General features: G+C 37.3%; 4 protein-coding genes and 1 non-coding gene across 7 annotated transcripts; 1 reads left to right on the top strand and 4 right to left on the bottom strand.

Annotated features, from left to right (window-relative positions):
- Nucleotides 1–525: 525 nt before the first annotated feature.
- LOC134797729 (uncharacterized) lies at nucleotides 526–5,647 on the bottom strand. Its single transcript, XM_063770080.1, has 5 exons — nucleotides 5,565–5,647; nucleotides 3,138–3,884; nucleotides 2,606–2,810; nucleotides 2,064–2,217; nucleotides 526–723 (listed from the first exon to the last, which is right to left on the bottom strand). The coding sequence occupies exons 2-5, from the start codon at nucleotides 3,505–3,507 to the stop codon at nucleotides 550–552; spliced, it is 903 nt and encodes a 300-aa protein (XP_063626150.1). The 5' UTR covers nucleotides 3,508–3,884; nucleotides 5,565–5,647; the 3' UTR covers nucleotides 526–549.
- A 12,839-nt stretch (nucleotides 5,648–18,486) lies between these two features.
- Nucleotides 18,487–18,570, bottom strand: Trnal-uaa (transfer RNA leucine (anticodon UAA)). The gene has a single exon. It is a non-coding gene; the product is annotated as a tRNA-Leu (tRNA).
- Nucleotides 18,571–25,912: 7,342 nt separating this feature from the next.
- On the bottom strand, nucleotides 25,913–39,750 carry LOC134797730 (uncharacterized). Of its 3 annotated transcripts, none has more exons than XM_063770082.1 (3): nucleotides 39,490–39,750; nucleotides 26,882–27,046; nucleotides 25,913–26,135 (listed from the first exon to the last, which is right to left on the bottom strand). In XM_063770082.1, exons 1-3 carry the CDS (start codon nucleotides 39,539–39,541, stop codon nucleotides 25,918–25,920), a joined length of 435 nt encoding a protein of 144 aa, XP_063626152.1. In that variant the 5' UTR covers nucleotides 39,542–39,750; the 3' UTR covers nucleotides 25,913–25,917. The 3 variants fall into 3 exon arrangements, with proteins under 3 accessions (XP_063626152.1, XP_063626151.1, XP_063626153.1); XM_063770081.1 differs by lacking the exon at nucleotides 39,490–39,750 and adding an exon at nucleotides 28,758–28,947; XM_063770083.1 differs by lacking the exons at nucleotides 25,913–26,135; nucleotides 26,882–27,046 and adding exons at nucleotides 36,451–36,668; nucleotides 37,374–37,532 and having other exon boundaries at nucleotides 39,490–39,692.
- LOC134797306 (E3 SUMO-protein ligase KIAA1586-like) lies at nucleotides 33,150–35,621 on the top strand. The gene is made up of 2 exons (XM_063769532.1): nucleotides 33,150–35,499; nucleotides 35,602–35,621. The coding sequence occupies exon 1, from the start codon at nucleotides 33,582–33,584 to the stop codon at nucleotides 35,100–35,102; it is 1,521 nt and encodes a 506-aa protein (XP_063625602.1). The 5' UTR covers nucleotides 33,150–33,581; the 3' UTR covers nucleotides 35,103–35,499; nucleotides 35,602–35,621.
- Nucleotides 39,751–40,568: 818 nt separating the features above from the next.
- On the bottom strand, nucleotides 40,569–43,899 carry LOC134797305 (uncharacterized). Its single transcript, XM_063769531.1, has 2 exons — nucleotides 43,722–43,899; nucleotides 40,569–40,849 (listed from the first exon to the last, which is right to left on the bottom strand). Exons 1-2 carry the CDS (start codon nucleotides 43,819–43,821, stop codon nucleotides 40,626–40,628), a joined length of 324 nt encoding a protein of 107 aa, XP_063625601.1. The 5' UTR covers nucleotides 43,822–43,899; the 3' UTR covers nucleotides 40,569–40,625.
- Nucleotides 43,900–56,708: the final 12,809 nt, after the last annotated feature.

Raw genomic sequence — 56,708 nt, 5'->3', positions numbered from 1 at the left:
ATTTTTTTGACCCAAATTTGCCGCCCCCTAAAATCTGCCGCCATAGGCTTCAGCCTACTCAGCCTAGTGGTAAATCCGGCACTGCGCCGTACTAATACTTCTTGAACGAAAATGTTGCTTAATTTAGGTACTTGTTGGTAGATATTTTTAGCAATTGGTGGGGTTTGAAGCGTTCGTTTGTTTATTAATTTAAATGTCAATTAAAATATAATAAAAAATATAGCTAAGTTTGATTATAAAAGGCGCTCAGAAAAAGCCGCAAGGGGGCGGCTTCGCCGCCCCCCTGCGGCCTGCCGCCCCGGGCCATGGCCCCCTTGGCCCTATGGTAAATACGCCCCTGAACGGTTCAAGAAAAAACAAAACGCAGCCTTACGAAGTCATTTATACTGCGCGTTCTTAACTTCCGATCTGTAATTTTTTTTCTAAATGGCCAGTACGTCTTGTTTACTGTTCAGATCTTTTCCTACTTGTAGTCGGTTGTTTTTTTTTCTTGACGGCCAGCGTGTTGAGACTTGTGACCAGATGTTTTTTTCTAAACGGCCAGTGTGTTTACTGTCCCGCAGACAGCTGCACGACCTTGTTGTTAACAGCCAGGACTTCAGCCATGTACTCCTCGTCGGTGACGACGGTGGCAAGTCGTTTGAGGATGGAGAGGAGCTCGCCGTCCTTGAGACGGAGCTGCTCGTTGCACTGGTCTACTTCTTCTACCACTTCGTCAGGGATCTGGGGAGGAATAGAAACGTTAGTGGTATGTTTACTAAGGGGCTTGAGCTGGGTTCAAATGTTACAAATGTAAACCATTAGGACCGGTTATATCTTGTCGCAACGGATTGTATCAAATAAGTATTAAATTATATTGAAATAAACATTTTTTTTATTAAATCTTGAGTTTACTTGCTTAGTTCATTTGCTTGTATTTTTGGGTAAATATTTATAATATATGATTGGGCAATGGAATAATATCGAAAGCTTTGCCCTGAATAAATACTGTGCTGAGTTTGATAAACGTATCCGGCGGGTACTTTAGACTCTAAATAAATAAAGCACGAGTATTGTGTTCATAAGACCAAAACGTGACTTTTGACCCTATCGTCTGTGCGATAATTGATAATACTATAAACATGTTTGTCATGTCATGTCATGTAGATAAATATGTATACCCGAAAAAAGCTTTGTGGGATTTCGATCCGATTGTGATACCGGTATCGTGCAAGGGATTCGGTCAGAGCATTGTGTTTTTTGAGGCCTTTTGGATGACTGTTCTTTTTTTATTTAAATACGAAGTGCAGGTAAGCAAAAGGTGTTGACTCATAAATAAAAGTAACCCAAGGTACCTACTTAGTATTAAATTTCCAAATTTTGATAGATATAGTTGTATGGTCCTTTTTATAATAAGCTCGTAACTTGATATTATTTTTGGGAGACCGGGTACCAAACCGATTAATACCAGATTATACAAAGATAGTCCAGACAGTATTGACGTCATACCACCCGAATTGGGATTCCATCCGTTTTGGATGTGCGCCAAAGATTTATCGTAATTTATAATAATCCCATTCCAGATGTTGATGTTTTTCATGATTTACAGTTCTAATCCTGTTGCTATCCGTACGTAAAATTTTCAACGCACTACTCTTATTGTATCTCCAACCTTACGCCTTGCAAAGCTGGCTATTGGAGTAAGGCTGTCAAACACTAGAACCTTTACCTTAAAAATTGTGACTTTTTATCTACTTAAATTATTTTTTTATCTCATACTTATAGCTTGTCTTCAATACGCGTATTTTTGGTTATGTGTCTATGATAAAGTAAATTGCAAAGATCACATGACTTAACATTGGCAAGGCGTATCGAAAATTTAGAAATAGACATTTGATACATACTTTAGAGCGTGTCAGATACCTAATATATTTTTACCCAGATGACTAGTAAAATGATGAATTTCTCGATGTTTAAATTTAAGTAAATATAAGTTATTGGCGAAAATTTCAAACTTGCAAGACTTGATTACAGACAACGGGACAGGTGAAACTAAATATAAGCTTGTAATTAATGATGGTTACCTTCTGTAGCTCCAAGAATGTTTGGAACTTGAGCTTCTTCCTCTGCTTGCCGTTGTTGCTGTCGAAGAACATGGTGAATTCCTGGGTCTTGGCCTTCAGAGGGAAGTAGATACCGGCGGTCAGGCGGCCCTTGGGGTCCCTGGCTAGAAGACTCCTGAAATGTAAAGATTAAGGTTTTATAAGCAGGAAAAATACATCGTATTTACGGTCATTTGATAGGAGACTATTAAGATATAAATTAATTTAAATTAAATTAAAATTTCTTTATTAAATACAACACACGAGTATGGTCCATTGCATTCGTTAGTTAATGCTAATATAGCGTGTAGCTTGGAATAATTTTAAAAACGTCGAGGCTCTTGGGAAATTCTAGCGTTTTCGTGTAGGTAAGTTTCATTCAATTTGATTCAGAAACGTAGTGAATAAATTTTGAGTCTATTAAAATTGTTGATCCCTTTGGGCGATTGGCCCAAAGGGATCAAGAAGTAGATAGGGTCTCATATGTCTTAAATCAAATGATGAGCTTGATCACTTCCTCTTACCTAAGATCCCACACCAAGTTCCTCTTCTCGGTGACCTCAACAGCGGTCAGATACGGCTTGGCGACGTACATTAGGGACACCTGGGCCTTGGTCTTGTCACCCCTGGTCTCCCGCTCGTGCCACTCCACGTAGTTGGGGTTCTGCAGGTTGAACTGGTAGTTGTAGTCCTTGCGGCAGTGAGGCTCGTCCGACTGCGTGAACCAGCCTGGAAAGAAGAACAGAATGATTGTAGAAAGAACCTTTTCCAGTCCTGAAAACATGAAATACTTAATGATACACTGCAAGAGTGAGAAAGACATTTAGGTAGGTATTACCTACTTTTAGCAGCCGTTGTCTCATACCTCATATAGGACATCGAGCAATGCCGTAGTTTAGGTACTTAGCATTAGCAGCTTGAAGATACAGAAGAGAGTTTACGTAACATTTATGACGACGTTTTTAAAGGAGTTGTGGTCTCAGTATAGACTTTATTACGAGCTTGTAGAAACTTTAACAAGACGGAAGTTGAAGAAAACAGTAATTATACACTTACCAGTATGTGGATAGCAACGATCAGCCATAGCAGTGACGACACGGGAGATGTGGTATCCCAGATCGGACAGGAATATGCCCGGTCTGCCGTCGATCTTCACGTGGATAGCGGCCATCACGTGGTCCTTCTCCGTCTCGATCAGGAACCCTTGAGGTCCAGGGAACGAGGTGGTATAGTCTACCAAGTCCTGGATATTCTCATCGCAAGATACCAGCATCATAGACTTGCTGATACCGGGGAAGTCCTTCTCTAAAACTTTCAAGCGCTTGATGACTTCCATTCCGAGACCGACACAAGTATGCTTATGCGCTCTGATAGGAGGATTGTACTTCGGGAAGAACTCTTCAAGATACTGATCCGGAGCGGCCATATAGGCGTCGTAAAGAGACAGGAAATTATTAACGGAGTCATAGTTTTCTGAGACGACGATTCGGCTTATCAGCGCCTCGGCCTTCGCCACCAGGTCCTCGTACTGATGGAGGGTGAGGTGGAGCGCCGGGCGCGCGGCCCCCCAGCGCGGTGGCGGCAGGGGGTGGTCGGCCGGCCAGTGCAGGCCGGCGTGCTTGGGCCCTGTGCCGAGTCAGCTCAACCACTCGGCGCCCCAGCGGCCCACGACGCGGCGCAGGAGGCGCTCCTCGGACGAGGTGGACGCGACGAGGCCCGCCTCGCGGACCTCGGTGGTCTCCGCTCCCTGCGCATCCGGAGACCACTCTTGACACTTACTTAACGGTTTTAAATTTAACGTTTCTGGAAAGAAAAACGATTTCTTAGTACGGAAGAAAATTAGGGCTAAATGTAGGCTATCAATTAACTTGTGACGAAACTTTAATAGTGTATGGGAATTATCAGTTATCACGTGACTTCTCGATTTAAATATATCTCTCGGTCAATAAGTGACAACAGTTTATTATGAGGACACATCACTTTTCGTTAAATCTGACATCCCGATACATTATATTTTTCGACTGCTATTTGTCTGATAACGTCACATGTAGTCAACTGGTCACATTAGTCAACACGTGAGGCATGGCGGTTAGTGACAAGTTATCAATTTATGCACACACGTGTTTGCCCGTCGCCAGACATGTTAGGCACGCGTGACGCACGAGGATAAACCGTTTGCTTTATTTCGGAAATCGCGTACGTCATTCAGAATTTGGTTGGGAGTAGAGCCCGATTTAGATTTTTACGTAGGTATTTTAACGAGACTAACTACTTTTATAAATTAGTTTTTTTTTTGTTTACAATACTTAACAAAATGGGATATAAAGAAAGGAAGTCCACGATCTTAAGACCTTACCTACCTTATGGGTTCAATTTCAGTAGCTTGATGGAAAAGCTCCACAATATTTGATAATTTATTTGAAAACTTTCGAGATTCTATACTTGTTCTATACCGAATAATATATTGTAATAAATTGTACCTCGATCTAATTCGCATTCTTTACCTACATATTTTAATTGTAATTTATTCTACAAATTAACGATCATACAATATATATACAGTGGTACTACTAAACGAAATTAATAACTAGCTTAAATCTAAAATAGGCCCTTAACGATCATTAAGTAAGTATATGAATAGTAATGTAAGCCGAAATGTATATTTTAACTATGTGAAAGTAAATGAGACGAATAAAACTAAACTAATAATATAATGAACGATTTCCAGTATATGTATATTTCCCTACTAACATGTTCGTGTCACGCATACCCTCGACCCCGAGTAACCACTTAGCAAATTATCTTAAGTGACTTAGGTCACCGCGGTCGTCAGGGAACCTATCCACTTAGTTTCTAGAAACACCTTGTTACTATGGCTCATGTTACTCTATAAAATTACAAGAAATCAGTGCAAATTGGATCTGAACTGCGCAGTAATCGAGTTAACTGGAGGCGAAAGAACGTGACGCAATGACGTGACGCTACCGGTCAACTAATCACTCAAATGGACGGCAAGGTCACAAACGTTATAGGGGGAGTTTATTAATATGACGCATCTGAAAATTTCTGTCGGGTAAGATCAACCGTCAAGGGTTTAAAAGTAGAAAGAGTTTCACTGAAAATTAACCTTATTATAAAGACAGAAAGTGCAGAAATGGTCAGTCAAAAGTGTTAGTACTAAATAAAGTTCGATACAAAAATAATAGTTATAACTGCGTCATACCTATGTCGCGAAAGATACACATCCTAACGTTGTTAAAATCATTTTTAGCAATCGTGGTTTTACGAGGTAGATGGGGTATAATTTAAATATTATTAAAAATATGTATAAAAAATTACTGAACTGAAATTTCATGAAAAAAATCCTGAAAATTACCAAATAAGTAAATAAAATACTCTATCTAAAGTAAATTAAAGATTATCAGCTACGTAAACAGGTCAAGGGTAAAATCCTTGTTTACAAACACAGCTGGTGCAACGTACCCATGGCGTCAGCCGACGATGATCCTTGCTTGTACTCTAAGAGATTGTATTCGCGTTCCGCACTTGTGTGAAACTGGCGGCGGAGGGCGCGCGCGGGGTATTTAAACATGGCGGGCTGGTGCGTCATCGCACACAAGCTTGCTGAATGTGTGCACGCACACATGGGTGATGTTTTTGTTTATGTACAGTTGAATAGAGTTTGGTATTGTTTATTTCCGATGTTCATTCAGGAGTTATAACGGGACTGTGTGTGGAAATTTCCATTTCATGCAAAGTAGCCCGAATAATCAGATCTTGGCTGACATTTTCTTTGAATATCCTGTGGAATATTCATTCGTTTCCTTCAGATCCTGGCTGTCATTTTCTTTGAATATCCTGTGGAATTTCCATTCGTTTCCTAAATTTTCAAATGTCTTAGCTTTTTTTCCAAACTACCACAAGTTTTTTAATTAGCATTGTTTAAAAAATTCTAAATCTGACCTTTTCATTTTTACATGAAATAAAAATATAAGCATTATCACTATAAAAAAATTGAAGAGTTAACGATTTTAGACAAAAATCTTCAACATAATTTGCGATTTTTTTTGTAAACTATACTTTGAAGCAATTTGGTTGAAAAGCGTGACTACCAAATGACGTCATAGCTAAAATTAACGCCTGAAAAGAACCTAATAATCATAAGACGAGGTGATTGAACTCTATTATGAATTCGTAGAACCTTCTGTGTATTTCAGCTATACGTATTTCAGGTATAGAAACATTATTGAACACTTAAAAAGACTATAATGAATATAATGATAGTCGTTTTGAAGCATTTTGACATGATTGTTCCTCATTGAAGTGAACGAAGGAGTCAAATGTATTTTAGTGTATCATGAATAAAAAAAATAATCATAATGTTCCTTTTTACCTTTACTCATACCCTAGTAACGTAAAGTAGTTCGATTTCAGTTTGGTTTCTGTTATTTTACTTTAAAATAGCTGGATATTTAGTTACCTATTGAATAAGATTTATTAACATTTTTATAACTTATAAATAAAAAAATTGACCTAAGTCGTAGTCGTGAGTCGTAGGGTGCCCAGAAGGCTGGTCGCATTGCCCCGCTGGATGGCAATGCTGATCCGTTGGGCAAAATATTGGCCAGCCCTCTTGAGTCTGGTCACCGGAAGCCTCTATGAGGCGCTATTTAAACCTCTCCAGTGTCACTACTCACAAGTTAAGACACAATAAGACATGCAGAACTGCTGGAAAGACCATAGGTAACTGCAATCATATAGGATACTGATTTATGTAATTGTTTTTTTTTTTGTTTAATGTTTTTCACTATTCGATCTCCCTAATTCTCTTTGTGTTATTAGATATGGCCTACGTGGAGATTAGCTATTGACAATAGGCTTCAGCTCGTGTCTGTACCAGATAACACACATCCGTGCACAACACGTGCGTCGACAACACGTTGTCTTATCATATCAGTTTCAGGGGCCTTACCATGATGAGGGACGAGTTATGCGACTTAACCCTTAAATGCATGATTTTTTCTTTTTGCCCGAAATTTATATATGTACATATCACATAATTGTTTGCCGATTCTAGGAAAAATAGTACCAAAAAATTACACTTCGATTTTCACTACGAAATCAGTGTTAGAAGTAGAATTGGCTAAATCATATTTACATATGTAAATATATGATTTTTTTTACCACCATTAGAAAGGTACACTATTTGTGATATTGATATACCTATGGTAAAGTTTTTAAATACATATAAAATAATTACAAACCCCGAAAACGCTGTTCAAAATCACATACTAAAATTATCAACTTCTGGATTTTTCCAAGCTTTCCGACTTTTCATCTTAAAACGAATGTGATTTTTATAAATTAAAAATATTGCGCAAATTTAACCCTTAGATCATCACCCTACTACTTGACGTTTGATATAAAGGTGCATTCAAGAACGTAAGCCTTTTTTTTTATCTGTGAGCTGTCTAATGTTTTGTAGATATTTGGCAACACTATGCATTTAAGGGTTAATGGGTCAATTTTTGAAGAGGGTGTTTTTTCGACATTTGTATGGCAATTTTTTATTTTTGGATAATCTGATTTATAATCATAGTTTCAGGAAGGGTTCTTAACAACAAAAAATATACTGTACGAGGCACCACTCTACTTTTTATAGTTAGTTAGATATGGACGTTTAAAGATTGACATTTGTATGGCACTATTTAGCCATTTGTAAGGCGCTTTTGACATGTATATGGCATTTTTTCGACATGATATGGCAGTATCTATTTTTTTATGGCACTATATATTATTTTTGTGGCATTCATAAGACCCTAGCGACATTTGTATGGCACCTTTTCGACATTTGTATGACACTGTCAACATTTGTATGCCACAATCGACATTTGTGCGGTCAAAATAGCCGTATAAATGTCGCCATACAAATGTCACCAAAAATATTTTTTTGCGAAATTTCCTACATAATACAACCGATTCGCTTATATATTTTACTATTTATTTTAACACTATATTTGCAACTATTATTATAAAATACACATTTTTATTTCGACTGTGTACCAGCATATTAAGCGTCCATACAAATGTCATTGTAGTCGTACCAAAATATATCGAAAGAGATTCTTACCAGTTTTTATATAAATTAAACTGTTTCCGCGTCCACGCTCGATGTCAATCGACGCCCAACTAATCGTACTATTGCGTCATAAATTGAATTTAACCGTTATTCAATAGACAAAGAAGATTTTGGGGGGTATCTTTAAGTCATAACAAAACAAGTGCCGCGCGGGACAACTATAAAAAGGCTTCCCTTGTTTTATTAAATAATGCATTAATTTATCGAAAGGATTAAATCAATTCTCTAGAAAATGCTCTTTATAAAAATACAAACTTATTTATAATACGTTGCGTACATCCAAAGTTATGATATTTTTTAATGGGGTATGCCGCCAGTGGGACACGCGAAAAACGGCAAATTTCGCCGTTTTTGGAACTTCAAATGCGATTTTGTCAGAAAAAAATAATATTTAAGGTACAGTTTTATATTTTCTATAAAACTTATAATACATTGACTGAAAATTTATACATACCCAGTCTTTTAGTCTTATGGACTTCGAGTTTTAGCCGTGGGACAGCAAAAAATGCCTATTTGAAAATTGACCCTAATATAGCTCCGTCCTTTAGCAATTCAGTTTAGGGAGAATCGCAATAAGGACATCATGATAAGGCCCCTGGATGTTATTCATGTTGCATGCGCGAGCGCGAGTTTTAAAGCGAGCCTTTGATACTACAAACCATAGTTTAATTAAGCTACAAACAGCATTTCCCAAATTATGGGCGAGACCCATTGGTGGGTCGCGAGCGATTTGAGTGGGCCCAAAACAATTTACTAGGCACTCATTTCTGCCGAGCTTGTTTGAAATGAAATGAAATGATGCCTTTCACCCGAGTTAAACACTTTACTCTTCATTACAAATACGATGAAAGTACAGGTTTACTCGGGTAATTCCGAATGTCGAAAACTGTCGGATAATTCCGAAAGAGACTTTTATTATGATGGAATTAAGGGTGATTTTCATCTGAATTTCGGGATTATCCGACATTCGGTAATACCCGAATACACCTTATAATTATTTTTTTGAGCATGACTACCTAAGTATAGTATTTATAGCGTTTTTCGAGGGTACTTTCAATTTTAACCATTTAGGTAAAAGTATCGTTAGAATGGAAATTGTATAACAAATCCATTTAAAACCAAATTTTAATTGCTTGTCTTAAAAAAATTAAAAAGTCGTATTTGGGAAGTACAATAATGTATAATGCTCTAGGGCAGAAATGTATCAATTTCTGCACACTTTTTAGAACAACAATGACTCTCTTTCAGAGCATGAGAAATGAAAAATCCTTTAATTTTCTGGTACCTACTTACAGAAATAATATTTTTGAAATGGCCTTTTATACTGGTTCGACTGGGCCCTGAATACGGATCAGGTAAATAATAGAGGTATTTTCAAGCTATTTTTATGTTAAGCGATAGAAATACATATATAAGCGAAATTAATGGTTTCGCATAAAAAAATATCAGACGGAGCTTCACACCGACAATAACCTTCTACTTCTATTCATTAATTCTCCAATATAGGTATAGAAAGACAGGCTAGGGATCACTTAAGGTCAGGGCTTGTGCACAAATCACGCGAGGTTCGATAGGGGGAGGGGGGGTCACGTAAAAATCACGATATATCACGTTGGGGAAGGGGGGTATAAGGAGACCTCACGTATATTTTTCTACAGCGAACGAAACTAAGAAAAAATACCTACCACATGAGTAGATACTTTTTGTCGGTTTCGTTAAACATAAATCTTCACTCCGCACTTCAAAATAGCATGTCTATTTTACGAAATTTTGGAGCGCGTGGCCTTGACCGGTCGGATGGAAAAATTTCAAAAAAATACACGTGAGGTTATGAGGGGGAGGGGGTCAAAAAATAGACGAAAACACATCGCGTGATTTATGCACAAGTTGCACAACCCCCTAGGGATCACTTAAGGTCATACCCAGAACCAATTGACGTCACGAGGGTGGGGCCCGTCGCACCCAGAGCAAATGAACCCCAGGCACACGGCCTTGGTGGCACCATTATCTTTTGTCTAAGACACCTATAGGTCTCTATAGTCCTATAGGTAGAGTCGCTAAAATGTTGAGTACTTTAGTTTTTCGATAGATACATAACGCAATTTGATAAAAATAGTACATTTTTAGGGTTCCGTACTTCAAAAGGACAGTAACGGACCCCATATAGGATCAATTTGTTGTCCGTCAGGCCGTCTCAATATAAAGGGTCTTGACATGACAGAGGGCGGCAAAATCGACATATAATACTTGTTATTAAAATATTACAGAAGCTCCCATTTTGATTTTAGCATGTAGTCCGATTGTCTTTGGGTCAAAATTCTTTTCGTTGGATTGTTTTTGTCCCCAAAAAATGTGACGGAGTGGAGCTTTTTGTATGAGTGAAATTTAGTTTTAAAATGTTCTCAAGAGAATTAAATATGTACCTAATCTAGGTACAGCTAATAGAAAGACTTGCAATAGCACTCAACATTTTTTAATTTTTTTCGTTAAAAGACAAAACGCGTCCTGAGAGTGACTGAGAGAGAAAGATAGAGAGAGATGTAGAAGGTACCAGTCAGTACCCGTAGGTGTATGTCGGTCATATAGCTCTATGGAGTATGCATGTATACGAATGATATGTTTCGCGAACACCATATTCGGAGAATTAGTGAGTCATGTCGGTATACAATTAGCAAGTAGCTATATATACTTAGGTAGCAAGCTCATGTAGAAAAGAAATTAGCAAGTTATTATCACATAGTTACGTAACGCCATGCTATAATGTGGTGCAATTCATTTAGAACTACATGTCTTCATATGTACATATATGGGGCGCCATAAGCCTTTAGTAAGAAGTGTATGTAATATACTTATACTTGGATAAATTCGACCTATGCCGCTGTGGCCCGGTGGCCGAATGGCACAGGCACCTGCCGCGATAGCAGAGGACGCTGGTTCGATTCCAGCCTGGGGCACTGGAGGCCTTGGCCACTTTTTCTTAGTATATGACATTTATTTCAGTTTACATATGTCTTCTTAGAATTGTGTTGTTTGAAGATGATACTCGTACTTAGGGTGGTATTCTATCTGTCCAATGTCATTGCGTTTCACTCTCTCATTAAGCAAAATGTGAGACAAAATACACATTGGACAAAGAAATTGGATAGGTGGAATATAAATCTATAATTTTTATCGATTTGTCAAGACTTTGTGGGATGATTAGATTGCATTGTGTTGATTTATGTAAAGGGGCCCACTGATTAACAGTCCGCCGGACGGTATCGGCCTGTCAGTTGTTCGGAACTGTCAAAATTTTGTTCTAACTGACAGGCCGATACCGTCCGGCGGACTGTTAATCAGTGGGCCCCTTAATAGTTCGTACAGTCAAGTGTAAAAATATGGATGCACTCATATACTCAAAAATATGTCCCATAGCTAGCTAGCATAGCTTATGTCAAAGACCTATGGGACATATTTTTGAGTAACAGCCGTATTCGAACAATGAGATACGTCAAATACTAGATATTGAAACGATATGGATTAGATATGTGAGATATGTCAGTGTTAAAAGTTCAAACAAGTGTTAAAAGTGACGTTTTTGTTTGAAGAAACGTCAATTTTGACACTTGTTTGACACTGACATATCCAATCCATATCGTTTCAATATCTAGTATTTGACGTATCTCATTGTTCGAATACGGCTGAAAGTTGTATGCACCTGCACCTGCACCCATGGTCTAATAAAACATGGTCTTCCATTCCCAGAGTGACACGGGCCTACGTCACAACAACATGGCCGCTATATATAGCGCTATCGCATATTATCATATAGCGCTGTCGCATGATGACGTAGGCCCGTGTCAGTTAGGTGACCTAGAAAAGACGGGAATGGAGTACCAGGCGGAGTATATTATTATACCATGCCTGCACCCATATTTTTACACTTGACTGACATTGACAGGCTCTGTTCCTACCAAAACTAAGTAGTCTACGTCCTACGTACATCCTTAGGGCTTGCTTTCTAGAATTCTAGAGCGTCTAGAATGCCAAAATCAATAAACTTCTGGTCGGCAGTTTAGTCGTATGTACCTATAAAGGGAGTGAGAGTGAACACTATGTATATTCGCATTTTGCATAATTAAGATCCTTAACTCGTACTTGAAAAGTTTTTGACGCTTAAATATTAATAAATAAGTAGGTACTTAACTTATCTATTTATCTTTATACTTCTACCTACATACTACTAGGGGGCTGTCCATAAATTACGTCATCGATTTTTGACGATTTTTGACCCCCCCCCCCCCTATAATCATCCAAAAATCATGCTTCAAATGACCCCATTTCCTCCTACTTCATGCTACCGTCATCCGATGTCCAGACCCCCCCCCCCCTAATTTGAAATGACGTAATTTATGAATAGCCCCTAGGTAGGTATTATACCTATACTTATTTCTAGATACAGTACCTATCTACGAGCCCTTATTGCTGAATCTTCAATTTAATTTCAGTCAACCTGAAAAATTCTCGTAACCGAAAATTCCAGACCTGAAAAGAATACTGCGTCATAACAAACATGTTTGTGTGCTGATTTATCGTTCTAAATTCTAAACATTATGAATAGGGTATTATACTGTATTTAAAATAAATTATTTAACACCATGCATGAAATAAAGCACCAGATAATTATTAGAAAAACACAGATAGGAGTTATTTTTAAACACAAGTTCTATTTAATAAATCGGATAGAAATATAAAAAGTAGGTGAGTTGACCATGACGTCACGATGTAATGTTTCATATAAATTTCATATTAGCAAATCGTTTTGACAGTTCTAAAAAAGTAATTGATTTGACTAGTAGGAAAATACCCTATTAAACGCATTCTATATTTGAAAGTGCGCGTGTGTGCGTAACGTATGCGTAGTACGCACTTCATTCAACATTTACTTTACATGTGTGCGTGTACGACTGATACCGTTATTATTACGATTTAGCTAATGTACACGGTGATTTGGACTTTATGATTTAGGATATAGGGTTGTTTTGATACTACATAAAATTTGGTCGAGTCGGGGAGATAACTAGGGACGCGATCTGGTACTTTTCCAATATTATTTATGTTTGTATACAGAAATTGCGCAGTTGATTCTGATGAAGTGATTCCTCGATTATGTTGGCGATTTGATTGACTTTTTTCTGATCGATTATGATAATTTCGACATTGGTTTGGTGACAAAGTTATCTGATACTCGCAAAAATAGACTTTTCTATCTATTTATTCGTAGGTGTATCTTATTTCTGTTTTAGATACCTTAAGTACCTTAAGTACCTATTATTTATTACAAATTTTATTTAAATGTGTATAATGCATTTTAGTTATCTATTTTAGGCTTTATTAACATTGATCATTTTCACGTAATCGAATTAATTAGGTACGTGTCACCTGCAATAATATGTGACGTCCCATGGTCAAAGGTACCTTATGGCGGGTATGGAGTTATGCATGCCCCAGTAATCTACAATAAATAAGCTATCGATAACACAAAAGATCAACCTCCTAAGTTGTGTAGTTACAGAGATATTATTTTTTGAAAATAATGTTGTAAAATTAGCAACTTTACGATAGAGAAGTTTTAAGTTTAGCCACCTAAAAAACTATGTTCCTGAAGTAAGTTACATAGTTGACTACAAATAACAATACCTTAGACTCCTGTGTGTCCTGAGTGCCTGAGATTAAAAAAATGTTGCGACTTGTTCTGTAATATAAATAAAAACATTTGATATCGACTGATTTATGTGTATACCAAAAGTGTATACTAACCAAGCTCTTGAAAATAAAGTTTTGTTTCATTTTCACGATTGATTGCAATGAGCTCTCAAGATTTAAATTTATCTATTAGAAAATGACTCTGAGAGACAGTTTAAGGAAAAAGAAATATCCATTTAGACGTGAAAATGTAATTTCTGACTTTTTCATGTAAAATCCAAAAATTGAATATTTTTTTATTTTTAATGTGACCCACAATCAATTTTTCTGAGCACATATGAAAGAAATTCGTTCATTCAAATGAAATAAGTCCTAAAACCGCAACTAAATACTATATTTAACCTCTTATGCCACTTTAAACTTACATAACAATAACGGTCTTTGCTCCATACATTTAAGAAAAGGTACCTTATGGTTATAAATTTAATAATACATCACTACAAAACATCAATTACATTGAAGTTTATCTTTTATGAATTGAAAATATTCATTTACATTAAACTGCCACAAATTTAATTAGTTCCTCGTCATAATAAACGTCATAATGACACCGGTGCATAAGAGTGGAGAGAGAGATGACGTAAGCAATTATAGACCGATCTCAGTGTTGACTGCAATCTCTAAAGTTATTGAAAAATTAATTAATAGTCGTCTTGTATCATACCTTAACAAATTTAACATACTCTCCGAAAACCAATTTGGTTTTCGGCAGTCCAGATCCACTGAAGATGCAATACTATCTCTAACATCTTTAATTACCGATAAAATTGATAAAGGTAAGAAATGCCTCGCTATATTTTTAGACCTAAAAAAGGCATTCGATACGGTCTCTCTCTCCACTCTTACACAAAAAATGGAACGAATAGGAATAAGAGGTTTGCCTCTCAAATTGCTGAGTGACTACTTACAAGGGCGTACACAAAGAGTGAAAATAGGAGACTTCATAAGTAACGAAATGGATATAACTTACGGTGTCCCCCAGGGAAGCGTTCTGGGGCCCACGTTGTTTCTTATTTATATCAACGATTTGACGAATCTCAAACTACAACGTGGGCACATCGGCTCTTATGCTGATGACACAGCTATAGTGTTTGATGGAGAATCCTGGGAGTCAGTGTTTAGTAGTGCAGAATCTGGCCTCTGCAGAGTGGCTGTTTGGCTTAGAAATAACCTCCTTACGCTTAATGCCAGCAAAACTAATTATATATGTTTCAGTAAATATGACAGTTCGCAACCTAATGTTAACTTAAAACTAAAAATACACCTGTGTAACCAAGATGATCCTTCCCCCTGTGAATGCATCGAACTGGAAAAAGTTAAATTTACAAAATATCTAGGTGTACTACTTGACCAACGCCTCTCATGGCACATGCAACTGGAAAATGTAAACAATAGAATAAGAAAACTTAATTGGATTTTCAAGATTTTTAGATATATTACTAGTAAGGAACTACTGAATCAACTGTATATTACATTGGCACAACCTGTCATGAGCTACTGTATAACTGTCTGGGGTGGCGCTGCCAAAACAAAATTCTTAGAGGTGGAGAGAGGGCAACGCTGCCTGCTCAAGGTGATGTACTCAAAACCATACAGGTTTCCTACAAAAAAACTATATGAAATCAGTGACCAATTAACTATCAGGAAGCTGTATGTTTTGAGTACAACACTCAGGCTACACAAAACCCTAGAGTTTAACCCTACAAATGAAACCCGACGACGCAAAAACAATGTTGCCCCCCTATCTAGCTATAAATCTATGTTTGCCAAAAGGCAATATAAAGCGCAATCGGTATACATCTATAACAATGTAAACAAGCTAATCGATATCCATCCACTACTGTTGTACAAGTGTAAGATAGAACTCACTAAATGGCTGAAACAACTAAGTTATGATGATACAGAGTCATTACTGTACCGCGTTAATTATTAAAAAATTACATATTGGCAGAACTCATACGCTAATCCACACACGCACGCACATGCATACACACACACACACACACACGCAGACACACACACACACACACACATTCATTCATTCATTCATATATCCTCATCATAAACATAGTATTTAATTAGGTTAGAATACTAAATAATAGCATAAATACCTAAAACATTCTTTAAAATAAAAATAGAAAATATTAGTTATAAGTAGTTTATAAATAAAATAAGTTACTTGCTTATGTATAAGATTTCCTATAATTAACAACAAGACTGTTTAGTTATGGAGGAGCGGGGCATCCTGATACAGGTTCACTCACCTAAAAGGAAGTCCCAACCACTGATGGCAATTTGTATAAGTTTAATAAGGAAATAAATAATTTTTCATTTTCATTTTTCATTTTCATTTTCATTTTCAATAAACTTTAAAAATACCTATAATTTGTATGTAAAGAAAAGGTACCTTGTGGTTAAGTTACATGATGAGGCATGATGATGATGGAACAGTTAGGATAAACTAACAATATTGTGGGACTAAGATGGTATACATCGTCTATTTCTTATCAATAATATATTTTGGTTGCCATTGAAGACAAGCGGCTTTGAGGTTCGATGACCTCAGATGTCCCCTATGGCAATGCGTCGGGTATTGGCATTTTTCAGCAAACCAATGGCAGATTTATTGCATGCGACCAAACCAAATGAAGATTACTCTAGTTAAGAAAGACTTGATGAGAGTAACCTTGATATAATAGCAGGCTACTTCCATTTGTGATGTCGGTCGATGTACGGTTATAATATTTGCTAGGCCCTTCGACCAGAACTGAAATTATCAAATTAGTTTTTCAGAATGCTAATACAGTTCTCTACCAAACTTCTTTTCCCGTATTGACTCGTTATTTTTGGGAATTTTCAATGACTTTTCCATAAGGTACCTTTTCTACTAAACTCTGAGACGACATTACTAGGCTTATAACTAACATATTACAAAAATAAAAACAGGTAAACAAACGTTAAGCATTATATAAGGTTTCAGATCACCCAATAAAAAAAAAATGAGCATTTTTTCACCTTTTTACAAAACATTTAATATCTCCGAAACTAGAAACCCTCATAAGGTACCTTTTCCCATGGACGGTCACATATGTTCCTCTTCGAAGGCTGCAAAAATATGTGACACGCTCTTATATCTGTAGAAATAATATCGTGTCAGATATATTTGCGGCCTTCGTTGTGTAACATATTATTGCAGGTGACACGAAACTTAAAGATAGGTCGTACCTTCCAGTTCCATTATTTTTAGCCCAATTCGAACAATGCTTATAAGATGTCACAGCGATACGATGATCAAAATTGGTCATCTAGCACTAGCCTATTGGTGCAGAAAGAGAAGTAAGTACCTACCTACATACCTATAAATTATTTGATTAACAGTTTCGCTATAAAATTCTAAAAATGTCGTAACATAATACTTTAGGTCGGGACGATATTGACTATGCCTTAGATTCATTGCAAACAAACCGTACTCCAAATCCAAATCCCAAGAAGTCTATGAGTCATTTCATTGAAACATGTTATGCCCCACCAGCCCTCCGCCTAAATGTCGTAACAGGCATTAGAAATCCCATTCAATTACGTATCGTATTTACTTGTAATAAGTTCCAAATTCGAACTGGTTTGTCTGTGCATGCGTGTTGATGCAGATTGCGTAAGATGATGTTGATGACGTCACATTAACCGTTACACAATTTGCACATTACTCAAAGTCCTTGGGGAAATACGTCATCCACGCGTCAGGGTAATACCAATTATAATCCTACTATTTAATATATTACCTATGCCTATAATATTCAACTATGTACACTTGTACAGTCACCCCACGGGATTGTTATGCCATTTAGGGTTCTTGCTAAATTGGAAATTCTATAGCGTGAGTATTTAAGAACCAATTTAGCTAGGACCCTATTAATATGTGGAGCGTGATGGTACTATTATAAATGCGAAAATTCTGCGAGTAAATTAAATCAGTATTTTAAGTTTCTGTTAGGTACATACAAACTACTAAATTGATTGAATCGCTTGGATGTCTATGCCTGTAAGGTACTTAGAATACTTACCAATACCTATTACTAGCGACCCGCCCCCGCATCGCACGGTAGTAAAGGGGCCCACAGACAGATTACCAGTTCGCCGGACGATATCAGCCGTTCGTCAGCTGATATCGTCCGTTGTTCGGAGCTGTCAAATTTTGCGTTTAACTGACAGGTCGATATCGTCCGGCGGACTGGTAATCAGTGGGCCCCTTTAGTTTTTCAGTTTATCGCGAACATACAGACATAGATATAGAGAGCCTACCGCGAACCACGTTCGACGTGTTGCCTCTCTGTCACACTTGCGTACGAATTTACAAGTACGACAGAGAGGCAACACGTCATCTGAAGGTTTATCTTTCTAAATAAGAAATATAATTTTCTAAATATAAATACATAGATCCAAAAGGAATTTAGTTCTAACCAAATAAATTAAAATATACAATCAATAAAAAAATTAAAAAACCAATAAGTGGCAATAAAGATTTGTCAGGTGTGGGGTTCGAACCCACGCTCCCTCTCGGGAACCAGAGCTTAAATCTGGCGCCTTAGACCACTCGGCCAACCTGACTTATTGGGAGCGGCCAAAAATAGCAACGCCTTTGGCAAGTTCACACGATAACTAACTTTTTAACTTTATTGCTAGTACTGTATCGAATTTAGATTTATTTTTTAGACTTTACGCCTCTTAGCTCATGATTAGAGGTAAACTATTAATACAACATGATTATTTAACGTTGTTCATAGTTTTTAAATCTTCATATGACTTTTTATAATTAAAATACGACTGATTCTATTGGTTTATTCAAATAAAAACTAATAATTAATAGAAAAATTTTTGTTAAGTTGACGATTATGACGCCATCTATGATCTTTGTGTACAAGCAGATGATTTGTTCCTCGGCGTATGGTAGTTTAGTAGCGCTCGGGTAGATGGCGTCAAAATCAAAACATGTATTTGTGATGGAAATTACTATTTTCTTATTCGCTCTTGGTGCTCATTATTAATTTTGTATTTATTCAATAGTAATTTTAATGTGAATGTAGTATCAAAACACCAATTAACGTGTGAAATTATGTAGGTATTTACACTTTTATAGTATCACGATAGGAGCTGTAATTGTCAGACAAATTCAGTTTAACTATGTTTTATCAATCACATAAATGAATATCAAAAATAGAAATAGAAATAGAAAAAGAATATATTTTTCTTGTAAAATGTAACAGGTAGTAACAATAACAACCAAAGTAACTATAATCAAAGTTACATATGTCTTTGCTAATAGCAACTAATAGCAACTAATAGTATACCTACCTTTTATACTAATAGATTAACAATCTTTAATAATTATTTACTTGTTTTATCCTGGCACAGACACATTAGTATAGGGTTGCCTTACGTCCCGGTACGCCGGGACATGTCCCGGTTTGAAGCACGGTGTCCCGGCGTCCCGGCCGATAAGAAAATTGTCCCGGTTTAAAAATCATAGTTATTTAGTAGGGGGCTGGACTTGGTAAATAATAATATACCTACATTTCTACGTTTCATATGGCCAAAATAAAAAAAATGGTTTATGGTACCTACTTTTACCTAATGTCCAATATCAGTTTCTCAGACACACAATAATTAGATGATTATGTAAATTATGTTATTTTATAGCTTTTAAAGTATGTAATGTAGAGCTCGAATTTCAGGCTCCCGAGGGCCTAAAACCTCATCAATGGAACTTCGGCCCTCCAAGTAACTCTTGTACATATGACACATATTATTGTTGAGTACCCATATAACCATTCCAGTCGCAGAATCACAAAGTGGTAACTAAATGTCAGATGTGTCGTAACAGAGTCCACACAATGTGTCTAGAATTGTTTCGAAACAAAGTGTCGTCGCCGTGTCTACACTTTTCCGTAACAAGGTGTCGACACATTTGTGTGCACTTTGCGTGCGGTTTGCGACTAAATCTGACAGCAAATTTGTGACAGCAAATGTCAATATAAAATACCTCTTGAAAACCAAGGTTTGTCAAACTACTATTAGTGTCTCGTGTGCTCGTAATTCTAGTAAGTCATCATGGGCAATGCAAATGATAATAATCGACCGAAACCATATAAACACCCAACACCCGTCAACCTTTTACAGAAAAGTTTTTAAAGAAATTCAATAAGCTACTTAGGTCAGGCAACGAATGCTCCAAAAGTTGTAGAGGGAAATGCTCGGAACACAATTTTTGACTCCGTAACTCGGTTTGACAAGTTAGGAGGTGAACATATCAAAAGTCCCCGGCCGTAGCCCTTGAGCGGGGGTGAGAGGGGGCTTTGAAGGTCCCATTTTCCCGTTTTTCGATTATATCTCGGAAACTATGCATCTTAGCGACATGGCCACTTATACAAAATGAAAGTTAATTTAATTTGTTACAAGTTTATTCAGTCAATTTTTTCGATATGTTGAATAGATTTTGAGATATCCGCTCTTGAAAGTTTATTTAGGGCTCTCAATTTTATCTTGATATATCTATATCAGTGAAGGTGCTAGGCCGTGTTTGGTATCGTTTTCGTATAAATCTGGGGTGCTGAATCCATTTAAGATATCACATTGACACCATTCCACAAAATAAAAATAAATCTTTTTAGGGTTCCGTACCTCAAAAGGAAAAAACGGAACCCTTATAGGATCACTCGTGTGTCTGTATGTATGTCCGTCTGAATACACAAAATAGTTCTTTACCTATAGATGACAGGAAAACCTATTAGAAATGTGCAGTCAAGCGCGAGTCGGACTTAATGTACGGAACCCTTAATACGCGAGTCCGACTCGCACTTGGCCGGTTTTTTTGAAACTCTTCTTGACGCTTAACCGCTGAACCGATTTCGTTGAAATTTGGTATAGAAATAGTTTGCGTCCCGGAACAGGACATAGGATAGATCTTATAACCAAAATCATCTTTTGAAGGTGTGAAAAGTGGCGTGGAAATTTGTACGGGAAATCAATAACCGCTGAACCGATTTATATGAAATTTGGGATGGTCTACATCTTTGATTTAGTTAAAAATGATGAAAAAACATGACTTCAAACCTAAACTTAAACAGTATTAACTTCAAGAAGTCAATTCTGAATTCCCCCCTACACCTCATTTCACACCTTTAAAGGATGATTTTTGAGATAACTTATTATATCCTGTCTCGGGACTCAAAATATATGTGTACCAAATTTAAATTAAAACTGTTCAGCAGTTTAAGCGTGAAGAGGAGTTTAAAAGAAAGTATTTTAATAAGTTTATATGTTTTTACTTCGGAATGGTGTCAATGTGATACCTTAACTAAATTTGGTACTGCGAATTTATACGAAAACGATACCAAACATGGCCTCGTAGCTTTACTGTTGTAGAAGTCAAAATAAAATTGAGAGCCCTAAATTCTTATTACTTGGCCAAACTTGTGTAGAAGGAAAGGGTAAAATAAAAGTCTTCGGCAGGAATATAAGACACAAATTTTTTTTTTTTTTTTTCGTTACTATTTCATTCATCAAATATAAACATACCTTGATTATACTATTCTAGTGAGATCCTCATAGATAAACAAAAACATTTACTTAAAAAATTACAAGGTCGAAATGTCACGGAACTTGTGAGAGTAATATGTGAAAAATATAAACTTTTATGACAAAAAAAATCTGGACACAATGTAAGAATCAACTGCGTCGAGGAATCATCTGTATTTTTGCTTGTTTCATTACCTCCTCGCTTCTTTTTTGTCCTTTGTATTCTGTAGCAATTTGTTAGATCTGAAAATAAAGATAACTTGCGTCGTCACGGATGTCGATTTATAGGTTTTAGGGAGTGCAGAATTCGAAAACGATGATCATTTTATAATCCAAGATGGCGGCTACGTATTTTGTCATAAAAGTGGAATCCAAAATAGTCATCATTTTCGAAATCTGCGCCCCCTAAAACCTATAAAACGACATCCATGACGACTTTTATGACATAGTGCATGGCCGCCATCTTGGAATCCAAAATAGTCATCATTTTCGAAATCTGCGCCCCCTAAAACCTATAAAACGATATCCATGACGACTTTTATGACATAGTGCATTGCCGCCATTTTTAAATTGAAAATGTTATCATTTTCGAAATCTGCGCCCCCCAAAACCTATAAAACGACACCCATGACGACTTTTATGACATAGTGCATGGCCGCCATTTTGGATTCCAAAATGGTCATCATTTTCGAAAGCGGGGCCCCCTAAAACCTATAAAACGACATACATGACGACTTTTATGACATTGTGCATGGCCGCCATTTTGGAATCCAAAATGGTTATCATTTTCTAAATATGCGCCCCCCAAAACCTATAAAACGACACCCATGACGACTTTTATGACATAGTGCATGGCCGCCATTTTGGATTTCAAAATGGTCATCAGTTTCTAAGTCAGGGCCCCCTAAAACCTATAAAACGACATCCATGACGACTTTTATGACATAGTGCATGGCCGCCATCTTGGAATCCAAAATGGTTATCATTTTCGAAATCTGCGCCCCCTAAAACCTATAAAACGACACCCATGACGACTTTTATGCCATAGTGCATGGCCGCCATTTTGGATTCCAAAATGGTCATCATTTTCAAAATTGGGGCCCCCTAAAACGTATAAAACGACATCCATGACGACTTTTATGACACAGTGCATGGCCGCCATTTCGGATTCCAAAATGGTCATTATTTTCGAAATCGGCACTCCCTAAAACCTATATATCGACACCCATCTCGACTTTTATGACAAAGTGTTTTGCTACCATCTGCATGCAAGACATTTCTATTATTTTTACGTACAAAAATGGCCCCCTGTCAACTTTCAATCGAGATTTAATCGATAATTTATTCGATTAATATTCAGATTAATTCAATTTCAATCTATGTTAGGTCGACTACGACTAAACTAATCGCGATTAAAATTTGAGAATTAACTTTTTTTATTCCATTAATTAGTCGAATAAACAGTTAATCGATTAATGCCCATCTCTGACCACGGTATTTTTACACTTTGAGAATATCTGAAAACAAATCAACACAAGGAGCCATTTTGCAAATCCAGTAACATACCAGTAACTTTGTTATTACTTTTGACAGCGCGTGTCATGTGTCAACACAGAGTCGACACAAAGTCGAAACATTGCAACTACTTTGTGACTGCAATATTTCTCAGCCTTAAACCATATTTATACATCATAATTAACAAGTTTCGTAGTATGTAAAGCGTTATTTCTGTTATTTAAGTATAGTATACGCATCGAAGTACTAAAAATGCTTCAAATAATATAGTTATGAACACAGGCACTGAGAAGTAAACAATTTCATTTCCGGCTAAACTAAAACAATGTGGTGGCGCGTTGATTATATTACACTTAGTTTATCAAATCACTCGAGCAGTTTAATTCCCCATAATAATTTAAGTCATATTGTAATATAAATGCAAACAATATATAATTACGTCTTGTAATCCGTTTTAGAGATGGCGTATTAATGTCACTTATTTTTATTTAAGTATTTTTCCATCTGACAGTTTCCATTTGACAGGAACAAAATGAACGAATGAACGAATGACTTTGGCATAAAGTAGTCGCAAACCCGAAACAATGTGTGCACACGGCGACCACACTTTATGTCACTTTGTGTCATGTGTCGACCCTTCCCCATTTCTGGTAACTGTGTCGACACGGCGACGACTCTGCGACTGGAATTGTGACCGAAACAGACGGTGTCGACACAAGATGTGTCAACACCGCGTCGTAACGGCGACTGGAAATGGTTGTATGGGTAACACTAGCGCTGCTTTCTTACAGCTCGACTTTCGGCGTCGCTTAATTTTTAACAAATATAAAAATTTGTTTCAGAAGCTTGGCCTTTTGCCTCGCATGAAAGCTCACCGCGCTGGTTATAAGTACCCTTCGGGCTTTTTAAGTAATGTGGAGATTTCTGACCTTCAGCCTCACTTTTTACCAAAATTTTTGGTTTGGCTTCCAAATCTCCTCTTCTTCAGCTTAGCCTTTGACCTCGCTGCGCCTAGCTCGGCCTGCGGTTTCGCTTTTTAATACAATGGACATTGGTTGGCGTCTATGCTCTAGCTGAGCTTATCCTGAAGCACGGCTTCGACCTCGGATGAAAGCTCGCCTCACTGGAGAACTTCGGATTTTTAGGGCCCGGCCTTTTTAACACGCTTTCACAATTTTGTCACAAAAAATTTCGCGCTCGCTGCGCTTGCGTTTTTTGCTGGTTGACCCTGAATCCCCTGAATCTACATGGTAGCGTGACTGGTCAATGAATAATCATTTAAACACATGGAAAATTTATCTCCGAATCTACTGTGCTAAAATTTTGAAAAAAAAAAACAAAATAGTTCTTTACCTATCTATGACAGGAAAACCTATTAGAAATGTGCAGTCAAGCGTGAGTCGGACTTAATTATAGACATTTCACTCACGTTTCACATGAAAAAATACATTGTTACAAATTGTGTAATGTACGGAACCCTTGAAACGCGACGCGAGTCCGACTCGCACTTGGCCGGTTTTCTTTAAATGTCCCGGTCTGAGTCCCCACACTTATGGCGACCCTACATTAGTACCAACTTCGTCCATGGCACAGATTCGCAAAATTCACACCCAAGTCACCCAACACACCCACTCACATTCACTTCGCAACATCCTTAATCTCAATGACTTAAGACTAATTTTCCAACGAGCGGGTGACTGCATAACATTGTGCGGGGTACATTGCCCTATGCACACAATTTATAATGGCGGCCGCGTTTCCGTCTTTTTGTGTCGAATGGACACAACATGTCGCATTGTCGAATGATTGTAATGATTTAGGAGATGTGTATTGGCTGCAATTCGTGGCTCAATAGTAAATGTGTGGTATTCCCTATAGTTCCAAAGTCATGTGCGGTATAACTTTTGTGAATTGCCAATACCAGGCGTGGCTCACTTAGGGTTGCCAGATGGTCGGGATTTGGCGGGATTCTCCCGATTTTTAGCATGTGTTCCCGATTCCCGACAAAGTAAAAATTGTCCCGAAAAACAGCTTTACGTTATAAAACAATAATTTCAAGTTCCGATCTATCGTCAAGCGAGCGAGCGACCCGCGTCGACTTTTTTGTTTGTTCAAGATCTCAAAGAATTTATACTATTTTTATATAAAAACGTCTATGGGTAGAGCCGCTGACGTAGTGCCAATAATGGAAAATATCGTTGTTTTTAATAGAATTACTTTAATTTTAATGTTTTTTATTCCGTTTAAGTCCCAAAATCCCGAAAAATTTATATTTTTTCCCGATAATAGCGCCTTTCGATCTGGCAACCCTAGGCTCACTCCGCGATATCGTCGCTTTGCTACAGGCTGCAGGTAGCTGAAAGTACATCCATTCCGCCCCAATTTTAGGGAAAGCCATAAGCCGCGCGTGGCCTATCTGTGCTGATCGTAACAGACGCGTTTTGTTAGAGAGCGAGTCTTCTATACCTACTAGTACTATTATTTATTCTGTGCCAATACTACCTACATCCAAATATTTATGTGTGTGTGTGTGTGTGTGTGTGTGTGTGTGTGTGTGTGTGTGTGTGTGTGTGTGTGTGTGTGTACTTCAGTGGAGCATATAATAAATAATATCGCTGATAAAAGTGATAATATTAGTTAATTTTATATTTAGCATGATAACGACGCTAGAAACATTAGGCAACCACAAGCGTCCACCTGGACACAATAGAGGTTGCCCCAATTACATCCATCTGGCAAACCGTTGGCACGGCTGCAAAAGTATGCACTTTTGCAGCCGTGTACTTACTGTGCTCTTTTGGCATTATGCTGTACATTTTACGTCAAAACATACACCGAATAACAAAAAGAAAACACAAGATAAATTTAACACAATTTATTTAACATGATAACAACGCTAGCAACGAACATTGTCCACCCTGGCACCATAGACGTTGCCTCATTGCACCCATCTTCAAAGCACTGACACACCGTCTCCAGATGATCGTGGTTGTCGGCCTTGTAGCAGTCGAGGTTTTGTGGAGCGCGCACCCAGCCGCAGCCGCGCGTTATGCGGAACTCGGACTCGCGGTTTGTGTGGTAGACTGAAAACATATAAACAAATATGTTGTTGAGGTTAAACGCGCAAAACGTAAAGCAGATGACCCTGCAATTGTTTCATAAAACATGTCTTTAGATAATTATGCACAACCCAAAGAAACATAACCTAAATACCGAATTTAGTTTGGTTCCAAGAGCCATTTACCTACCTTCAGATAATTAAACTCATTTTGACATAGGTAAAGTTGGGTAAAGTACTCCAGGTTACGTAGGTACATTAAAAAGATAATTTGAATAATGATGATCTTATCTAGATCTAGGCCATCGCCTAACTGTTATAGCAAAATGGTTTTAGAGTCTGGCTGACAAACCTGTCAATGTATGGTAAGTAAACCATACATTGACAGGGATATAAATAAATAATGTATGGTGGAGGATACGCATAGCTATACGTGTCTGCGGACAAATCTCCGGCAGACACATATAGGTCATACACGTTTTATTGAATGCTTAACTTAACTCGTTTGCGTTTTTCCTGTTAGACAACAGGAAAAGGTTAGCTGGAAGAGATCCCTTACAGGGATAACTTCGCCTTTGTACCTTTATTTCTGTAAATAATTGTAAACCTGTGTTGTGTACAATAAAATGATTACTACTACTACTACTACTACATCACAAAGTGAAGAGAAAGGCTACTGACGAAACGTTTTTTGTTCGTAGGTGCTGACCGTAAATGTTGTTGTTAATACTAATCATATTGAGATTAAGACTGCTATCAGTTGTCACTTACTAGTCTGTACAATCTTCCTGCAAAAGTAGTTCTGCGGCACTATGACGCCCTGCCCACACTCAGCGAAGACCAGGAACCGGCGAAGAGTCTCCTGGTCGTAGCTGCTCGGGTCCAGACACATGGTGTTGTTCACGCTGGTGCAGTCGTAGCAGCGGATTGCCGTGGCTAAGACAGACATAAACAGCAATTATGCTGATTTACCAGTCGTAGCAGCGGATTGCCGTGGCTAAGACAGACATAAACAGCAATTATGCTGATGTACCAGTCGTAGCAGCGGATTGCCGTGGCTAAGACAGACATAAACAGACATTATGCTGATGTACCAGTCGTAGCAGCGGATTGCCGTGGCTAAGACAGACATAAACAGACATTATGCTGATGTACCAGTCGTAGCAGCGGATTGCCGTGGCTAAGACAGACATAAACAGCAATTATGCTGATGTACCAGTCGTAGCAGCGGATTGCCGTGGCTAAGACAGACATAAACAGCAATTATGCTGATGTACCAGTCGTAGCAGCGGATTGCCGTGGCTAAGACAGACATAAACAGCAATTATGCTGATGTACCAGTCGTAGCAGCGGATTGCCGTGGCTAAGACAGACATAAACAGACATTATGCTGATGTACCAGTCGTAGCAGCGGATTGCCGTGGCTAAGACAGACATAAACAGACATTATGCTGATGTACCAGTCGTAGCAGCGGATTGCCGTGGCTAAGACAGACATAAACAGACATTATGCTGATGTACCAGCCCACACTGTTAACTGATATTTCGTAAACTTTGTAACAAAGGCATAAGGTCCACCGATGGACAGTTAAGAGTGATGCTGTTTGTATATTTACCCAATGTTAAAGGCTATAGCCTATAGCTATACCTAGTCTAACTTAAGATTAAACCCTTGTCCTCATTAAACCTGTGATTAAATTTAGCACAGTACCTACTGTCAACTTTTATTTTAAAATCTATGCGCCTATGACATTTCGTCAGGTGAGAATACGTTTGTGCCATACGCCACTTACATTGGTTTGTATACATATAGGAGAGCGAAAAGAAGCAAAAAAATTTTTTTTTCAGATAAGTCTTTCATTTAGGAAACATTGAACTTATGTATCATTTAGGCACATATGTTTATTATTTATAGTACCATACAAATATTGTAAATATAGTGGTCATCATAAAATAAAAGCATTTTTAATATTGCCATATCCGTTTTCGATGAGTAAATGTTAACCGTACAATGTATGATATGACACAAAAGTGTTGGATATGTCACACTTTTGTGATAATTTTCTGTTAAAGAGTGTAATTATCCTATAGCAAACTGCGGATTTGGCACAACATTTTTCAAAAATAGTTTTTTTTCAAGAACCGATTACTGTAAATTATAGCATATTTTTTGTTATTTTAGGAAATATCAAAAAACGATTTTGCCAAAAATGGATATGGCACAAACGTATTCTCAACCGGCGATTTATACAGGGGTTTTGTTATGTCTGACCGTACCGTACACCAGGACGGGTCATATTGAACAACTCTGACTATATGGCCAACCCCGAAATCGTGAAAACAGTAAACTACTCATGCCTTTGAAAACGACTGTATTAATTATATCAGGGTTAACGAAGGTCGGGTCAGATTTATCAGACAAACACTGACAACACGTTTCAAAACACGAATAGAGATAACACGCTCTACATCCTATCAATATTTACATTGGTTTTTAAGACAGAGGTTTAAAACTCTTATCTGGGCTCAAGTTAGGTACGACGTTTAAGCTTGGTTTTGTAATTGCTTGGTTCATTAATTATCTCATTTATAGTATCAAATAGACTGTTGTAAAACTTAAAAGATTTGATATATATATTAAACTTACCAAACTGAACGCCAGCTAACACCATCACCAGTGCCACTTGAATAAAAAACTTCATAATTTTCTATAAACAGAATTGTCTTTATTATGCAACGGTTTATTATTAATTTATGTTATACGTGGTGATAAACTCGAGATAGACTTTCAAATAAGCCAATACTCAGTCTAGTCATCTTTTAAGTTGTAATAAGTTATCAAATGTTGTGGACGCACTTACCTATTCGCAGAAATATGATCAAACTGTAAATAGTAGGTTAATATGGATATTTTTACCTACAAGGATGTATATGTGACTTACCCATTAGTACAGTACTGTACTGTACGAGTAGTAGACCAGAGATATTAATAGAGCTAGACCAAGAAAAGTCTGCAGCGATTTTGATAGCCCACGTAGTGCAAGTGTTATTCATATGTCATAATTGCATAGCTTTTTGACGTAGAAAATAACACTTGCACTGCGTGGGCTATCAAAATCGCTGCAGACTTTTCTTGGTCTAACTCTATAGGTACGTATCAATTACTTATAAATAAGTAGGAGAAGGCAACATAAAAAGGAGACGAAGATATATTTTTTAAATTTAATAGTGGCAGAGACGCACTGGTAATTAAGGGGCCGGTATATGACGTTTTCGATTTAGACCTCACTTTGTAGCCATAATTTGTTCAATAAATGTTTAATACTTGCATTAAATTATACGTACATTTGTTCACGAAGAAACCGTGTACCGACTCTTCATGCCATTATATTTTTAATTTGCTGTTATTCTCTACAAATCGACACTAAAAGTATCAAAAAATCAAAATATGGAGTTCCGTTTGAGACAGAAGCAAAACAATTTTATCTTTGACAGTAATTGAATTATTGTGTGATTTTGAAAGCTAGATAACTCAGCTACCAATTTATTATCGATTTATATTTTTACTCACAAAGACAACACAGAAATTCAATCTCAAATGTAAACTTTCGAACAATTTCCATACATTGACCATAGTCTAATAAAACATGGTCTTCCATTCCCAGAGTGACACGGGGCTACGTCACAACAACATGGCCGCTATATATAGCGCTATCGCATATTATCATCTAGCGCTGTCGCAGGATGACGTAAGCCCGTGTCAGTTAGGTGACCTAGAAAAGACGGGAATGGAGTACCAGGCGGAGTATATTATTATACCATGACATTGACGACATCACTCAAAATTCTTCTTCAAGTCAGATGCCCGCTGGGGCTACACCGGAGCACACGTGTACTTCTTCAAATGAAAATGACAGCTTGCCTTGCTTGCTTTTGACAATTATATTGACATTAAATCATATACGCACACGAGAAAGCATACCAGTAGATAAATTGTATTTCAAAAAATAGGGTACATAAATATCAGCTCGTGTCTCATTTAAATTAGATTTGCTTTTATTTACGGGTCATTATGGTTGAAAACCGCAGTAAACTATCTTAAAACAATACGATTACAGTCGAATTTAAGTATTATGTTCCTTCAAAACTCGCTTAAAATGAAAAAAGTTTAAAGACTCATCTTTACTGATTGGGATCAATTTTCATTATGCTGGTATTCATTTTGCGTCATTTTAAAAACGTATTTGACTTCTGTATGTCAATGAATTGTGATGACAATTGTAATCTTGTATTATAAGAACTTTTATCTTAAAATATTGCCTATTAACAGGAAGAGTTATGTAATTCGTATAAGTAATATCTGAAAGTCTTGTACCTAGATCTGTAATACCATGGATTGCGACGAATAAATGATTATGACTATGCCGTACGTGCTGTTCTCTGAAAATCTTCAAGAAAAAATAACGGCTAGACCAGCACTAAGTACTAGCGAGTTTTTGCGGCTTTGGAGACCGAGATGAAGCTTACAGGCCAATAGCTCTGTGGCCTGATTATTGTTATGTATACCTATGTATCGAATGATTTAAAAATTTACTATAAAAAGCAATGTTTTATTTCGATTAGGTCTACATTTTGTGCATATTGCATATCTGAAGTATTTTCGTACTAAACTTGAAACTTTCATTGAAACTATTAAAATAATTATTCCAAATGTACAGTCACCTGCAATTTATGTTACACAACGAAGGTCTCAAAAATATCTGACACGATCTTATTTGTAGAACCATAAGAGCATGTCACATATTTTTGCGGCCTTCGAAGAGTAGGTACCGTCATTATCACCAACTTTGCCCGCTTTTTTTTAATAAACACGAATTTCTCAAAAAAAAATCACATCATATGACTTTTTTTCTCAGCACGTCCATTGTGATCAAACGCATCAATTTATTTGAAGAAAAAATTTTTTTATCGTGTTTTTACCCATTTTTTTGCGTTTTAGAGGGCGGGCAAAGATATCCGGGGTTTTCGCCAACATTGCCCACGTCAATTTGGTATTCAAATACAGCTCGTATGATGATGATGTCTAAGAAGGACCACTTAAAGGTTTTGGGCAATCCTACCATTCCCTGTTAATAACTTAGCGATAAGTGTAAAAACTTTTAAATAAATTTGCTGGGCAATGTTGCCTACCCGTTTTTGCCCATTTCCAAATAAGGCTCGCCTAAGACTTTTACAAAGGCTAGGGTTGTCACTTTTGAGAAAATCTGTTACAATAGTTTAATGGCCAAAAATATGATTTTTGCTGTGTTTTTCATTCGTTAACGGGATAAAACATCTAAATAAAGGATAATAAGACAAATTAAATACAGTATATATTTATAAACTTATTTTAGTGTACAAACATAACCTTCTTTTACTTGCAAAGTTGGGTAAATTAGATGAAAGTGACAACCCTAATCCGTTTTTCGTGGTGGGCAATGTTGGTATGGATGCCAAATTACCGGATTACTTTGCCCACCGCTAAAACTTTTGTGTATTTAGGCCTTTTTAGTTTAAATCTCAATAGACATAATCTATGCTTCATGTGTTATAACTCAAACCCGGTAATATTTGTCAAAGGGTTCTCAATTTTTTCTACTTGCATTCATTATTTATCAATTTTTTGCCCGCCGAAATATACCCTATATTAGACAACTCGCTCAAAATTCCCAAGTCAAGTTATGCACAAGTTTGGTATATAGTTTTGTCAGAAATATAATCTATTTTCTACTAAAAATAGCAGGGTGGCCATAACTATTATAAATTTTTCTACATTAACGAATTTGTATAAAATTGTCGTTTTGGGCAAAGTTTCCCTGGAGGCAAAGTTGGCGCTAATGACGTAACATACTATTGCAGGTGACTGTACATAAATGTTTCGGGATTTTGAAATTATTTTCCAGGTTAGTTTAGTAACAATCAAGTTATGCAGATACCGATTTCGTGAACGTATAAGTAGTAAGATACCGCTATTGTTTAGCGATACCGATTATTTTTAAAGGTAAAACTATACCGGTTGAAATATAAAGATATTAAAATTACAGCAGGGACAACCATTTTTTATAGGTGTACCTAAACCATCATTGGCGGAGCGTTAGCAAAGGTCTCCGTTTCTGCTTGGGCAAAATGCTTTTGTATGTTCTCCTTTGCAGATCACATTTCTCAACTGATTCTCGTGAAAATTTGTATGCAGGTTCGATAGAATTATTCTGTTTCGCTTTATCCGCCAATATGGAATTGCCACCCTGCCGAAACTTTATTTATTTAAATTCCCATTGAATGGATTTTGCACCTTATGAAAAACCGTATAGAGTAGTAAATAACATTTTACATCTGACTTAATGACACCTTGTTTTATTCGCTGTAATTGTCAGTGCTGCAAACTCTCCTGATTTATCAGGAGATTACCTGATTTTTAGCATTGTCTCCTGATCTACTGCTTTGTTTGGAGAATGGTGTAAAATCTCCTGATTTTTAGGGATTCTTACCGAACTTGGTAAACAAAAATATTTTTTACTTATTTATTATTACTTTTGTTAGGTTGGTGAAGATGGATTTATTAGACATTTCATTTTTGTTTGACAGTTTGTTATCTGTCCACTGTATTTTCGCTCGCTTTTTAAGCTGTCACTGTCACTATAGTAGTCAAGTCAACTGTCACTGTCACTTCACTTTTCCGTTTCAAGTTTTTCTTGTCTATTTTATCGCTTTGCCGCGCTCTCTTACGTTACGAATCCGTGAGTCTTTCGAGTTTCGGTAAGAACTGTAAAAAGTTAAAAAGTCTTCTTGCAGTAAAAGATATATTTTTTGAATTCAAAGTTTAGCAGAAAAGGGGTAAGTCAATTCGTTTGTTTTGCGGACCAATTCGTTTTTGTGTGTTGAGTGTGTTTGGGTCGAACTAATACATAAGTAATAATCGGCATGAATTGGTTTTTACTTTAAAAGGTGGAGGTTCATCACGATGGCTAGATCAACAAAAAAAAAGAAGTATTCACAAAAGTTCAAGGATGAGTGGTTACATCTCGAGTCATACAAAGGTTGGCTTTCTGCGAGTGAAAGTTGTAACACGAATGCACATTGCAAATGGTGTAGGTGCGATTTTTCTGTCGCTTCGGGGGGGAAATCTGACGTTGAAAAACACAAATCAACAAAAAAACATACAGACAATGCAATTAGTTTTATCAACCAGAGAACATTGACAGATGTTTTTGCATCAACTTCAGGGTCAACATTAAAAACAAAAGTTAAAGAAGCAGAAATACATTTAGTTTCTTATATAATTGAACACAATTTGCCATTTACAGCTGTAGAACATTTGCCAAAACTTTTGTCAGTTATATGTCCTGATTCTGATGTTGTTAAAAATATTTCCCTGAGCCGAACCAAGGCAACATATATTGCGAAAAATGTTCTGGGCAAATACAGTAAGGAGATGCTAATCGCTAATATGAAAGAAGATAAGTTTTCAATCATCATAGATGAGTCAACAGACAGAGGTGTTGTCAAACACTTGTGCTTAGTGGTTAGGTTGACTATTGATAATGAAGTTTGCGACTACTTTTATGACCTCATACCCATTGAAGGGGCATCTGCTATAGATCTTTATAATCATGTGGTAAACTCTTTTGATAAGGACTCTATACCTTGGAGAACCAACTTGATTGGTTTTGCGTCAGATGGTGCCAATAATTTAATGGGAAATAACCACTCTGTTAGCACCCTGCTCAAAGATGAAGTTCCAAATATATTCATTTTAAAGTGTATATGCCACTCTTTTGCACTTTGTGCTTCATATGCGTGTGCGAAGTTGCCACAAATGGCTGAAGATTTGGTCAAAGATTTGTATAACTATATACAAAGTAGTCCCAAAAGGATTGGTGACTTAAAAATGTTTCAAACGTTTTTACAAATCAAGCCTCACAAGCTTCTGCACCCAAGCCAGACAAGATGGCTATCGCTACATGCTGCTGTTGCTAGGGTTCTCGAACAATATAATGCCCTCAAGCTGTTTTTCATAGACGCAGTATCTCAAGCAGGCTCCTCAGCAAGTGCCCGTCATATCCTAGACAATATGAATAACCCATATATAAAACTTTACTTGCTTTTTCTAGACTTCATTTTGCCTCACTTTAACAATTTAAACAAGTTGATGCAGTCTGAGACTGTACAAATACACAATCTGAGAAAAAACATAATTTCAGTCTTGAAAACCATATTGGAATTTTATATAAAGCCTAGTTACTTAGAATCTACAGATATTGAATCGGTCAACTACCGTAACCCATCAAATTTTCTAGAGCTAAAGGATATATATATGGGAGCTAAAGTAGAGGCAGTATTAAATACAAACAATTATCCGGACAATGATATACAAGCATTGAAATTAAAAATTATGAATTTTTATATAGAAGGGGTAACCCAAATTTACAAAAGATTTCCGTTTACCAGCCCTGTGCTGAAGCTAATAGAAGTACTGGACCCGAAAATTGTAAAAGAAAAAAAATATAATTCTTTGGCACCATTAGCCATGCAATTCCCTAACATTGTTGAAGCATCAAAATGGCAGGAGTTAGATGATCAATGGCGATTGTTAAGAAATACCACGAGTATTAACTTTGATGAAACTGACATTCCTAAATTTTGGCATAATGTTGGAAAGGAAAAGATAGGAGATGAGGAGGCATTTCCCACTCTGTCCAAGTTCATGAACTGCTTGATGGTTTTGCCACACTCCAGTGCAGCAGTAGAACGCGTTTTTTCGGCCATAAACTTGAATAAAACTAAACAAAGAAACTGTCTGAACACAAAAACATTATGTGGCATCATGCACAGTAAGAGGTTATATAACAAAAGTAGCTGCTTTGCCCATAATATAAATAATAAAATGCTCTCACTATTCAATAAAAATATGTATGAAGATGGAGATGGTCAGCACGAGGAAGACATAAATTAATTTTTAATAACTCTACTAACTACCAACTGATTTCATTTAAAACACAACTAACAATCTTAAGATGGTGACAGTGACAGACTTAGATTTACATTACAACACAAGGCATGTCTTAATGCGTTTTAATGTTCCGCTTTACTAATATACTAAACCTACATTTAAAAAAACAAAATAAGGTACCCAATTTTTTCTTATGATTATTTTGGTGGGTCTATTTTTATATTTTATTTTTTCTATATTATTCCTTTTCTTTTCAGAAGTTTACCAACCATTATAACAAATTTATGATGTCATGCGTCATTCAGTTCAGTAATACCCTGTCAAATTTGAAATGCTAAAGAAATAAGTGTTGTTAGCAAGAAAAAACGCAACAAAACCATTATTTACTAATCAATTGCACGTAAGTTTAACTTTTAATGCCTAAAAAGGTATATTTTTTAATCTACTGATTTTTTTTGTAGTCTCCTGATTTTTTTCACTATGGTCTCCTGTTTTCTTGCAGGTTGTAGTTTGCAGCACTGGTAATTGTACAAAACGCGTATCTCGACAAAGCAATATTAGGTAGTAAAACAGTCAACAATCAAATGAATTAAATAGGTATGTCACGTGTGACATGAACAGACAAGGAAAGCAAGATTAAATGCATTGTTTCTCTTTCATCTTTCAATGGAACGCTTTTACCTTCAAAGGAGGCTAGTGGTCAATACTAAACTAAAAGTCCAATCTTAAAAAAACATGATGGGTCACTGACCTGTCCCAGTAAAGTGAGGTAGTGTGCGTGAAGTGCGCTCGTGTGTGAAATGGGGTAAATTGACAGAATCTGAAATTTTACCCACCGCTACCGTCACCTTAAGATTGTCTACGTCGTCGCTTCAAACGAATTCGGGATAGTCATCATCAAAATCAAAATGCAACCACGCGTTCCTGACATGGTCGTCGTAGTACAATTTAAATGACCACAGAAAGTTATTATGAAGTAAGGCAACAAAAAACAGAAAATTAATTTAGCACCATTTATTTAACGAAATAGCTGCACAAGGCAACCAGTACCGTCCATCTCGCTGCGACACTGAATCATCAATACATTAGTATTAGCACACAGTTTCAAGATGGTTATCATTGTCCGTTTTGAAGCAGTACCTATATTTGATCGCAAAAAACAACTAAGCCCCACTGCACCATCCCATTAACCCGGGGTTAACCGGTTAAACCGTTACCCCGTGTCAAATTGTACTGTTAACTCCAGGATTAACCGGTTAACCCCGGATTAGTGAATGGTGCAAGTGGTATTATCTACTTAGGTATACGAGTTTAAATTATTAATAGGAGGGCGTAAAAAAGATACAACCAAAATAATTTAGCGCCATTTATTCAAGATGGTAGTCGTACTGGCAACCAAGATTGTCCACCCCGCTACCACAGAATTCGCGGCGTTACATCCATCGTCAAAACACTGGCACACCGTCTCCAGATGGTCTTCGTTGTCCGCCTTGTAGCAGTCCCTGCGCGAGCGCACCCAGCCGCAGCCGCGGTGCACGCGCACCTCGGAGTCGTGGCCCTTGCGGAGAACTAAAACAGATATAAAAATAGATGTACGTATAGACTTTTAGGGCCACTTGCACCATTCACTAACCCGAGGTTAACCGGTTAAACCTGGACTTACTATGGTTACCAGTACAATTGGACACTGTAGCGCAAGTAGCGCTTAGAGTACTAACTTTTGTCCGCGATTTTATTAGCGTGGAATGGTGATGATTGATAAAAAATATCATATGTCCTTCCTTGAGTCTCAAACTATCTCCATAATCTCCATACCAAATATCATCTAAATCAGCTCGGCTGTTTAAGGGTGAAGAGGCAACAGACAGACATGGTTACTTTCCTAATATACTATTAGTAGGATTATATAGTAGGGATATTCCGGATATTATACTGCTAGAGCTCTACGAGTAGGTACATACCGTTAAAATCGCATGCAAATTTCAATACTAACTTAGTCAGATGAAAAAACTATCATACATTTGTTATAACGCCATTTGAAACATTCAGATCAGATGAAACATTTCGATTTAACGCCGCAACGTAATCCGCCGCAAATAAAAAAAAATCCGTACTGAATTGTTGTCATGTTTAAGCATTTTACGTCAAAAATGTGACAGTTACGTAGGAAGTGGCGCCCTCATTTATTTTCTACTATTTTATGTCGCACTGTACCTATGAAACATCGCATGCGATTTTATACAAGCAGAAATAGTGACTGTAGGGTAAACTTACTGGTCTGAATGATCTTCCTGCAGAAGTACTCCTGGTTCCCATGGGTCCCGCAGTCGGTGAGGGTCATGAACTTCTGGAGCGTGTCCTTGTCGTAGATGGTGGGGTCCAGACACATGGTGTTGTTCACGCTGCTGCACTCGTAGCACTGGATCGCCCTGGCTAAGATAACATATTCATCTGGTGCTCCATTACGACGACCGGTCTTGCCTAGTGGGTAGTGACCCTGCCTATGAAGCCGATGGTCCCGGGTTCGAATCCTGGTAAGGGCATTTATTTGTACGATGATACAGATATTTGTTCCTGAGTCATGGTTGTTTTCTATGTATTTAAGTATTTATATATTATATATATCGTTGTCTGAGTACCCACAACACAAGCCTTCTTGAGCTTACTGTGGGGCTTAGTCAATTTGTGTAAAAATGTCCTACAATATTTATTTACTACGACACCCTGTGCTATAATAAGCACATTACGTAACTACGTGTACTGTTTTTATTTAACTTGCAATGTTTGTATGTAGGTACCATTGTAAACCTTATTACAAAAAGCATAAGGTCCACCGATCGACAGTTAAGAGTGTTCCTGTTTGTACATAAAGTACCTAAGTAATGTAGCTATAATAAATATGATTGGGTCATCATCATCATCATCATCATCATATCAGCCAGAGGACGTCCACTGCTGGACATAGGCCTCCCCCAAAGAGTGCCACAATGACCGGTCTTGCGCCACCCGCATCCAGCGGACTCCTGCGACCTTAACCAGGTCGTCAGTCCACCTTGTGGGGGGTTTACCCACGCTGCGCCTTCCGGTACGTGGTCGCCACTCGAGAACCTTTCCGCCCCAACGGCCATCGGTTCTACGGGCAATGTGCCCCGCCCACTGCCACTTAAGTTTAGCGATTCGGAGGGCTACATCGGTTACTTTGGTTCTGCTGTGGATGGCCTCATGATTGGGTCAAATCGTGCAAAAAAAAATTTGACCCACTTCCTATTATTTGATTGAGCTGTAACTTCACATACCTATGTATGTAGTTTAGAAGTAATGGTCGAGACAGGTGGTGATCATAAAAACTGTAATAAAACAGGGCAACCTAATTGTGTTTCGGTTTATTAGAATTCTCTCGATGAGCATAAGTTTGTTGAAAGAAAAGTACAGTCAGCGAAAAAAAAACTTGTATCAGAAATGAAATATTTGACAAACATCTTTTATATATAAAGCTACACCCGAAGGAATTATTAAACGAATTACCGTACTAGTTAGGTAAAATTTAAAATAGGTGTGAAGCTGCTTTAGATATTTAATATTTATTATTTACATATTACCTATATATGATCACGTTTTATACTTTATGCGTAGTTTTACGTTAGATCCGATATTAGGGTCACTAGACGTCAAGACACACGTTTAAATCACGTTTTAAACTGAAATAGATAACGAATGGGAACATTCCTACTGACCTCTAATAATTGTTGCATGTAAACAAAGTCACGGCGGCCTACTTGTAATTATTTATTGGTAAACTTTTCGCGGGTACATATAGAGCTACACAATTATTATACTGGATGTTTTTGGGGGTCGTGATCCCGAACGTCAAAAAATGTCTTAAGATGGTCATAATAAACAAATTTCCACATGGGACTAACCAAAAAAACGCGAAAATAAATGTAATGTATTCCCTTGAGGGCCCGAAGTCGACGAAATGTATGTGCCCAGCATGGATATGATGGTCGTTTTTGTCTATGTGATAGCGTGACAAAACGGTAGCCGTCAATTTCTATCCCGGGGTGTTAAAAAGTGACAGTTATTTTATCACGTGGACAAACGTGGATAAAGTCATCCATAATACGCCTACAGGAGTATATTTTATTAGTATTTTTCACGATTTTCATATCGGTCCCATGGGAAACCCTGTTCAGTATGACCATCTCAATACATTTTTGACATTGAGGATCACGACCCCGTAATCATCGATTATTGTTATAGCTTCTGTCCACAACTTAAGTCTGCATGGAATCACTCTACAATCCGTATCGGGTATCTATTCCCTCGCTAGTGTGATGACTGATAGTGATAAATAACATATTCACTAAAATAAATTAGGGCACTGACTTACCATATTGTACACACGTCGACGCCAACAACGCACTGACCAAAAATTTCAACATTTTCCGTAAACTACGAAAAGCTTTTCACAAAACGCAACAATTAACAGAATACACTTTTTATTTATCGATGTAAATAAAAGGATATATTCTATTTATCGTTGTGGATAAAAGGAGATAAAAGCGGGTTGCCGAGGAAACGCCGATTTGCCATTACGGCGTTAGTCATCAAATCCGCCTTTTAAGTTCATCCGATGACAATCCGCGGCCCTATTCTGATGGATACGATTTGATGTTAGCGATTAGAGTCAATTTTACATGTTAGGTATATTACAGGATATTTCTCCTTTAACTTGGCAATATCCAACTGTACACAAACTTGTACTCTGTTTTAATTTTTTTTATTAGAACAATTACGACTATGAGTGCAGAGGACGCTTGAACTCAGGGTGAAATGATACTAACAAGATTATATAAATTATATATTTGCTGGTACGGTCGTGCTCACAAACATCTTTACAAACTAGACTATATGATACTCGTATAATCAAAGGGATGTATTCCATCCCTTCGTATTTGTCATGCTACTTCAGTCAACCTCAGTACTTTTTGTACCGAGACTGACTGAAATAGCAAGACTCGTTCGTACGTTTTCGTGAAAATACGATGGAAAATAACCTATATTGTATAATGTCTTATAACTTTAATATGTATACACTCTCTAATTTAAATTGGCTGTTTAAATGTACACTGTTTCAGTGGTATCTAGATTTGGATAGAGTCTAAACTAAATGATTGCTAGAAATCGTAATTTAAACTTTTTTTTTTGTTTTTGTAGTTCTGACACACAAAACTTGTTACCAAACTCACTCTTCGGACAATTACTCTAGTAACGTCTACAAACGTACAAAGCCATTATATTGTCAATAGTCCGGTTCGAATTCCAATTTGAAATAGTTTTGTGACAATATCTACCAATATATTTTTTTCGTTATATATTAAGAAATTTAAAACAACATAATAACCACCGGTTGTACCATTTATTTATCTTAATATGTACACTAAAACTAAAATACACATATCAGGAACATTAAGTTATACAATTCCACACACAAGTTCGTCTTCACCAAAGTTCGTTGCACTTCGTTCAAGCCCGCCAACTTCTGATAAAAACCAAGATGGCGGCCAGTGAGGTGACAGCGGTCAGTTTGACGTCTCGTAAGGCTGCGGCGGCGTTGCACATGTCACCGAAGCACTGGCAGACGGTCTCAAGGTGGTCCTTGTTGTCGGCGGTGTAGCATTCGCGTTTGTGCTTCACCCAGCCGCAACCTCTGGTTATTCTGACCTCTGGAGTATGGTCAGGGTGGAGGACTGTAAAGATAAAAGATTTTAGCATGTGCGGACTTAAAATAAGTCAGACAGAAGAAGGAGAACGCTATAAGAACGCAAGGAACTGATGATTTAAACCAGTACGGATATGATGGTCGTTCTTGTCTACGTGGCAGCGTGATTAAACTGTATCCGTCACTTAATTCTATCCCACGGTGTTAAAAAGTGACAGTTATTTTATCACGTGGATAAAGATGGATAAAGCCATCCATAATACGCCGGCTGATCACGACTGTAATAGTTATGGACATCCTTATAGGTTTTTTTTTGCTTTGGTCGTCTTTTTCAGGTCATATAATGAGGGCAGCAAACAAAGCTACAGTGAAAGGATTCTGAGGCCTACTGAGACTCAGGAACGACAGGTACTGAAATTATTGAATTGATAAAAAAGTGATAAAATTGTAATTCAAAGAATATGCACCAGCATATCTGTATTTTGCAGAATATTGGGATGTTTTTAAATAGTTACATGGGAGTCACGCGATGATGTACGAGTATCCTGCGGAGGACACAGGGTCAATAGGAGTATCGTGTGACACGCACGCCGCAATTGTCCTTCTGATGATACCGAAAACTAATGACTCGCAACATAGGTACACTTTTAGACTATCAGGCTAAGGCGGCAATCGTTTAATAAAATCCAAAATGCATCTCGAATAGAAAAATCGGGATGAAATGTTACCCAGTAAACTTATTCAAGTTTTGATTTGGCTTTTTCTATTAATGTACTTACATAGATAAACCTACAGTTTGGCTAGGGTGCTAGAGGCAACACGATGTAAGGTAAACAGGATAGGGTCTACCGCGATATAATTTCATTGTTTTTACCTTAAATTCCGACGTTTCAGCTGAATTGCAGTTGCACCAGTTGAGTTGAGTTATTTCAGGTGAGTTGAGTTGTTTGTATAATTAAATATGTGTACAAAACGTGAGAGTTTAAAGTGTTACTTATAGAATAGTGTCTAAAAGTTTTAACCGAGAAGCGATGAAGCGTAAAAGTTACGTTCAAGTTTTATTAAATTGTAGAAAATGGAATAGAGACATTTATAAAGCACTCCTGGCGGCTTAGCACGGTCGCGTTTTTATCCCTTGTCACCATGCCTGTCACGTTCTAACAAGTATGTAAGTGCGAAAGGGACGCGCATAGTGATAGTCGATAAAAATGGAACCGTGCTGAGCCCGCTGGATGATGTCTACCTACTTAATTTAAGTAGGTAGACATCACCAGTAGGCAGGTGGACTTAATTTAAGTAGGTAGGTACTCGTTTGTCTGTGGTACTCGTACTCGTTGATGAAGACATGATGAAGATAATTAACTCTTGTCAAAATTACAATTAGGTTATTATCGCAGTCAAAATTAAGTATCACCAACAAGGTGCTCAAAACAAGTCTGTAATGTCTAGTATTTAAAGTGCATGTTGAGATTTATGAGCATCCGTACCCTTTAATAACGACTTTGTCGCAGACAAATTATGATTTTAATTAATATTTTTATAAATATCATCATCATCATCATCATCATCATCATAACTTAAGAGCTTTACTCTTGTCGGTGGAGTAATGGCCAACCATTTCTTTTTTGTGCCAGTCTTTTAATTTCCTCATACGCCGCATTTTTTTTTAATATGGCGGAATTTTTTTTTAAATACATCAGAATCTGCGCGTTGCACGCACTGTTAAATCCGTAGTTAAATCTGCATTATGTTATGCGACAATTCGCTATTGTGTCGCCATTAACGCCCGCCACGCATAGGCTGCATTCTGCAATTATATATGTCACGTGACTCCGTTACTTTATGTACATTATGTACCTCTGACCATCGGCAGTGGAACAGGAACCTCAGGAGGTGGTCGGACACAGTGCGGTTCCCAATTTAGGGAATATACTTCCGCGAATGAAATTCCTGCAGAGGTTTTCTCGAGGGCCTATTGAATGTCTTCAAATAGAAAATGTACTTAAAAATGTCTAAATTATTGGCTAAATTACAGCCGTTTAGGTCTTACCATCAGCACTGCCAGATTACTTACTTAAATCACAACTCGAAAATCCCTGATGGATGATCCCAGAGAGTGGGTGGCACTATTGTCTAGAATGCTTAGGGCATCAAAAGATTTGGTGTATCGCACCCCAGTTATTGTGAGTTGCGGTACTTACTTAATTGTCTGTTTCATCTACTCGAACTTAGACTTGACTGATTCTGCTGTTGTTGGGAAGCCCCTACCACTGGGATACTGGCTCCTCAGGTACAGTTGTTTGATTATTCGATGTAGCAATAATTAGTTACTATAGTCTGCGTGATTTTCCTGCAGAACAACTGCTTGCTTGATGCTCTCGGGTAGCGCCTTCGAGTAGCCCACCACTGGTATAATGGTACCCATCGTCAGGAACAATTGTTGGATGTAGCAGTAGCAGTAATTGATTACTTACTGATCTCATCTGCGTGATCTTCCGGCAGAAGAACTGCTTGCTTGATGCTGTTGGGTAGCGCCTTCGAGCAGTCCACCACTGGTGTAATGGTACCCATCGTCAGGAACAATTGTTGGTTGTAGCAGTAATTCATTACTTATGTACTGGTCTGCGTGATCTTCCGGCAGAAGAACTGTTTGCTGTTGCTGTTGGGGAATGCGCCTTGCTGTCGTCTATCACCGGTATGATTGACTGATGGTGTCTTTTGTACAGTTGTTGGATGTAGCAGTAATTGATTACTTACTGGTTTGCGTGATCTTGCGGCAGAAGAACTGTTTGCTGTTGCTGTTGGGGAATGCGCCTTGCTGTCGTCTATCACCGGTATGATTGACTGATGGTGTCCTTTGTACAGTTGTTGGTTGTAGCAGTAATTGATTAGGTACTTACTGGTCTGCGTGATCTTCCGGCAGAAGAATTGTTTGCTGATGCTGTTGGGTAGCGCCTTCGAGCAGTCCACCACTGGAATGATGGCATTCATCCTGGGCATGTGCAGGTCCAGGCACGCCGAGTTGTTCGCGCTGTTGCAGTCGAAGCACTTGATGGCTTCACCTGGAGAACATTACATTGAGTAATTATTATACATATTTCTAGCCGAATGCGTCCTTCCCTAGTGAGTCGTGGCAACAAGCGTCGGGAAAACACTAGGAAGATGGTGATTAACAAATTTATTAGATTACATGTATAGATGGATGATTGGTTTTAAATGTATTGTATAATATATAAACAGCCCCTTTGTTCAAATCCATGTTTTAATTGAGTAGTAATGAAATAGGATATTAATATGTAATTAAAAGACTAGCTAAGCCTAAATGACAAATCCAATCATCAGATTAACACAATATTAGGCGAGTACCTACCTTTCAGGTGTAGGTACCTACCTAATAAAAGAGCTGTAACTAGAATCCAATAACGGTAAAACCCTTTTAGTAATTTTATATTTCTGCTAAATTACCGACTGCAATATAAATTTATTACATTTTATGTGGCGAGGAGACGGCTAAGTGCTCCGAAAACGTGCTTAGTTACAACGGCGTCTTTATAAATTTAATAAATCTAAAAGCATTGGAGGACAATGGCCACTAGAAAAGTATAAAAGCTCAATAAAATGGATACTTGCATGTAGTAGAGAAGAACACAGGCAAAAGAACGCTAATGATAACATGCGCTTTGTTTGCCATGACGAGCGCCTCGCGATCTCAAATACAGATTACAACGATTTAACAAATTGCCGCGTAATTTTCTTCAGGCGCTTAACAACTGTTACAATAACTTAGCGTATAAACTGTTCGATTTTACGACTTATTAAGTTTCCTTAATAAATAAATTCAGGTACAAGACATAAGTCTTAAATTAAGGAATCGTTCCGCTTCAACAGAAGCTGGTTGCGAACTGTGATGAAGACGGTTGTACATCAGTTTATAAGTGTGTCACGTATTGTGCGCCGTTTGTACTTACAAAGGAGCAACTGGTTTCGTTCGGATCAGATTCTAGGTGGAAAGGTATTCAGGTCTGGGAAAGGAAACATTAATAAAGTGGTGCATATATTTGCGAGGCGTTTTGTGGTATTTTCTTGAGTGAACTGACGAGTCGTCAGGTGACTGGTCTATGATTGATGGCGTCTGAGCTAGCATCCTTTGTGCTGTTTGGGTAGTGTTTGTACCTAGCAACGGCTGCCGCTGCACTAAGCAGGGCTACATATGCTCTTGGCCAATTTATTTGGATGAAATTGTTTGCGTAGGCACGCCCCACTCAAATCTACCCAGTGGATGTATGCAAATCAGTATAAGTAGACCTATTTACTAATAATAATAATAATATGGACGGTATCATCAACCAAATAAATCATATATATATATAGCGCCAAATAAATCAGAACAAATATTTAATTTTTATGGTAATAAAGATGTTTTATGCCACTTTTGCTGCAAAAGTTGCTAAGCGGGACAGGTGTTCAACATGATCTTGACACGACTTTATTGTTAAGAGAATAAGAGTGTGTCAAGGTAATTTTGAACACCTCGCCCGCTCACCAACTCCTGCTGCTGACTGTACAATCGGTGCATATATGGGGGTGACCCTAACATAAGTAGGTAAGGTATCGAGTTTTCCATACAGCTAAGTATGTCAACGTGGGTATAGGTACATCAGATACAGTATGTGTGTACAGGACACGCCGCCCTGAAAATGGGAAATCATCGTTTCCTACTGGATGTAACGTGTTTCTATTAAACAATATTAAGTAAACGTTTCACAACTCATACCTACTGTATAGCGGTTAACCGGGATTTGAACCCGGCACCACTTACGCGAATTACGGCGTACGTAATTATGATAATCTAATTTCCTGAGTCAGGGCAGATGATTGCATGTAAGCCTGTCTGGACTGATTATAATCAGTCTCGTGACAGTTGTGACTCAGGCCTTTGTGCCTACAAGGGTCTTTGGCCCTGCTAGCAAATACAATAGTAATTTAAATTGATTTTTTTTTCTCATTTACTCGTAATGCATGTTAACTATAAGATGTAATATTTTGAAAAGATGTGTCCCGCCGAGTTTGTTGCCGGTCCCATATTGGGATATCCTCCTCCAATTCTCGAGGCAGAGGTGTAGGGTTGGAGCCGGTGTAGCTTTATTTGACGTTCATAAGCGCATTGTAATATACCTACTTGAATAATAACTATCTTTATCTCTAATAGTTATTTGTTTTACAAGGGTTGGTTGTTGTTTATCACCCCTCTTGCTAACATTGATACCCGAGCAAGCGAAAGATTCCAAACTGATATGATCCGAAAATTGGAATCTTGAGTCCTATAGGCCACTCGTCATCCAAACTAGCGTCTCCAGAGCGTCGGCGTCTAACCAACTCTATGGCTGCTACTCGACGCAACGTTGGCGCAACTGGGTGCCTGGCCAAGGTGATAATCGAATGGAGAATATTAGGGCAAGCACGCAAGTTGGTAGCTCAGCTATTTGTGATAAACCAGTAGTAACTAATAGTTAAATCTGTAACTACATATTTAAATGAAGCACCAATACGATTTGTTACTGTGAAAATAGTTTAGAAACGTATTCTCTGACGTCACAATAAATCCAACTCTTTTAAATGAGTTTTATTTTTATTTTTACTTAAAAATAAATGAAGTGTACCTAGTTAATATCAATATCAGAAAACCCTATACAGATGTAGTGCATAATTATTTTCCTTCGTTTTTTCACGGAAACGTACGAACGTGTCTTGCTTTTTCAGTCAGTCTCGGTACAAAAAGTACTGAGGTTGATTGAACTAGCATGACAAGTACGAACGTTTCCGAGAAAATACGACAGAAAAGAATTATGCACTACATATCTAACAAAGACAGATTTATATTGGATAGCTCAAGCATAATTCTCGGTGAGGTTTGTGAATAACACTAGCTGTAATTCTCATTGCTTAACGAGCTATGGTCTCAGTCAACCAATTGAACCAGTACTATATAGTGAACTCTGAATACTTAGTTGCTTAAAGGTTAGCTGGAAGAAATCCCTTAAAGGATTAAGTTCGCCTTTGTACTCTCTCTTTGTTATGTATTTTGTTTTATGCAATAAAGTGTTGTATGTACTTCTATTATGTACTTACAGATGGTTAGGGCGTTTATAAATTTCTCTTCGGCCGCGTGGTCCGACAGTTTTGTCCGACGTGTCGGAATTTTTATTCCTCGCTGTCCGACCACTCGGACTATAAGGAATCATAGAATAAAATTCCACTTATTTAGTTCGATCATCGAACTATGAGGAAATTAGACTGTGACAGATACCTACTTTTGAACGTGAGCTGTAGAGATATACTTATCCGGATTATCCCTATTTGGAAAAGTGTTCCAGGGTGGAACGGAACATACTTTTGGCTCGTTGTTTCATCCGCTACTTTTAATGATAAATTAATAAAAAGCAGAAACGTCTGCGAACGATACTATTAATTAAGCGTACAAACAATTTAAAAGTGGAGAAATTACCCTAGGGTTTAGGGGACTCTAGCGACATCTACCGTAAGACCCATATGGTCTCTTAGATGACTTAGACCCATATGGTGGAAACATTCGCTGGCTATGGATGAGGTCTTGGTGGCTCAGTTGGCCGGGCGCCGGAGTGTTCAGGTCCTAGAGAACCTAAATGGTCACGTACTGTGCGATTTAAGAGGAATTTCCTCCCGCGGAAGCTCCGGCTGTGGAATGAGCTCCCTTCCGAGGTTTTCCCGAGGGTCTACAGTATGGGGTCCTTCAAAAAAGGAGTGTACAGGTTTTTAAAAGGTCGGCAACGCGCATGTAAAACATCTGGAGTTGCAGACGTCCATAGGCTACGGTGACTGCTTACCATCAGGCGGGCCGTATGCTAGTTTGCCACCGATGTGGTATTAAAAAAATCGGAACTTTTGATACTGACTGTGCTCTTGGCTTGTCTTATAAAACGGGTCGAGGTTAGACCACGCAAGGTGCGCATATTTCACGGCGACTCTAATGAGATGCACTTAGGTGTCAGACGCTAAGGCCGAGTCCCTTAGGTGGTAGCAGAATCTAGTGATGTTTAGTTTTATCTAGCCAGATTATAAAAAAAACTAAAATGGCAACAACAACAGCAGGCGTATTATGGACTGCGTTATCCACATTTATCCACGTGATAAAATAACTGTCACATTTTAACTCAGCGGCATAGAAAGTGAAGGACATCGTTTTATCGCGCTGTCACGTAGACAAAAACGACCATCATATCCGTCGTACGACTAGAAAATAATGAAGGAGCAATGTGACAAGACTCCTATTCATTGAAACACAATTAAAGAATGAGCCTAAACTAAATTAATTAATATAATTATTACGTATTCTTTGCTTTGAGAGTTTGGTACCTTTAAATTGACATTAGGGCATCTGATATCGGAGGAATCCTAATACCGTGTTGTGACAATCTGGTGCACAAAATGATAAATATGTTGTAGGTAATATTAGGCCATGAGAATGTTTACATACAATAATTATCTATGAGAAACGCAAATAAATAAAATTTATTTATTTGCGTTTCTCATAGATAATTAAATTAAGAATCCTTCGGCTCGATTCGGGAAATGAATTAGAGACTCACTAGATATGAAATAGTAAAGATATGTGACGTTCCACTGCAAAAGGTACCTCATGGCGGCTGGCGCCGCGATTCGGGAAATGAATTAGAAATTCACTAGATATGAAATAGTGAAGATATGTGACGTTCCACAGAAAAAGGTACCATATGGCGGCTGGCGCTTACGTTGCATAGCGCCGCAATAATATTGGAGCGGCGTTAATAATAGCGTAAGCGCCAACCACCATAAAGGTACCTTTACTCGTGGGACGTCACATGTCTTTACTATATCGTATCTAGTTAATCTTTAATTCATTTCCCGAATCGCGCCGTTTAACTGTTGGGAAAGATAAACAACGGCAAAGAGAAATAAATATGCTTAAGGGGGCAGACTGTTAACCAGTGGGCCCCTTAAGAGTGCTCACGTCACGTCATACGTGAATTTAATAAAATAAATTACCTACAAATACTCTTGCACACGGTACAGGCGGTCTTATCGCTAAAAAGCGATATATATTACAGAGTACAGACACACTAGGTACTTTAGGAAGCGGAAATTAATGGATGTCCTTACTTATTAAAGAATAAGTTGTATGGGAGGTTTGGTTAAACTTACGATTCATAAATTTTAAACTTGCTTAAAACAATACTTTTTTAGCTTTACGATATACCTAACCTTTTCTTATCATAAATCAGTTTTCGCAAAACTTATTATGGGTTTTTATCGATGTGGAGTGCACACTCTACGCTCACTTATGTATTACTCTATGACAGGGGCAAGGTTTGGAATGTGTTGTGTGTTGTGTACTTGGGTCAAACAGATCACTGTGCTATGTCTTTCCTGTAGACATACACAAGAGTTAAGGGCTATAAAGGTTAATTTTTTTTATTAACCCTTATCCACGTGAAAAGGTCCTCCTTTTATTATTTAAGAAAATTAACCTTTATAGCCCTTAACTCTTGTGTATGTCTACAGGAAAGACATAACACAGTGATCTGTTTGACCCACTTAGCCATATCACGATGTTAACGGAATTTAACAAAAACACTGTGAATTAATTCCAAAATAACTTGCGAAGACTACCGTACCGATTCGATCTTTAATATACGCCAAATATTACGTCGAGATACGATATGTATTAAATATAACAAAAACGTCACTTTTGAGACTGACATAAATTAATCTTATTATTTATTATTTTAAATTTACAGTGAAACCTGGATAAGTGAGACTTCACGGGACGAGCAGATTTGTCTCACTTAAAGAGGTATTCCACATACTCTCAGTTAGCCAGGTACAAATAAATTTCTGTCTCATTTGCAGAGGGTCCCATTAATAGAGGTGAGAATAGAGGATATATCTCAGTTATAGAGGTGGTTAATAAGGTATTTTGTAATTATCTTTAAATGTTTAGGTCAAATAATCCTTGTCCCTAAATAGTTTTTAAGTCTGTTTAAATATTTACTTGAATTTATTTGAATGATTTTCCAAAGGATAGATTTTTTCAATTAAATTTGATTCAAACTTTATTGCGTCTTAGAAATTAATTAAATGAAAATTTGTTTATTCTTGTTACTTATCAAGATTTCAGCTTTCGTTTCGATAGTTTTAACTACATAAAGTAACTAAATGAAACTTGAAGTCGTTTAGACACAATTAAGCAAATGCGGAACTTGTGGATAGACTAAGAGTTAGTAAGAAAACGGAAATAGATCAATAAAGTTCAAGTTAGAGAGGTCATAGATTGACGTTATCTCAGATATAGAGGTAATTCGTATAATATTCTAAAAAAACAATTAGGAAAATGTAATCTTATAAATAAAGTCTCAGTAAAAGAGGTAAAATACACTCTCTGTCTCAATTATAGAGGTAAATGTGACTATAAAATCACAACAACTAATCCCGGTTATAGAGGTTCGTTTTATCTCACTAACAGAGGTAATTCAGTGCTAAAGTGTCGGGACCGGGTCTATATTAATTCGCATAACGTAATACTCCTAATTGAAATTGGCATAACGTAGGTATATTACGCATAACTTCTAAATCGCATAACATTATTCCGCATTACTGAGTACGCATAATGTTAATGCGCATAACGTAAATTGTCATAACGATTACTTGGGATAAATATAATAAGCATAAAGTTACTTTGCATAATTATTAAATGGTATAAATATAAAAGGCAAATTAATAAAAATGTAGACAGAGCGGCTCGAATTAAGGTTCAGTAGGTTCAGAGACCGAATTTTTAAGTAAAAGTAGCACTTTTTTAGATCACAAATATCACAATACGGTTGACTAAAATTTAATTAGCAATCTTCTTGCAGCCTTTCTCTAGGGACTTCAGCGATTCGAATCCTGAGTTTTTAACTTTTGCTCAATAAAAAAAAATCACAAAAATAGGTCTAAAATGCACTTAAAAAAATTTGCACAAAAAAATCAAAATATGAAAATTCTTTCTAAAACCTAAATATATGAAAAAAAAAGAAGTACAAAAACTTACTACGCCTTAACAATGTTTTACAGCAAAAAGATTATTATTTGTTACAAGAGCTTCGCTTTGTTTCGCTCGATCCTGCCTTAGCCTTGTGAACCTGACCTAACAGAGTTGGTGTTGCCCTGATCCATCTAATTCTCTTGCTTTATTAAATTATGCTAATTCATTTTGTGCTAAATAAAGTTATAGTTAATAATGTTATGCATATTTAAATTATGCGTATTCATTATTATGCGCAATAAGAGTTATGCTTTTTTAATAATATGCCTGTTCAATGTTATGCACAATTATGTTATGCCAAATCTGTTATGCGAATTCATATTATGACAATTAATGTTAGGCGTATTAAGGGACCCGTCGGGACCGCACCATGAGTCCCAGCTATAGAGGTTTCTCACTTATCCAGGTCCCACTTAACCAGGTTTCACTGTATAATGTAATTTTTGACGATCATGATGAGAAGATAAACATAATTTTGACGAATGTAGCAAATTTATAGTGTAATTCTCATCTTGAAATAAAGAAATCTATCTAAATCATAAACAAATCCATATCGCATCTTAAAATTCGAATCGGGCCGTTCGTTTTATTTCGATGTGCTACGCCGTAGCACGTAGCAAGTATCTAGTTGATAATTAAATATAATAAACATTTTGAAAAGTCTGAACGCAGCATGCATTTGTATGTATTTTTGTAATCATCACCAGACGCTGAAAGAAAGGATTTTAAGTTACGATTTTAATGACTCTATAAAGTCATATTTATCTCTAAATCTTTTCTGTAAAATCGTTTTCTTCGTGGTTTTACACAAGTCCTACAAAAATAGGAGCAGCCGTATTGCACCTGAAATTCTTATAAGTATTTAAGTAACATAGTTTCAGGGAAATAAAATAGCAAATGTATTTGTGTGATGGTATCTTAGCTTCAAGATTTTATATTCGTATTCGTGAGTTGCAAAACCGACAAAGGTTCTTGAATTTCAAACATGTTTCCAATTTCCATATAAGTTTACAACAGTAATAAACTTATGGTTATCTAATATTCGGCCCGATTCGAACTTTAAGATACGTCAATTTATATATCTAGAAACGATATGGATTAGATGTGTCTGTGTCAAAAGTGACGTTTTTGTTTGTAGAAACGTCACATTTCACACGTCACATATCGTTTCTAGATCTATTAATAATAACCCACTAAGTATTAGTAATAATTGACATATCTTAAAGTTCGAATCGGGCAGCCAGTCTTTCAACAGGATCTTGAGACGATTTAGAGATCAACTAGATCTACAATAAATATCGACTAGATGTGACTTGGATATCTAAGTCATAACTTGTCGAAATCGTTCAAGAGGACCTCCAGAATCGCGGAAACGTCAAATTTGACATATCTATCTTACAAATATCTTTAAATTATCCGTATCGTAACTTGCTGAAGTCTAGTAGAAATCTAATTCATTTTCCGAATCGAGCCGCAAGTCTATGGTTGCTGCGATAGTTACGTACAGCTTGGCAAAAAAGAGTAGAAATTAAAAAGTGGCAACACTGTAGTGTCGTCCCTTTCAAACCAATGGATGTAAGAAAACGGGACGACACTACAGTGTTGCCACTTTTTAATTTCTACTCTTTTTTGCCAAGCTGTAGGTACTCATAAAACAAAACTATAATTAGTAAATAATCCGTATCCATAGTTTTATTTTATGGATATCTCCTTCAACATTTTTAATATTTCTTGGATTACAAACTTAAATTTCTCTTTCCTTAGATTTTTACTTCATTTTCATGGCTTTATACTCGAGCGACGAAAAGCCAATGACAAAGGGTCAATATGTATTTTTTGCTTTGATGTGTAGGTACCTAGGTACCTATATTATATAGGGTCATTGCGCTAGTTTCCGTCCATGCTCTAGTTTTCATTCACTTGACGAATTAGCAAATAATGTATAAATCATTCATTTTTAATTTGCTACTTGCGAAATATCATTTTTATGTAGATAGATATATTTTAATAACAAAACTTCCGTGAGACACAGACATTAAATATATTGAGCGTTTTTCGACTTAAAATACGTGAGTGACCCGTTTTTAATATATTTAATAGATAGATATATTGATTAAGGATTGCAATAAGTCTACATTTGTGCAGCAATGTAGGGTTATATTCAAATTTCATCAAGTGGACGAAAACTAGTGCTGGACGAAAACTAGCGCGGGTCATTGCACTAGTATTTATTCATGTCGACACTGAGTTACGTGGTTAAATAGAATATAGATGTAGGTATCGAAGCATACGAAACAACGAGATTTTCATTTCCAGGGCACTGCTAGGCGATGTCACGAATGTCGTGACCTTCCCGCAGTTCTGTATGTATAGTGCGACATAAAATAGTAGAAATTATCACATTCGGTGCGGCAGCGTAAAACCCAAACTTACTGGCAGTGCTATACGAGTCATATACTTCCCGTATTGAGAAAGCCAGATTTGCGGCACGACCTACATTTTCCCGTACCATGTCCTGACTTTAAAGGTCCCTACAAACCTGGAATATAATCGATTTGAACTAAAAGTCATTCTGATCAATAGACTATATCCTTGTGTATATACAGCTGTCGTCGCCCGCGGATCTATATAAAATTCCAAAAGATATAGGCGTTTTTGAAAACCCTTAATTATACGGGAATATACTTCCCTTGCCGCACAGGCCGTATATAACACTAGTGATGGGATAAAAAAAATCGATAACGACTTTGATAATCGACATAATATTTATTATCGTCATCGTGTCTGTACGTAAACAAAACAAATATTATTCATCCTCATATTATTATAAACAGGGGTTGGACTTTTAGAGTAGGTCATTTTAAATATAGATGTCATAGTCTTGAATTGTCGCATTAATAAAATGTCGAATCGACGCGGAAACGTGAACAATGCGCAGCACTATGACCAATCTGAGCGCTGCGTACCTGCCTTTCGGTCCGGTACGGGGTGATGGAGTTCGGACAAATAGTACCCGTGCCGCGCCAGAGTAAAAAAAATATATTTCAGTGCGTTACGCAAAAATACTTCCCGTACATTTTTTCTTTCGAAATAGAATATACTTAAAGTAAGAATATCGGGAGTATAGTCATCTTTCTCTTACTCACACGGGAACATAGAAAAACCACCGCCGCACCGGGGGTAAGACAAGAGCAGATAGCTGCCGCACCGGCGAAAAGTCAAATACGGCCAAATGCTTCCCGTAACGCAGCGAATGTGTTAAAAAAAATAGAACTAAGAAAATTCCAAGTGGCGTCCTATTAAATATATTGAGAACGGGTCACCCACGTATGTTAAGTATACCTATATATTTCAAATATATTTAATATACAGACATATTCTCATATCTCACGGAAGTTTTGTTATTAAAAGTGGCGCCCTCATTTATTATCTACTATTGTCGCACTATATAGGTTATGACTCTATACGTAACTTTCCTGAAGCCAGGAACCTTTACTAGTGTAGGAAAAATCCTTCAAGCAATAGACCGCTGAATAAAAACCTCATTATCTAATTCAAAGCGCCTACCTTGGCTTGACATTATGAACTTAATTCCGACACAACCCAAAAGCGACTCTAACCCTTTTAAATAAGACTCATTTTCAGTTACATTATCTGGAGTATTATGCTCACGTGCCAATAGAAATTGGCTATGGCTTCTAGGGATTTTCGCCTCTATGGGGAACACGTTAAGGCTCTTTGTGGTAGTAATTTGTTGGTGTCAGTGGATGTATTTTTGTCCTGGCGACCGCAGATTGGAGGAAGTCCTGCGTTATACCAATTGGGGCTGCAATCGTGAGAGCACAGCAAAAGGAGATGTTGGTTATTCTTGATAATATATACATTAAACAATTGAGGGCATAGTACGAGTAATATAAAATACCTTTAAAAGTCCTGAAAATGTCATGTCTGTTCGTACAAGGGGCCTCGCCTCAAGGTGGCTATGGAGAGTATGGAGCCCTAAACCCTTATCTATAGGCCCAGGGGTATCCAAGTCTTAAGAGGCACAAAAACAAAACCGCGGCCATACAATCGAAGTTAAGCTCTCATTTTTAAACAGCCCTTAAATACGCCACTGCTCTTCAAACTTACCTGGAGGGACAATTCACTTAAGTATATTCTTCTTATGCACTTATGTGAAGACATTTCTGCGTCACTTTCGTCCTTTGCCAGAGTCAGTTAGAGGTATAAAATAAAGGGGCGCAACTAGCACAATCTGGGGGCCTATTGCGAAACAAGAGAATCGAAATTTCGTTATCTAATACTTCTAGCTCAATCACTCTTGCAAATTCGAGCGGCAAAGAGGCAGATAACGAAATTTCGATTTTCGCGTTTCCCGGTAGGCCCTCTATAAACAAACCACCTTGATGCATCAATGTCATATTTTATTATCTGTGAAAACTTGTCAATAAATTGTTTAAAGCATAGTATGTATAAGTTACTCTATGGTTAACAATTCGTGCTAGTGCTTCACTCTGGTGGCAGAACATTGCAGTAATACCCCTATTCTAATTTTAGCTTTTAAACCCATCTGAAATGCCTCTTCCTCCATCGCATGTGCACAGGATACCACCATTTACCGACACGGCACAGGGATCACGAAATATCCTTCACTATTATATGATCTGCCTACGTATATCTCTTCAGAACCAGAACAGCCTAACTCCCTAGTAACCTTAAACTAATGTCGACGTTGTTCTACTGAGTTATGTATGCCTAATCATGCATAAATTATTTATGCACTTGGTATGCCTCAAGGTGCCTTGGTAGCCAATGATAGATCCATCATTGTATTGTAAGGATTTGTTACCTGTGAGAGAAAGGTTGTTTTAAACACGAGAAATTGAACTTCAAAAATATTCTGTAAAATTTCTCTGAAAATAATTTATTTGCTTAGTTTAATTATATTGATAAAATAAGAAGATGAAGATGGTCGTATCGTATTGAACAACTTTTTCCACTGCCATTATTACCATTTAAAAAAATATGCCATCGAACAATCTAAAAAAGATACTCCTATCTCTCGCACCCCGCAAGCTCAGAGTTCCGAAACTTCTTTTCAAACCAAAACACCGTACGATTGAACAATAAAAACTATAAAATATGTTTCTACTTTACTAAAGGAAGGAAAATACCCCTCAGACACGCAACAGCTACCTACTTAGTATCCAAATATCCTGATGGTAGTGATGGTAACATTGTAAATAAACAAAAACAACTGTTTTAATTAACATAAACTGTATAATTTTGAAATGAGATTAAAAATTACACAATATGAGATGAGGACAATTACAAACAGATGTCGTGTTTTATAAAGGGGCCCACTGATTAACAGTCTGCCGGACGGTATCGGCCTGTCAGTTGTTCGGAACTGTAAAAATTATGTTCTAACTGACAGGCCGATACCGTCCGGTGGACTGTTAATCAGTGGGCCCCTTTCCGTAGCGATCGAAACGCAACTGTCACTGTCGCGCTAATATGGAAGAGTCATAGAGAGACACAATGCTTTTCGTTGTCGAAGTGATAGCGATTGTAACTATTTGTAACTTTGGCTAGGCCGGCAGAGCAGTTTAGTTCAAGTTTGCTAAACAAGGTAGGCAATTTAACATAAACGCTAGTTCCGTAATCTTTACAAAACCTAGGTCTACCACTTCTTGCCAACCTTCACTAGATTTTGGTATATAATAGGCATTTCTAATTATTCATTTGTCATATAAAGGCATTATTAGAAATCAAACATAGAGCGCAA

This window comes from Cydia splendana, chromosome 15, assembly GCF_910591565.1.
Source record: "Cydia splendana chromosome 15, ilCydSple1.2, whole genome shotgun sequence".
Taxonomy (NCBI): domain Eukaryota; kingdom Metazoa; phylum Arthropoda; class Insecta; order Lepidoptera; family Tortricidae; genus Cydia; species Cydia splendana.
This window is presented reverse-complemented; position numbering and strand designations above follow the sequence as displayed.

Coding starts and splice junctions, on each gene's coding strand:
- LOC134797306 (XM_063769532.1), top strand. CDS start 33,582: ATGCTAATCGCTAATATGAAAGAAGATAAGTTTTCAATCATCATAGAT.
- LOC134797305 (XM_063769531.1), bottom strand. CDS start 43,821: ATGCCCAGGATGAATGCCATCATTCCAGTGGTGGACTGCTCGAAGGCG. Junction 40,850..43,721: donor CCGGAAGATCACGCAGACCA/GTAAGTACCTAA, acceptor TTATCTTTACAG/TCCTCCACCCTGACCATACT.
- LOC134797730 (XM_063770081.1), bottom strand. CDS start 28,812: ATGAAGTTTTTTATTCAAGTGGCACTGGTGATGGTGTTAGCTGGCGTT. Junction 27,047..28,757: donor GTTAGCTGGCGTTCAGTTTG/GTAAGTTTAATA, acceptor TGTCTGTCTTAG/CCACGGCAATCCGCTGCTAC. Junction 26,136..26,881: donor CAGGAAGATTGTACAGACTA/GTAAGTGACAAC, acceptor ATATGTTTTCAG/TCTACCACACAAACCGCGAG.
- LOC134797729 (XM_063770080.1), bottom strand. CDS start 3,507: ATGGCCGCTCCGGATCAGTATCTTGAAGAGTTCTTCCCGAAGTACAAT. Junction 2,811..3,137: donor TCGTTGCTATCCACATACTG/GTAAGTGTATAA, acceptor TCTTCTTTCCAG/GCTGGTTCACGCAGTCGGAC. Junction 2,218..2,605: donor AACTTGGTGTGGGATCTTAG/GTAAGAGGAAGT, acceptor TTTACATTTCAG/GAGTCTTCTAGCCAGGGACC.